General features: G+C 33.7%; 3 protein-coding genes and 1 long non-coding RNA gene across 4 annotated transcripts; all 4 read right to left on the reverse strand.

Moving 5' to 3' along the window:
- Positions 1-5587: 5587 nt before the first annotated feature.
- Positions 5588-6160, reverse strand: LOC144555206 (putative calcium-binding protein CML46). Its single transcript, XM_078303446.1, has one exon. The coding sequence runs from the start codon at positions 6158-6160 to the stop codon at positions 5588-5590; it is 573 nt and encodes a 190-aa protein (XP_078159572.1).
- A 14517-nt stretch (positions 6161-20677) lies between these two features.
- On the reverse strand, positions 20678-21280 carry LOC144555207 (putative calcium-binding protein CML46). Its single transcript, XM_078303447.1, has one exon. It carries the CDS (start codon positions 21278-21280, stop codon positions 20678-20680), a length of 603 nt encoding a protein of 200 aa, XP_078159573.1.
- A 24324-nt stretch (positions 21281-45604) lies between these two features.
- On the reverse strand, positions 45605-46453 carry LOC144556144 (uncharacterized). The gene is made up of 2 exons (XR_013512218.1): positions 46364-46453; positions 45605-46021 (listed from the first exon to the last, which is right to left on the reverse strand). It is a non-coding gene; the product is annotated as an uncharacterized LOC144556144 (long non-coding RNA).
- Positions 46454-47666: 1213 nt separating this feature from the next.
- On the reverse strand, positions 47667-50983 carry LOC144555210 (putative disease resistance protein RGA3). Its single transcript, XM_078303453.1, has one exon. The coding sequence runs from the start codon at positions 50981-50983 to the stop codon at positions 47825-47827; it is 3159 nt and encodes a 1052-aa protein (XP_078159579.1). The 3' UTR covers positions 47667-47824.
- Positions 50984-71827: the final 20844 nt, after the last annotated feature.

The raw sequence follows: 71827 nt of genomic DNA on the forward strand, positions 1-71827 counted from the left end.
GCAATTGCCGCATTTCATGATGATGAAATATGGCAAATGGATGTCAAAACCGCATTCTTAAATTGAAATTTAAGAAGATGATGTGTACATGACACAGCCTACGGGTTTTGAAGATCCAGAGAATGCTGGGAAGGTATGCAAGCTTCTTGAATCCATTTATGGATTGAAGCATGCATCACGGAGTTGGAATCTTCGATTTGGCGAAGAAGTCAAAAGCTTGACTTCGTCAGATGCGAAGGAGAATCTTATGTGTACAGGAAAACTAGTGGGAGTGCCATCGTCTTTCTTAATCTTATATGTAGATAACATACTCTTAATAGGAAACGATATTCCTCTATTGCAATTAGCCAAGTCTTCATTAAAGAAAAGTTTTCTCGATAAAGGACTTGGGCGAGGATGTCTATATACTAGGCATAAAGATCTACCGAGGTAGATCAAAGAGACTTATAGGATTAAGTCAAAGCACATACATTGACAAAGTGCTGAATCGGTTCAGCATGCAGGATTCTAAGAGAGAATTCCTGCCAATGAATCATGGTACACAGCTTAGCAAGACTCAGTGTCTTTCGACAACTGATGAGCAAAGCACTATGAGTAGAGTACCATACGCTTCGGCTATTGGCTCTATCATATACGCCATGTTGTGCACTCGCCCTGATGACTCGTACGCTTTGAGTGTGATGAGTAGATATCAGGCTGATCCAGGCATAAAGCACTGGAATGCTGCAAATAATATCCTTAAGTTCTTGAGGAGAACTAAGGATATGTTTCTCGTCTACAACGTTATCACCTAATACGAGAGATCGTAAACATCATAAGATGTTTATAATTAATTATAAAAGATATAATTAATATAAATGTGATGTAAAGATAAGTAGAGTTGACACAGTCAGCAACACAGCTGATCCACTCACAAAATCCCTTCCTCATGCCAAGCACGAGATGCTTAATGCTTCTATGGGTCTGGAACACATAGAAGATTGGCTGTGAGATTTTCTCAGGATCTACGAGATCTTAGAGAATATAGAGTTTTGTATATAAGTAGGGCCTATGATGATTGGCTCCTAGATTAAGTGGGAGATTGTTAGTGTAATAATCTAGAAGTCAATAATACGATAATTGATTATATATAAAGCTTTGTTCATGAATTGGATGATTAATATCATTTTGTTGCCTTGAGTATTATTGCATTTATGGATCATTTCGAGTTCATGACTGAAATTGTGAAACTCCATAATATAGATGATATATACTCTTAAAAGGTCACTGACCAAGGTAATTAGCAGGAACACTAATTACCGCTGTAAGGTTAGTATGTGGATTAAATGATGGTCAAGTTTTACAGACCATAGACAAGGAGTTGTCATTTTAATCACATAGATATATGTTCCATGAACATGATATCTGACAGACCCCGAATGAAACATTATACGGAATTGTGTTCGTGTCATTAATGCTTTCATTCAGTGTTAAGTTCTAAAGTATGAGGTATTCATCTTTCCTACTAAGAAATGTATATGTGTGATTGTTATCAAACGCTGTCGGTAAAATGCAGTTATAACGGTAGCTCTTCGGTATACATGGCTTAGCTGAGGTAGTGATGGTTTACCAAAAGTACTATTGTCCCTCGTATCTCTATACGAGCTATAGCATCACTGGGCCCCTTGATAGAGTAAGATTATCAGCGCGCGATATGATTACAAGAGTAATCATATTTGATAATCTGCTCAAGATCAAGAAAAGATTAAGTTTACAAGGATGACACACACCTACCTTGAAACTAATCTGATAGCTATGTGACAAAAAAACTGACACAAGTAAATTGTTTACTGGATCGTGATATTGTACTGTACAGCATCATCTGTGTAATTGGATGGTCATGATGTGTTGCCAGATGCCGCTCATGATTATAGAAGTTAAAACAGTTTTAACTCTATTTAGCAACATAACACAGATCATATTGGGTCACACCATATAGGAGTTAATCGGAGAATCTTATTGTGATTGATTATAAATTGGTTATGATCAATAGTAAGATGGTTATAATTAATTATACGTGTTATAATTAAATTATAAATGTTATGTAAAAATAACAAGCAAAAACATTGGTTAATTTATAAACGTGTGTGACACGTTGTATAAAAGTTAACCGGTTAATTTATAAATGTGCAGGACACGTTGTATAAATTACCGAAACAACAACCGCAAGAAAAATATATATAATTGTTCAGAATAATTATACGAATATTATTTGTATTCGGGTCTTTTTCAGATTCGTCTTATCCGCATGACACGTCATCGATCCTATCTAGATGACACGTCATCGATCTTATCCACATGTCATCATCCTTATCCATTCGATGTCATATCTTGTAAATAGGCCGAACTTGGAGGGCATTTTGGTCATTTGGCAACCGACCCTAAACCCTATAAATAGGGGTGGAGGGGTAGAGAGAAAAATCGCTAATTCACTTATACCGTTTCGTGTCGAAACGGATCGGTATTTTCTCTCTTTCTCGGTTTCTCTCCCAAATAGTGTTTCGGTTGAGAAAAGAAAGTTATACGTACTTGACGTATAATCTTGCGGGTTGTTGTGGAGTATATTTACGGGATCGATGAATAGTGTTTTACCGAATTTAGCGGTATGTCAGTTTTGCATATTGATGAAACTGAGCAACCGAAAATTCATGTTTACGGGTTTTCGTCTTTTTCCCCATGAATAGTGTTTTTGCAGAATTCCGCGGTTTACGGTATTTCTGGCAGAAGAAATAAACCGCTCTCCGGTTAGTCCTGGTGGATAACCGATAGAGGTATCACACGTGTGATACTCCGAGTCGATTCCTTTCCTGGTGAGGCTCTACTCGCTCGGTCTGCATTCCAACTGTGATTTGGAAACAAGGTATAAATATGTTATATTAATCTATTTAATTGGTAAGTATATTAAAGTTTTAGAAATCAATCATGGAGTAGATCTGTAAAAGGATTAAATTGGGTTTTGATGCCAAAGGAATACTGAAGGTGGACCGCCTTGGAAAGTTTCCTGACATACCCCGTTTAATCCTGAGCTTAAGTTGGCTGTAGAAATTTTTGTTCTACGGTCATTCCGCACCTTAAGCCTAAACGGGTTTTGGTTACAGCACACCGCTGAAACCCCAACAGTGCCCACAACAACCAGCCGGCTGGGAATGTGCATATTATGTGATGTTGCTCATGCAAGACATAATAAACGAACACATATATACTTTTCCGAACTTAAAGGTATGCATTTATATATTTTCAAAAAGTAATTAAGCATTGTTGCTTCAAATATAATAAAATACACAATTAATTGTGCATGCTCTTCTATCTTTTAAAAAATGTAGGATATTCTCGCTAAACATACTGTACAACGCTTGAGCGACTTACGAAAAATGTGGGTTCAAATTTTCCTGAAAGAGGTACAGTAGACATGAAGTACAACAATTTAGGATGTGTAAACTTAATCTATAGGATGTGTATGTCTATGATATTTAATTTAGGATTTGTACGTGATTTGTATGTGTAAACATAATTTATGATATGTAAACTTAATTTGTAGGATGTGTTTGATATCTACTTGTGATTTGTATGCATATATATATTTATCAATCTGTGATTTGTATCGGTAGCATATTAATTGGGCCAGCATATATATATAAATGGAAGTTGGCCAAATAATTAAAATTTTATTTTTTACATTCAACCAAACATCTGGATCGGTTATTATTCAAAAACCGATCTAGATATATAATTTTTAATAAAAAAAATTCAAAAAAACTATCAGGATCGGTTTTATATAAAAACCGATCTTGATAGTACGTATCTGGATCGGTTATTATTCAAAAACCGATCTAGATATGTAATTTTTAATAAAAAAAAATGCAAAAAACTATCAGGATCGGTTTTATATAAAAACTGATCTTGATAGTACGTATCTGGATCGGTTATTATTAAAAAACCGATCTAGATATGTAATTTTTAATAAAAAAAAAATTCAAAAAAACTATCAGGATCGGTTTTATATAAAAACCGATCTTGATAGTACGTATCTGGATCGGTTATTATTCAAAAACCGATCTAGATATGTAATTTTTAATAAAAAAAAATTCAAAAAAACTATCAGGATCGGTTTTATATAAAAACCGATCTTGATAGTACGTATCTGGATCGGTTATTATTCAAAAACCGATCTAGATATGTAATTTTTAATAAAAAAAAAATTCAAAAAAACTATCAGGATCGGTTTTACATAAAAACCGATCTTGATAGTACGTATCTGGATCGGTTATTATTAAAAAACCGATCTAGATATGTAATTTTTAATAAAAAAAAATTCAAAAAAACTATCAGGATCGGTTTTACATAAAACCCGATCTTGATAGTACGTATCTGGATCGGTTATTACTCCAAAACCGATCTAGATAACAACTATTAAGATCGGTTTTATTAAAAACCGATCCTAATAGTTTCTATTTGGATCAGTTGTTTAAAAATATAAAACCGATCCTGATAGTATCAGTATCGCCTTCATCAGGATCGGTTGGATTCCGATACTGATATGTGTATATAACCGATCCTGATTCCATATTTTCCACTAGTGTTCTCTCTTGTCTCTACCTCTTCAAGTGGAGATCAAAAAGAGAAAGAGGAGAGGGAGCAGAGCTGATCAAAACCAAGAGCGTGATATCGTCAGAGCTCGAAGAGTAGAGTCTACTTCAATATTGATCAAAGTATAGCGGTGAGTAAATCTGATTGTTAGAAAACGGCAACTATCGAACAAAAGTGGATCTAGTTATAGAGAGAAATAAAAAAAATGAAATTATAAGATAATTAAAAGTATAAATAAGTAGAATTAGATAATTACATAGTTTAAATAAATTAATTAGAATAAAAGAGTTTAGATTTAAAAATGAAAATTATTTGACTCACCGTAAATACGTCCTTTTTTTCAATCAAATTGATAATACCATTAAAGTTATTAACCTAAAAAAAGATTATTAATGGATATCATTCGATAATTCAATCTCAACTCGTAATTATTCTTACAGTATAACAGTTATCATGATAGGGATATAATAAGTTTATCGATCCTTTCTGAAGAAAAAAATAGGCCATGCCGTGCTAGTTGAGAATTTTTTTTTTTGAGAAACTTGACAGAGGCTGTGAAGGGGTACAGAAAATTACAAGCTAGCCCTTAACTAACTCAACAACATGCAAACCATAAAGCCAGCCCCCATCTTGCAAAATTTTCCAACCTAGCTAATAATTAAGTAATACCAGCTCACATCTCATATTGCAAAAGGGCAGCGGAATATATATATTATATATAGTCAATGCGAGATGGACTCCATTAATTGCATGTCCCATATTCACAATTAATATAAAATTCCTTTAATTTTGCGCAGCACCTCTACATCGATCTTGTTAGTAGCCTGTTAGCTAGTGAGCATCAAATAGGCAAGGCAAAAAAGCAGATTAATTGAATAAAATATATATGTTTATAAATCGAACACTAATATACAACAAAAATGAACTGGAGAGAAACACGAATGATATATATTGTTCCTAATTAATCAGAATTTCCCAAAAGGCTCATCTCCAAAAGTTTAGAAAAATCAATTAAGTCGATATTGCCATCTTTATTCCTATCATGTTGCCCAATCATACGCTGGCATGCCTCAAGATTCGTGCCTTCTCTTAATCCAAGATTAATTAGTACTCTTTGCAAATCTTGGGCATCAACTAAACCATCTCTGTTCTGATCAAAAACAGAGAACGCTTCCTTCACTTCATCCAAACCGGGCTCTGATTCCTCAAACAAAGCAGAGAATTCTCCATACCCCATACAAAAATTATCTCTCTGCTCTCCTTCTTTGGTTGTTGGTTCACCAATTCTCTCCATTACTAATGCCAGGTCGTCTCTGTTTATTCTAACATCTTTTGTGTCGACCTCGGGTGTCGACTCTGTTTTGTTGAGCGCCTCTTCTATGACAGGAGCTTTGTTATATTGGGTATCTGAGTGAGATATAAGTAAATAATAGAGGTAATGAAGTTGTTTTGGGTAGAATTTGTCTGATATCATGACATAGAAATTGAGTAATATTAGACAAAGAAGATAAAGGGTGGTTGTTATCGCCTCCATTGTTGAGCTTCAGATCTCTGAGAGAGAGAAAGAGACTGAGGTTCAAAACCATGTAGAAGAGAAGAGAAAATGGGTTTGGTGTGTACAAATTAGAATGGAAAACCTCCTTAAAAGGAGTTTAATTTGGCGGTGTTATATGAATGAGAGAGAAATTTCATGTATGCTTTCAAGATAGATGGAGGAAGCTGCGTGGAGATTTCCATTGGAGAGAGATTGGTAGAAGACGTCACCGTTGGACGACAACTAATTAAGGATCAAAGAAAAAGATATAAACTTAATAAAATAAATGTCGACGTGTTGTACAAAAATGAGAGGAACGATTTTTTGTGGCGAGCAAATAAAATCAAACATGTACATGACTATTATCTTAAATCAAACATCTTGGAACATAGCGTGCAATTGGGCCGAAATGTGTCATCCAGCGTATAAGACAACAAATGTCATGTCACATAAAATCTAGCCAATTAAGTTGGTAGAATAAAAGAACATTCGAGTTTGGAAAATGCGTGGCAATTTTCATGGAAATTGCGTAAACATATATTTACAAGTAACAAGCTTCTGTTTATTATCATTCTGGCCACTTCATTTCAACCAAGTCAAGTAGTGGGAACTCACGAGATATTTCGGCCATTAAATTAAATATAAAAACAAAGAAAAAATGCATGAAAAATATATACATTATATATGGATGCAGGTGGACATATTGAGTTTATGTACCGTGTTACTGTCAAATCTGAAAAACGTACACACAATTTGCCCTGTAATTTCCGCATATATTTATCATATATATATATATTCTATCATCAAACGAAAGAGAAAAAAAAATAAAAAAAAATGAAGTAATACATAAATGAATTTAATATATCTGTTTGTCTGTTTGCAATTGAAGTGGAAAAAAGTAACACTCCATTAATTTAACATGCCACGTATATTTTTTGTTGAACAACCGTACCCCAACCGGATGAGGTTTGAAAGTGTTTTATATATTGTTTTACGTCGTCAAAAGAAAATGAGTACTAAATCTTCCTAGTACGTACGGTACTGCTTATAACAACTTGGCCCCTTCGCAAAGAAATAACCGCGCGACGAGGTCCATCATATCATATCATATGTGAACTTCCATGAAATTCCCCTTAATTTCTAGTCTTTACCATCGAATTGATCAATACAACAAAACACATGTATTTTCTTTTCTTACTTATATACGGAGGACTAGACTACAAATAAATTATTAGAGTCCAAAATTTATTAATTAAATTAAAAAAAACTAATTCAAACCGTTCAAATTGATTTACTGTACAAGTAATGTGCTTACATACAAAATTTATATTATTTCGAGTTATTTTAGTACTAAATCAAGCAGTTAAAAATATTAAAAAAAAATGCATCAAAATTAACTTAAAAATTCTCACATTTGAACGTTTGATTTGATACAATAAAGTAGTTTGGTTTAAACGGTTTGAATTTGTCGTTTGAAGTTGATTCGATAAGATTTGATGGGTTTTAAAATTGGTGTTATATAGACTAAAATTACACTGATGTAATACTAATTGGACTCAAGAAAATGTTATTGTGTAAAAGTTTAGTTGTTAGGATGTTGTCAAGAGAGTCAGATTGTGCATTATTCGACAAGCACCTTAATTTTTTTTTATAAATTAAAGGACCTAGCTGGAGGGGTTCCTAATTTTTATTCAATATGTGTCTGTGGAGAGGGTTGGACATGCATGAATTGGAATTAATGGCGTTGGACAAACAATTAATATTGTGTCAGTTTTAATTTCGTGTGCATCTGCTTAATATATATATATTATGCAGCAATAGATGCACAATCTAGCTAGGGGTCAGATTTTCCACACGACATATGCTTTGGAAAATAAAAGGTTCCTATGAAAGTTAAAATAATCTTCCTTTGATTAATGTTGGATAATAAGATTTTGACACAGGAATTAAGTACTACTGGGGAGAGGATGTGCAGTGCAGTGCAGTGCAGTTGGGTTGTCATACTAGTGCATATATAGTTTGATCAATGATACAGCTAGCTATGAAGATTATCCTCTGGACAAGTTCTTTGGGAATGGAAAGAGGATGTTTTTTTCTTAAATTACAATTGTATTATATTAGAGATGTGTGTGGTTAGATTAGACTAATTAATATCAGGACTTGTATATAAACTTTTTCTATCAATACATTTGTTGGTATTTATTTATGCCAACCATAATAATAATAAAGAAAAAAAAACAGAGAGAGAGAGAGAGAGTTAGAAGTTTTTTTTTTTTAATTATTCTAAACTATATTCAATGTGACTTAAAAATATGAAACGCTAAGGGCGTGTTCGGCCGAATCATTGTTCACGTGGGAAAAAAAAAATTCAATTGAACTGAATTTTTTTTTCCCACGTAAACAGTGATTCGGCCAAACACGCCCTAATTGACATTTTCATTGTACTTTATGGGAAATCTAGAAATTGGTTGGTAGAATGACAAGCCATTATTTCTAGTTTTCTTTTGCTAAATACTGTACTGTACTTTTATTTTATTTTTTGTGCTAAAAGAATACTTTTCTTTTAACATGGTTCTTTAGTGCCCCTAAACAGTATTGTAAGTTATATGCTCTCTGTTATTTATTAATTATCTCAATTTTAGTTATCGTTATTGTTAGTATTTTTATAGTTATATATATAGCCTGTCTAATTACACAACAAGCTTTATTCGTTAAGCAAGTCCAACTCAAATCAAAATTACAATTTAAAGGTCTAATTGTAATATTTTGTTCCATTTGTACTCAATTAAGCATCCTGATCTAACAAAAAAAATTAATCTTATTATGTTTATTGATTAATTTTGTAAGTACATATATTGTTCAAGTGTTAACCATGCAAATTAATTTTAATTTGCATTAGTTAACACTTGCTAGAGAATAATTTTGTTTTGATTGCATCTTAATTAAGAAAGAGATTAAATAACAAACTAGCCAGCTTGAGGTTGGTATATAGTTAGATATTTAGATTGGTCTTCTATATTATTATTTTTTCCTTTTTTTTGTTAAAAATATTTATACTAATCTTTAAATAAAATAGAAGTACCTAATTAATCTTCCCAAGTTTTAAATATAATGGCTTCCAATTAAATAAAAAAAAAGAATTAGTTCCTCAATAATTTGTTTTGAGAATTAAGAATATTTACATGCAGAAAATGAATTAGCTAGCTCTTAAGAAAATAAAATAAAAAGAAACAATAAATCCATCCTGCAGGCTTCATAGAGCAAAACCCCAATATTGATCCTGCTTTGTTGCTTGGTGTTAACAGCAGACTTAATCATCTCTGCTTTGAAGCTTTTGATGAAAAATCTTAGAAGGAATGAAGGCGGCAGCCCCGAAGGAACACCGTCTTTGTCATTGCTTCCCAGAAAAAAAACCTTAATTCAATTCTGGCAGTAGAAAATAAGCATGGACTGACATGCATGCTTATAATTTTGCCTCTTTTGATCTCCAAATAGCAATGGTAATGAGCAATTTCCGTGTACTCATGCAGCAAATCGGCGAAATCGATTGTATCAAGACCCTAATTCAACAAAACAGTCAAACGGCTATGAAAAAAGCTGAACTAGGAACCCTGATGATAAATCTCAAAGGAGAGCAGATTCGACGAGTTTGAAGAAATCGGTTTGATCAATTTTTCCTTTCCGGTTGCGATCATATTTGTCAATCATAGATTGGCATGCATCGACATCGGTGCCTTCTCTTAATCCAAGGTTTATCAGCACCGTCTGCAACTCTTTTGCATCGATGAATCCATCTCTATTTTGATCAAAAATGGAGAAAGCCTCCTCGACTTCATGTAAGCCGGGCTCTGTTTGATCGAACAATGTAGAGAATTCCTCTTGGCTCATAAAATCCCTTATTTCATCTCCTTCTTGGCTCAAAGCTGATATACCAATATTTGAGAATATAAATCCCACTTCCCCTCTCTTTATTCCAATGTCCTGTTTGTGGGTTGTCTCAATTTTCGTCTCGGTATCATTGGTGATCAAATCTTCTTCATGAAGGTGTAACCATGAAGAGAAGTCATGACATGTAAAGAAAGATATATAGGCCAGGTATTTTGGGAAGAATTTGTCAAGAGCCATGAAGATATGATTGATAACAATGGAGGTAAATAAAAAGAGTATTGAGTCTTGCAAATAGAGAGGTGCAAGGAGGAGATTAAAAAGCTTCTCCATTGTTATTGGTACTCTTTGGTTTAGAGAGAGAGAGAGGTGAAAAGAGGATTTTTGTAATTTGTAGATTGGTTTCTATAAGTTGTGAATGAAAATGAAGCAGTTGGTTTGGTTTATATATACTAATGATACTCAGAAAAAGTTCCATATATTAGGAAAGTGAATGGAAGAAACTAACTATTATATTCTTGGGTCTCTTTCAAGTTTCAACGCATTTTCTACTGGAAATTAAATTAAGGAAGTTTCTAGGAAAGTACAGAGAAAATATAAGCCCTGACAAATAGCCTTCAGCTAATTTAATTATTGAATTTAATTAATTTGGAAACCGTCTTTCAATTAATTTATTCAATTTACCTATTCCATTAATTAAGTTATTCAGCTTAATTATATAAAAACAAGCGCTTAAGCTTAACGTACAGCTTGCGCGCACCATTTTGATCATACCTACTGTTCACAAGCACTTCTATATGTATACTTCTGAAAAGAAATGGAAGTGGTGTACACGTCTGGTGCAGTATACAAGTCGATCGGCAAAATTACCATTTTTTTTTTTTTTGAAAACTAGCTAGACAGTCAAAAATTATAAATCGAATGGATCAAATAATTTGATGATCAACTGAATTGAAGTACATACTCAGTTAATAAATAGAATTTTAATTAATTATAATAAGACAAGTATTAACATGATTATTGATGTATAAGTTGAACAACCAAATATTTTGTTAAAAATAATTTTAAATTCGATTAAAATACAATTATTTAGACACCCAGGAGACAGCAGACAGGAGCATTCCCGCATGATCGTGGGTGTACAGAATATTTAAGTCCGTATCTGTAAAGTAGTTGGAAGGTGTACATTTGTCAATTGTCATCCATCCCATGCAGTCATGCACTCAGCAGTCAGCACTACTCTAGTCTAGAGTATAAAAAAAAATGTTTGTTCCATGTAGGGCTATAAATGAGTTGAGTTTGAGCGAGTTACCTCCAACTCAAACTCAACTCATTTAATAAACGAGCAAGTCAACTCGAGTTAAGATGATAATAATGAGTTGTAGAGCCAACTCAAACTCAGCCCGTTATCAACTCCAGTTGGTTCACAACTCGTTTAACTAGTGATAGTATTACAACACAAATTCAAACATATTTTGTACGAATCTCAAAGCACAAATAACAGTCTAGAGATTTGGGTTTTGATTATTTTGGAATTTATTGTGACCAATACTATGTAACTTTATGTAACTCGAGTTATAAATGGGCGAGTTGGGACCAACTCGAACTCAGCTCATTTATTAAACGAGTTGGCTAACTCGAGTTGTAAATAAGCCGAGTTAAACAAGCTATAAATGAGCGAGTTACGAGTTCGAGCTTTTTTGCCCAACCCTAGTTCCATGTAATGACTAATGACCAAACCCTAGTCTAATATTATAGAGAGTATAAAAAGAATGTTCTATGTAACACGTCTATTTTTTTTTCATTTAGGTTATGTTTGACTGTGGAGCAAAGTTATTGAGGATTAATTGACTGACTTTATTTTACTCCATATATTTTACATCTTGTCTAATAGTTTAACTTATGGGTAAGGCTAAGGTGCTATGGGTTGCATAGAGACCTACAGTGCTACGGTTCAATATTCGAGTTTTCAAAACTCAAACGGTCGATCCGAACCGTTCATCTTGTTCTCCATATTAATATATGTTTGGAGACCAAATTTTACATTTTTTGAAAAAAATTTACTATTTTTTTAGATAAGTAGAAAATCACTTGATCTAAAAAATTATGCACTATTCAAATATTTGATTTTTCTACCTATCTAAAAAATAGTAAAAAATTTCCAAAAAATGTAAAATTTGGTCTCCAAATACATATTAATATGGAGAACAAGATGAACGGTTCGGATCGACCGTTTGAATTTTAAAAACTCAAATATTGAACCGTAGCACCGTAGGTCTCTATGCAACCCATAGCACCTTAGCCTTACCCTTAACTTATAGTTTAAATTAATTTGCTTAGAGGAGTAAGGTGTTGGAAAATAAGCCTCTATCTATGACAATGGGCCCAATATGTGGAGTAAGCGTGTAGTGAGTTAATTCACCTATAAAGATGGAGTAACTTATTCCGGTTAACTCATCTCTTACTCTATCGCTTACTCCTCTTCTTTTACTTCTCATTTCGCTACTTAAGTTAGAAGTAAGAACTTTACTCCACCTCTTACTCCACAACCAAACATGATCTTACTATCGAAATTAACATAATAATAAGTTTCACACACAAAAAAAAGTCTCACACACTGAAAAAAAATAATTGTACATTCCACGCATCAAAATACATTCATATTAGTAAGAACACATATACCAATTCTAGTCATTGATGTATCTCTAATTATTCGTGTCAACAATTAATATTATATGTTGAGTATAATTAAGGTGTTTCTAATTATTTGTACCAAAGTGTAGAAATTCTTCTACTTTAAGAGTGATATGTCTACATACAAAAATTTTAAAATTTTAAATTAATTTTGTATAGAGTCAAGTGGTCAAAATTAGAAGATTTATAAATTAATTAATTATAAATTAATTGATAATACAGGTGAAGAGTAAGGAAATAGAACACATATATATATGTATACCAATTCAAATTTTCTTATTTAATTTTAAATAATTTAATATTTAACATTTAAAATTAAATAAATTAACCCGGTGTGGTTTTACAAACATCTTAATTTCCTTCCAACACATTAAAGTACTTGAGACATAATCCTTATCATTCATTTGTTCGAGCATATTCATCTAATAAAGAAATTACAAATACGTACTAATGTGTCCATTTTAATTTCAGTTGTTAGAAAAGTACATCATCAGACTTTGTAATTAAGTGCTAATTTTAAAATACAATGTTAGCAATTGAAAAATTACTAATTAATATCGATTTTTTTATCATGTCAGCAAACTTTCTGAAAGCGATGTGAAAATATAGTAAATTATTAACATGATAAATAAGTTTATTCTTTTTTACAAGTACAATAATAAAAATATTCTTTCTGTCTGAATCCCAACCCAAAATCCGAAAAGAAGAAAAAAGAATATATTAATATTATGCGAGATTGCGAGTTAACAACAAATCAACGAGCAACAATCAAACTGCTTTAATTAAGAATTTTCCAGTGATGGATGTCTTTTGGAAATTCAGCAACAATGAAAGTAACTTGCAATGTCATTCTCAAGAAATTTGGTGGAGGGTACGTAGAAAGCAATTGTTTAAACCTTTGCTCAAAACATACCTTTCTATGGCTTCTGTAGCCTAAATGGAATTACCGTTCAAGTAACGGGTCATGTTTTTGCTAGGTAGTATAACCTGTTTCATGAAATGGTGTAGGAAACGTCCTTATTAGTTTTTCCAAGGAATATGGATGTTTCCTGTAGGCAGCCACTGCCCGGCTTTTCAAAAAAAAAAAAAAAATAGATGTTTCCTGTATATGTCTTAATTTGACTAACTTAAGACTCTGCTTTGCCACCTCTTTAAAAATCATGATAAATTTCCTCAAAAGAAAACAAAAAATTGATAAATTTTGTCTTCTTTCGGAAATTGCTTCGTACATTCCTTATTTTCTTTTATTTCATTATTAATTTTCTTTGCAATACACCAAGTGTTTGTTTGTTTGTTTTATTTTCTTTTTCCTAATAATTATGATATTAATTTACAAACTGAGAATTAATTTCAAATAAAAATTGTCTTAATCCTAGCAGTATATTTCTATATTATTAGTTTGCTAAGAATTAATTAGCATGAATAAGCTTGAATTGTGGGATAATGTCATGACGGTTTCTAGCTTAAAAGGGTTCGATTCATTAATTGTCGCTCTCGAAGAAAGAATCGTACGTTCGTTCTGGAGTTTTTCAAACTCCGACGTCTCATTGGATCAGACTTAGTTATAAATTTTAAATTTTGATTTAAAGTCCTTCATTGAAGTTTGTTCCATTAGGCCGGATGATCTAAGGTAAGAAGTACGCTATATTTGTATTCTATAAGACGCAATTGTTGAGGATGCACCATTTCAGGTCTCATAGGTTCATATATACCTATGTTATGTAAGTGCAAAATTTCATTTTTCTACCTGGGGTTTCCTCTTTTTGTGAGTTAAAAGATAATTATACTTAGGAGTTAGGATCAACTGTAAAATAATGCAATTTAGTAATACAATGGGCTTTAAGTTTTTTTTTTTCAAAAAAAAAAAAAAAAAGTAGGAGCATATATATAACAATTGCATATCAGCAAGTACATCACATGTTTAAGTGGCTTATCTTGCATACCAGCAAGCAAAGAACATAGTAAGCTAACTTGTAATTAGCATTTTTTAGGGTATGATTAAGAGGACAAGGCACAGTATCTATAGTAAGCAAGCACTACATTTTACACTGCATTTACTAATATATGGGTCTTTTTGAGAATAGTGCAATAATGTGAGGTTCAATCTACAAATTCTGTTTGGATAAGTTTCTCAGGTTCACATTTTATATGTAACTGAGTGAATCTATTCTACTAAAAAAGCAGTTCATCGGTTTCCAGTTTATCAAACTAACAAAAAAAAAGGGTTCTTATACCAACTGGTACGACCCGATTAATAGACTCAGTAGGATTTAGTCAAACACTTTGTAATGTAACAGCATTCTGTTAGAGCTTAGATACAACTGACAGTTAGAGGTTAGTTATGAGATACATGTATTGCTCAATGTCTATATAAGAGACAGTGTATTCAGAGTTTAAAAGGGATGAAATAAAGATTTCTTTCAATACAATTCTTATCTTTCTCTATTCTATCACCGATACTGATCCGCCATGTTACTGTTGCTACCAATAATTGAATATACACATAAAACCAGTATCAACAAAACGAGTATGATTGTCAATACCATTGTAGAGTGTACTGGCAGTACCATTGTTAGATACAATTATCACAAAAATCAGTCTCGAGAAAACCCACAAAATAAAAATAATATCAGTGTCATGTTTTTATACCAGTATCTTGAACTTTATTTCTATCCAATTTAAATGTCACTTGACTGCTTCAGATGTCTCGTGCTCATCCAACCCTCCGCCCCATTTTCTATTTCCATCTCTCGTTGCTGATCTCCCTCAATTTTCTTCTTCCCCTGCCTGATCTCCTCCCTCCCCGATTCTCTCCCTCTCTCACAGAAAAGGAAAAAACCTTAATCGCCTTCCACATAATCAAGTGATAAATCATCTCTGCTTTGAAGCTTTTAAAGATGAAAAATCATTGAAGGAATGAAGTCGGCATCCCCGAAGGAACACTGTCGTTGTCATTGCTTCCCGGAAAATACCTTTAATTCAATTCTGGCAGAGAAAAGCATGGACTGACATGCATGCTTATATTTTTTGCCTCTGATCTCCAAATAGCAATGGTAATGAGCAATTTCCGTGTACTCATGCAGCAAATCGGCGAAATCGACTGTATCAAGACCCTAATTCAACAAAACAGTCAAAACGGCTATGAAAAAAGCTGAACTAGGAACCCTGATGATAAATCTCAAAGGAGAGCAGATTCGACGAGTTTGAAGAAATCGGTTTGATCGATTTTTCCTTTACGGTTGTGATCATATTTGTCAATCATAGATTGGCATGCATCGACATCGGTGCCTTCGCTTAATCCAAGGTTTATCAGCACCGTCTGCAACTCTTTTGCATCGATGAATCCATCTCTATTTTGATCAAAAACGGAGAAAGCCTCCTCGACTTCATTTAAGCCGGGCTCTGTTTGATCGAACAATGTAGAGAATTCCTCATGGCTCATAAAATCCCTTATTTCATCTCCTTCTTGGCTCAACGCTGATATACCAATATCTGTCATTACGAATCCGACTTCCCTTCTCTTTATTCCAATGTCTTGTTTGTGGGGCGTTTCATTAATTTTCGTGTGGTTGTTGATGTTTCCTTCTTGGAGAAGAAGGTACTGTTGGCATGAAGGGAAGTGATCATAAGATGTAAAGAAGGATATATAATAGGCGAGGTACTTTGGGAAGAATTTGTAGGTAAAATTTAGAATGATGGAGGTAAATAAAAAGAGTATTGAGTCTTGAAAATAGAGAGGTGAAAGGATGAGATTAAAAAGCTTCTCCATTGTTGGTACAGATATTTGGTTTAGAGAGAGAGGTGAAAAGAGATTTACAACCTTCTCCAGTAATTTGTTGGCGTTTGAAAAGAGGATTTTTGTAATTTGTAGGTTGGTTTCTACAAGTTGTGAATGAAAATGTAGTTGCATGGTTTGGTTTATATATACTTGTGATACTCGGGAAAAGTTTCATATATTAGGAAAGTGCATGGAAAGCTAATTATGATATTCTTAATTGGGTCTCTTTCAATGCATTTTCTACTGGAAAGGAAGTTTTTAGGAAAGTACAGAGAAAATCTCAGGCCTCACAAATAGCCTTCAGCTAATTTAATTATTGAATTTAATTAATTTGGAAACCGTCTTTCAATTAATTAATTTACTCAATTTACCTATTCCATTAAGTAAGTTATTCAGCATATATAAAAACAATCGCTTAAGCTTAACAGCTTGCGCGCACCATTTTGATCATACCGTTCACAAGCACTTCTTAACAACTTTTTTTTTTTTTTTTTTTGTGAAAACTAGACAGGCAAAAGTTATAAATCCAATGGATCAAATAATTTGATCAACTGAAGTACATAGCTAGTGCCTAGTGAGTTAACAAATATAATTTTAATTAATAATACAAGTATTAATTAACATGATTATTGATGTATAAGTTGAACAACCAAATATTTTATTCAAAATAATTTATAATTCGGATAAAATCAAATTATTTAGACACCCAGGAGCCAGGAGCCAGGAGCCAGGAGCCAGGAGACAGGAGTATTCCCGCGTGATCGTGGGTGTACAGAATATTTAAGTCCGTATCTGTAAAATAGTTGGAACTTGGAAGGTTTACATACATTTGTCATCCATCCCATGCAGTCATGCACTCAGCAGCACTCTAGACTAGTCTAATGTTATCTATAGTATAAAAAAATGTTTGTTTCTGTTGTAAATAATGGTATGTCTATGTTGCATGGATACTGATATGGGTATTGTATCGGATACAATACGGATACGGCGATACGGTAATTTTCAAAAATCACGGATACGATACGTCTATTATATATATTGTTATTTATTATATTAATTATATTATAAATTTAAACTTGTATTAAATATAAAAAATTTGGGTAGTCCAAGTATATAATAAATATATTAGTTACTAGCTTTGAACAACAAAAGCGTAGTAGTGCAGTGGTTAAGCACTATGTATCCACACGTGTCGGAGGTGTATCGCTGTAAGTCAACTCGTATCAGAGACCGTATCAAGAGAGTAAGGATACGTCACATAGGCGGATATGCTAGATGGTGCATCGGACACGTATCGGTGCCGTATCGGGTGCATATCCGTATCCGATACGCACCTGATACGGATACAGATCCCAATGAGACGTATCCGAGTAACATAGTGGTATGTATTCGTCAGACAAAAATGGTACTCTTAAATGATTAATTGAGAATAATTAGAAATAATTGGCTATAATTGGAAATAATCAGATGATTAATCGAGAAAATCTGTGTCAGTTTGATCATCGCCAACAACTAATCAGTCGATTAATCGTCTTAAACAGACATTTTTTACAACACTGGTTACATGTAATGACTAATGACCAAATTCTAGTCTAATGTTATAGAGAGTATAAAAAGAATGTTCTATGTAACACGTCCATTTTTTTCATTTAGATTATGTTTGACTGTGAAGTAAAGTTACTGAGAAGACTTACTCTATTTTACTTTATATATTTTATATCTTGTCTGGTAGTTTAACTTATGGTTTAAATTAATTTGTTTTGAGGAGTAAGGTGTTGAAAAATGAGCCTCTATCTGTTATAATGGGTCCAATATGTAGAGTAAGTGTGTAGTGAGTTAATTCACCTGTAGAGATGGAGTAACTCATTCCGGTTAACTAATCTCTTACTCCACCTTACTCCTCTTCTTTTACTCATTTCGCTACTTGCGTTAGGAGCAAGTACTTTACTCCACCTCTTACTCCACAACCAAACATGATCTTACCATCAAAATTAACAAAATAATCAGTTTCACACACTGGAAAAAAAAAAAAATTATACATTCCACGCATCAAAATACATTCATATTAGGAAGAACACAAATACCAATTTCAATCATTTATGTATCTCTAAGAATTTCAACCAGACTGCTTTAAGAATTTTCCACTGATGGATGTCTTTTGGAAATTCGGCAAAAATGAAAGTAACTTGTTGCAATGTCATTCTCAAGAAATTTGATGGAGGATAGAAAGCGATTGTTTAACATTTACTCAAAAGTTACCTTTCTAGGTTTTCTGTAACCTACATGGAAGTTCTGTTCAAGTAACGGGTCATCTTCTTGCTTGGTACTTGGTAGTACAACCTGTTACATGAAATGGTGTAGGAAATATCCTTATTAGTTTTTCCAAGGATGGATGTTTCCTATTTTTGTCTTAATTTGACTAACTTATGACTCTGCTTTGCCGCCTCTTAAAAAATCATGATAAATTTCCTCAAAAGATTTTTTTTATTTTTTTAGATAAATTGTCTTCTTTCGGAAATTGCATCGTACTTTCCTTATTTTCTTTTATTTCATTATTAATTTTCTTTGCAATACACCAAGTGTTTGTTTGTTTTATTTTTTTTCCTAATAATGATTTTAATTTACAAACAGAGTAATGAAATGCTTTATCTAAATTTATTTCAAATAAAAATTGTCTTAATCCTAGCAGTAAATTTCAAATAAGAATTAGCATGAAAAAGCTTGAATTGTGGGATTATGTCATGACGGTTTCTAGTTTACAAGGGTTCGTTATGTATGCTATAAGACGCAATTGTTGAGGATGCACCATTTCACCTCATAGGCTCATATATACCTATGTTTATGCATTTTATACGACTATAGGGTCTTTTTGGTAAGATATGAATTATAGAGAATCGTAGGGTTATGAATGAAAATGTAACGCCTATATAGGCCCAAAAGAACAAAGAAATCAATACAACTTATTTTTCTGATATTCCACTATTTTTAGAGAGAACTGATCCTAAAAATTCATAAATTAGGATTTGACTAAAAAACCCGATCTGATTAGTTTTTAGGATCGGTTTTATTAATAAAACTAATCCAAATAAGTATTAGTATTAGTTGGTTCGTATAGCCGATCCAGATAGACCGATCCTGATTCCAATTTTTCCACTAGTGCTTGCTTACTGTCATCCCTGAATATCCTGCTACACCTCTTCCTCCATAGAATAAAAACACATTATTATCTGAATCTTTGCAGTTATTTCATTTGTCGAGTATAAAATGTTCTCCCTGAAATTATCTTGAAGGACGACTGATGCCCCTGACATGGTTGCCCTCACTTGTGTCCTTACTGATTGTATGTATGTACTGTACATCCTTGGAACAGATGACATGTATCTATCGTTTCCTCAATTCCTTTGCTCTTTTGCACATGCAACATCTGTAATCTTGGAATAATTGATGACCTAAATTTCACTTGCCTAATACCCACTGCTAAACTATCCATAACTCACTGTAAACCGACCAAAATCACCACATTAACATTGCCCAAATCGGTTCGAAACCCACAAAAATATATATGAACCAGCATTATCCGCCTCATATAATTGTTGAAATCCAAAGTCTTAAATATATACATGCAGAAAATTAAAAAAAAACAAAAAAAAACAAAAAAAAACAAACAATTAGTTCTTCATTAATTTGTTTTGAGAATTAAGAATATTTACATGCAGAAAATGAATTAGCTCTTAAGAAAATAAAATAAAAAGAAACAAGAAATCCATCCTGCAGGCTTCATAGAGAAAACCCCCAATTTTGATCCTGCTTTGTTGTTTGGTGTTAACAGCAGACATAATCAAGTGATAAATCATCTCTGCTTTGAAGCTTTTAAAGATGAAAAATCATTGAAGGAATGAAGGCGGCAGCCCCGAAGGAACACCGTCGTTGTCATTGCTTCCCGGAAAAAACCTTTAATTCAATTCTGGCAATAGAAAAGCATGGACTGACATGCATGCTTATATTTTTGCCTCTTTTGATCTCCAAATAGCAATGGTAATGAGAAATTTCTGTGTACTCATGCAGCAAATCGGCGAAATCGACTGTATCAAGACCGTAATTCAACAAAACAGTCAAAACGGCTATGAAAAAAGCTGAACTAGGAACCCTGATGATAAATCTCAAAGGAGAGCAGATTCGACTAGTTTGAAGAAATCAGTTTGATCGATTTTTCCTTTCCGGTTGCGATCATATTTGTCAATCATAGATTGGCATGCATCAACATTGGTGCCTTCTCTTAATCCAAGGTTGATCAGCACCGTCTGCAACTCTTTTGCATCGATGAATCCATCTCTATTTTGATCAAAAACGGAGAAAGCCTCCTCGACTTCATGTAAGCCGGGCTCTGTTTGATCGAACAATGTAGAGAATTCCTCATGGTTCATAAAATCCCTTATTTCATCTCCTTCTTGGCTCAAAGCTGATATACCAATATCTGTCATTACGAATCCGACTTCCCTTCTCATTATTCCAATGTCTTGTTTGTGGGGCGTTTCATGAATTTTCGTGTCGTAGTTGATGTTTCCTTCTTGGAGAAAAAGGTACTGTTGGCATGAAGGGAAGTGATCATAAGATGTAAAGAAAGATATATAAGAGGCAAGGTACTTTGGGAAGAATTTGTCAAGAAACATGAAGGTTAAATTGAGAACGATGGAGGTAAATAAAAAGAGTATGGAGTCTTGCAAATAGAGAGGTGAAAGGAGGAGATTAAAAAGCTTCTCCATTGTTGGTACTCTTTGGTTTAGAGAGAGAGAGGTGAAAAGAGATTTGTTGGCGTTTGAAAAGAGGATTTTTGTAATTTGTAGATTGGTTTCTGTAAGTTGTGAATGAAAATGAAGCAGTTGGTTTGATTTATATATACTCATGAATCATGCATGATACTCATTCCTAAGTTCCATTTATTAGGAAAGTGCATGGAAGAATTAAGCTAACTATGATATTCTTGGGTCTCTTTCAATGCATTATTAATTCTACTGGACGGGAAGTTTCTAGGAAAGTACGTATACAGAGAAAATATCAGCCCTGACAAATAGCCTTCAGCTAATTTAATTAAATTGGAAACCGTCTTTCAATTAATTTACTCAATTTACCTTTTCCATTAATTAAGTTATTCAGCTTATATAAAAACAAGCGCTTAAGCTTAACAGCTTGCGCGCACCATTTTGATCATACCGTTCACAAGCACTTCTATACGTATACTTCTGAAAGGAATGAAAGTGGTGTGGACGTGTGGTGCAGTATACAAGTCGGCAAAATTACCATTTAAAAAAAAAAAAAAAACTAGACAGGCAAAAGTTATAAATCGAATGGATCAAATAATTTGATGAACTGAAGTACATAGTGAGTTAACAAATAGAATTTTAATTAATAATACAAGTATTAACTTGATTACTGTTGTACAAGTTGAACAACCAAATCTTTTATTCAAAATAATTTTTAATTCGATTAAAATCAAATTATTTAGACACCTAGGGGTGTCAATATATGCACCCTTTTACCAGTTTATCCGACCCATATCGTATCCGAAAATACGGGTAAGGGTGAGATTTTTTTTCCATTAGCTAATCGGGTATGGGTAAGGGTAATTATTTTTTTCGTTATCTTACCCGTTTTCGTATAAGATAATTTAAAAAAAAAATTATACATATAGATATATATTTGTACGAAAATGATACATGATACAATAAATTTTTTGTCTTTTATTAAATTTTCATAATACAAATTAGTTGTATTCATTATTATTCTTTTTATTTAAAAAAATATTTTATCGAAAACACAAATCGAAATGTTAATAATATTTTTTTATTCGTTTACCCGACACGTACTCTATTCGAAAATACGGATAAGCATAAAGATTTTTTTCGTTATCATAACGAGATACAGGTATAAAAATATCTCCACCCATATCTGTATCGTACCCTTTGACACCCCTGTGGACACCAAGGAGACAGGAGACAGGAGACAGGAGCATTCCCGCGTGATCGTGGGTGCACAGAATATTTAAGTCTGTATCTGTAAAGTTGTTGGAAGGTGTACATTTGTCAATTGTCATCCATCCCATGCAATCATGCACTCAGCAGTTAGCACTACTCTAGTCTAATGTTATGTAGAGTATAAAAATAAAAAGTTTGTTCCATACAGGGTTGTAAATAATGGTATGTACTTGTTGGATAGATATGGTACTGTTAAATGATTAATTAAAAATAAGCAGAAATAATCAGTTATAATTGAAAATACTCGGCTGATTAATCGAAAAAATCTGTGACAGTTTTATCATCGCCAATAACTAATTGACCGATTAATCATCTTAAAAAGATGTTTTTACAACAATGGTTACATGTAATGGCTAATGACCGAACCTAATCTAATGCTATTGAGAGTATAAAAAAGAATGTGTAGTTTAATTTTACTTAAACAGATTTTTTCAGTTAGCTGTGGAGTAAAGTTATTGAGAATTAATTGACTTACTTTATTTTACTTCATATATTTTATATCTTGTGTAGTTTAATTTATAGATCAACACCCTGCCTAAACTCAGGACTATTACAGTTTTGGTCATACATCCAAACTTTTCGCGGAACCCTTTCTGTCTCGGGATCCATATATATCTACAATTAATAATCTGGTCAAACTAATTACCGACAGAAAATTAAATTAATGACACAAATTAAAATAACAAAATAACAGAAAAATAAATAATATTTAACCTTAAGAGAATAATTACTGTGAAGGGTAGTGGTGCCTTAAATTCAAATGACTTAGAAATTAATTAATGTGGCATGCACGCTGATCATGGATGGTCGGATATATATATATTTTTCGCCTTAAATTCGCTTCTAGCTGGGAGAGAAAATTACCAAGGACTCGCTTTAAACGCCGTCGGTTAAACTGATTTACATACATGACCTAGGTTCTAATTATTTACCACCACTACCACTAAAAAATATCTCCATCGGTCCAATAAGGACATCAGTCAGTGTTGATCAACCCAAAAGCCAACAGATCATGAAACAGATAGATGGTAAAAGTAACCCCTCAGTGCCATCGTCCGTTTAGCCAAACCGATGTAGATGAGTCGCCCTGTACTAACGGTTCGTGAAATTCAACCGATGGCAAAGGAGGGAGGCAGGAGGGGGTCCATCAACGCCATCAGTTTGTTATTCATCTATGCGAAAGCACATCCGATGATAAAGGGGCGATGGGAAAAATGTTTTTCTGTAGTAGTGTCATGTCAGTAAACTTGAAGTTGCAGAGGTGAATACGTGAAACTATAGTAGACTATTAAGATGATAAATAAGTTTACTCTTTTTACAATTACAATATATAATAAAAATATTCCTGCTGTCTCAATCCCCTACCCAAAATCCGAAATGAAGAAAAAATAATATATATATTAATATTCTGCGAGGTAACAACAAATCAACGAGTAACAATCAAACTGCTTTAAGAATTTTCCACTGATGTCTTTGGAAATTCGGCAAAAATATTGAAAGTAACTTGCAATATATGTCTGCTCAAGAAATTTGATGGAGGGTATGTAGAAAGCAATTGTTTTACCTTTCTATGGCTTCTGTAGCCTAAATGGAAGTACCGTTCAAGTAACGGGTCATCTTCTTGCTTGGTAGTACAACTTGTTACATGAAATGGTGTAGGAAATGTCCTTGTTAGTTTTTCCAAGGATGGATGTTTCCTATATATGTCTTAATTTGACTAACTTATGACTCTGCTTTGCCGCCTCTTAAAAAATCATGATAAATTTCGTCAAAAGAAAAAAAAATTAATAAATTTTGTCTTCTTTCGGAAATTGCATCGTGCATTCCTTATTTTCTTTTATTTCATTATTAATTTTCTTTGCAATACACCAAGTGTTTGTTTGTTTTATCTTTTGTTTCCTAATAATTATTTTAATTTGGTTCTGATAATTGTTCCCCTACTCTCATCCCTCCATTATTCTTTAATTTTATTTGTTCAATCTCATTTACATTTCTCACGATCTACAAAGAATTTTGCGAATCTAAAACTACGAACGTCTTCTACACAATTTTATCTTTCAAATGAGATCCATGATGACATACTTTCGAGTTCATCGTCACACAAGTATTTATACCTCGTCATCTAAGTATTTATACCTAGTATTTTTCACATATGACATTGCTGACATTTAAAAGTATTAATATCAAGTATTACAAGTATTTATACATATGTGGTCAACCATTTTTGTTAGAGAAATATTGACGCAGAGACGATTGGGGAAGATTGATGCGGAGTCCATGATTGGGGATAAATACTTACAAGTATAGGTATAAATACTTTCACGATGAGGTATAAATACTTGTGTGACGATGAGCCTGAAAGTATGTCATCATGGATCTCATTTGAAAGAAAAATTTGCATAAAATACGTTCGTAGTTTTAGATTCGCAAAATTTCTCATAGATCTTGAGAAATGTGAATGACATTGAAAAAAAAACACCTTTAAAAACGTGTATGATTCTTCTCCTCATATAGTCATATCAAGTTAGACATGTAAGTATTAATATCTTAGTTTGCAAGTATTAATTTATTATCTTCCAAGTATTTATACCTATTAATTTAATTAAACTTGAAAGACCACAGTGTTTTGAATAAATTTAATTAAATTAGTTAGTTAAATTAGTTTATGAAAGTTAAAATCTATTTAAGAGATGGGGGATGATAAGGAGATGCGGGGTCCACGATTGGGGATAAATACTTACAAGTATAGGTATAAATACTTATACGATGAGCCTGAAAGTATGTCATCATAGATCTCATTTGAAAGATAAAATTGCGTAGAATACGTTTGTGGTTTTAGATTCGCAAAATTTTTCATAGATCGTGAGAAATGTGGACGATATTGAAAAAAGAAAAAAAAAACTCACCTCTAAAATATGTTTAAGAGTGGGAGGATGATGGGGGATGAGAGTGGGGGGATTCATATAATTATTTTTTTAATTTACAAACAGAGTAATAAAATGCTTTATCTAAATTTATTTCAAATAAAAATTGTCTTAATCCTAGCAGTAAATTTCTATATTATTAGTTTGCTAAGCTTGAATTGTGGGATTAATTATGTCATGACGGTTTGAAATTTTCTACCTGGAGTTTCCTCTTTTTGTGAGTTAAAGATAGTTATACATAGGAGTTGGGACTGTAAAATAATGCAATTTAGTAATACAATGGGCTGTAATTTTTTTTTTTTCAAAAAAAGAAATAAGGAGCATATAACAATCGCATATCAGCAAGTACATCACATGTTTAAGTGGCTTATCTTGCATACCAGCAAGCAAAGAACATAGTAAGTTAACTTGTAATTAGCATTTTATAGGGCCTGATTAAGAGGACAAGACACAATATCTATAGTAAGTATGCCCCCTACATTTTACACTGCATTTACTAATATATGGGTCTTTTTGAAAATATTGCAATAATGTGAGGTTCAATCTAAATTCTGTTTGGATAAGTTTCTCAGGTTCACATTTTATATGTAACTGAGTGAATCTATTCTACTAAAAAAACAGTTCATCGATTTCCAGTTTATCAAACTAACCAAAAAAAAAAGGTTCCTATACCACAACTGGTAAATCCCGATAGTGATCCGCCATGTTATATATTGTCGCTACCAATAATTGAATATACACATAAAACCAGCATCGACAAAACGAGTATGATTGTCAGTACCATTGTAGAGTGTACTGGCAGTACCATTGTTAGATGCAATTATCACAAAAATCAGTCTCGAGAAAACCCACAAAATAAAAACAGTACCATTGCTCATCTCCTCGATTTCTTTCTTCTCCTCCCCGATTCTCTCCCTCTGTCGTAGAAAAGGAAAAAACCCTAATCGCCTCCCTGATTTTAAGGTATGATACTGGTACAGTGATTGTATCAGTAGTTCATAGAGATTGGTACGTGTTGGGTTTTCAGGTAGGTTATAGTGCAATAATTCGAAACAGTTCAAGATTTTTTCACTACTCGAAAACCAGAATTCAAGTATAAAACTAATTTTAGGATTAAAATAGATTTTACCACTAGACGCGCAGCGGAACTTCAAGTCTAGCAGTAGCCTTCTTCTCCTTTCCTTCGTGTCAGATCCACGCAACAGCCCAGCAGTCACGCCTCTATCAGTATCCACACGAACAGGTTCATAAACTTCTGTAATTTGATATGCTAGTACCGAATTAACAGCCCCTCTTTCTTTCTATCTCTCTTTCTGTTTTTCCAAAAATCTGAATAATAATAGCACTCAAATTCTGAACAGATCACTGCATATTTATAAAGCATATGCACCAGTTCATTTGAGCCTATTCATGGCATCAATTCGTTGAACCCTTTCAGAAGACTTATCCATTTCAGATCATATCAGAATATTAGAAATTCGGGCCTAGCCCAATAAAGAGTTGATCCATATTAACTATTAATATGGCCCATAAATATTCTGGCCTATAGTACATTTCTAACAGTCTCCCACTTGTAATAAAGTCAAATATTTTAAACTTGTTTTCAACCTTGTTCTTGTGTGTGACCCAATAGGTTCATATAATGTTGGCAGTGAGCTGAAAATCTTTTTCGGCACACAAATCATAAGCGGTCCCTAACAGGGCATTATGACTACCCAAATTATATGAATGTCAATATCCGACAAGTACCTCACAATTATTTATGTTAATCCATTTATCACTTGATATCTTGATTGTACTCAAAGCAGGATATGTGTCAACTTTATATAGTACAATCTTTGATTTCTCATACCAAAGTTAGATTGACTTTCATATGATTGACTATCAACCATATAGCACGGCCATGCATTTTTCAATCTATCTTTCTAGAGGGGCTCAGAGATATTATACTCTCAATACATGAGAGGGATAAATTCCATCTTGATCACTCATATTTCTTCACATGTTTCATAATATACCCAATTACTACTTTTATATAGTTACCTGGTTAAGACTAACATTTGATAGCATTAAAGTATACAATCATCATTGAAGAAATCAATGATGATCTCAAGTCAAAGGATTCAACAAAATATTTTATAAAATAAACTGATGACACATAATAATCCATACAGTATTTTATAGCGAGTCTATCTAATATCATGTTTATCAAACATGTATCCATGTGATTACAGGATATCCCATATCAATGATCCGTAAAACATGATCATCTACAATCAATCCACATACTAGTCCATAAATTATTAGTGTTTCGACTAATAATAAAGACTAGGGACTATTTAGAATAATATTGCATTCCATTATAAAGTTTTACAATCCAACTCATCGAATTGATGATAAATAATAAGCAATAAATTATCCAAGGAACATTACATTGTTTTATTCATAAAACATAAACATACAAACAAACATCTAAATTATAAACCTCTGTAGCACAATAATAATCACTAGAGCCAATCACTCATGTATCTAATACGTATAGCTCTAGTATGGATATCATGCTTAACTTGCGAAAGAGGTTTAGTCAAAGGATCTGCCACATTTGCATTCGTTGCTATCTTGCATATTTTAACATCACCTCTATTCACAATCTCTCGAATAAGGTGAAAACGTCGAAGTATGTGTTTGGATTTTTGGTGTGATCTCGGCTCTTTAGCCTGTGCGATTGCTCCATTATTATCACAATAGAGATCCACTGGATTTTTAATACTTTTAATCACACCAAGTTCAATAATGAACTTCCTTATCTAAACAGCCTCGTTTGCTGCTTCTGAAGCAGCAATATATTCAGCTTCTGTTGTAGAATCGGCTACTGTCTCCTGCTTGGAACTCTTCCAACTTACAGCTCCTCGATTGAGACAAAATACAAATCCAAATTGCGATCTAAAATCATCTTTGTCGGTTTGGAAGCTTGCATCTGTATAACTAGATACAACAAGCTCTTCCTCACCTCCATAAACAAGAAATGCATCCTTAGTCTTTCTCAAGTACTTAAGGATATTCTTCACTTCTATCCAATGACCCTCACCTGGATCTGACTAGTATCTGCTTGTGACACATAAAGCATATGAAACATCGGGACGTGTACAAAGCATAGCATACATGATAGATCCAATTGCGGAAGCATATGGAATCTTACTCATGCGGTCTTGCTCATCTTGTGTTGAAGGACACTGATTCTTGCAGAGACTTATGCCACTTGACATAGGTAAAGATCATCTTTTAAATCTTGCATGTTGAATCTTTTCAACACCTTGTCAATGTATGTACTTTGGCTCAATTCAATTTGCCTTTTTGATCTATTCCTATAGATCCTTATTCTCAATATGTAATTTGCTTCACCTAAATATTTCATTGAAAAACTACTTTTCAACGAAGACTTTACTGATTGAAGCAATGGAATATTATTTCCAATCAACAGAATGTCATCCACATACAAGACAAGAAAAACAACTGCGCTCCCACTAGTCTTTTTATAAACACAAGGTTCTTCTTCATTCTTGATGAATCCAAATTCCTTGACCACTTCATCAAAACGAATATTCCAACTCTGAGATGCTAGTTTCAATCCATAAATAGATTTTCGAAGTTTGCATACTTTCCTAACATTCAACAAAACCTTCGGGTTGTGTCATGTACACATCCTCGTTCAAGTTTCCATTAAGAAAAGCGATTTTGACATCCATTTGCCAAATCTCATAATCAAAATATGCGGCAATTGCTAGAAGTATCCTAATTGACTTAAGCATTGCAACTGGTGAAAAAGTTTCATCATAGTCTATCCTATGAATTTGCTTGAAACCTTTTGCCACCAAACGTACTTTGTGAATGTGAACATTCCCATTCATGTCAATTTTCTTCTTAAAAATCTATTTACATATATATCACGTTGTTCTGTTATGAGCAACAAATACCTTTGAGGTATGCGATGTTTCCTATCCGACCTTCGTAATGGTAATGTCTCTTGTATAGGTTCCACAATGTCTTGTGGTTCCTCATGAGTAGTAGGAGTATCTCCTTGAGTATCTCGAATTTCTTCGAGATGCACATTACTCCCACTAACTTCTTTGGAAAGAAATTCTTTCTCCAAGAAGACACCATTTCGAGCAACAAATACTTTGTTCTCTGCCCTATTATAGAAGAAAAATCCCTTGATTTGTTTCGGATATCCAACAAAAAAACACTTATCAGATTTAGGTGTGAGCTTATCAGACATTAATCGTTTTACATAAGCCTCACAACCCCAAATTTTAAGAAAAGACATACTAGGACGTTTCCCAGTCCACATCTCAAATGGTGTCTTCTCAACTACCTTTGTTGAAACCCAATTAAGTGTGAAAGCTGCCGTCTCTAGAGCATATCCCCAAAATGATAATGGAAGATCAACTTGACTCATCATAGAACGAACCATATCTAACAATGTTCTATTTCTCCTTTCAGACATATCATTCCATTGAAATGTTCCTGGAGGAGTAAGTTGTGAAACAATTTCAAATTGCTTCAAATGATCACCAAATTCTTGACTCAAATATTCGCCTCCTCGATCTGACCGAAGAGCTTTAATTGTCTTGCCAAGTTTATTTTGTACTTCATTCTGAAATTCCTTGAATTTCTCAAATACTTCTGATTTATGTCTCATTAAATAGACATAACCAAATCTACTAAAATCATCAATAAATGTGATGAAGTACTGAAAATCACCTCTTGCAACTGAACTAAATGGTCCACATACATCTGAATGTATAAGTACCAATAAGTCATTCGCCCTTTCATTTATCCCAGTGAAAGGTGTTTTAGTCATTTTTTCCAACAAACAAGTTTCGCATGTTTCAAGTGATTCCAAAACAAATGAGTCTAGAAGTCCTTCTTTATGAAGCTTCTTTATGCGTTTCTCACTTATATGTCCTAAACGACAATGCCATAATAGAGTGGAATTCAAATCATTTGATTTGAGTCTTTTGGTTTGTATGTTATAGACAGGAACATCAAGATCTAGAATATAAAGTTCATTATGTAATGAAGCTTTGCCATAATACATATCATTTAAATAAAAGCAACAGTCATTGTTCTTAAATTTAAATTCAAATCCAAACATATCCAAACATGAAATAGAGATAATATTTCTACTTATGGTAGGTACATAATAGCAATTATTTAATTCTAAGATCATCCCGGAAGGTAGAGCCAATGATACAGTGCCTATGGCCAAAGTAGCAACTCGTGCTCCATTGCCGACACGTAGCTGTACCTCTCCTTTATTTAACATTCTACTTTTTACGAGCACCTGCATATTTGAACAAATATGAGCTCCTGAACTGGTATCTAATACCCATGAATCAGTTTGATAAGTAGAAATGTTAATTTCTATAACAAAAATACCTGAAGTGGAAGCTCCACTTCCCTTCTTGTTATCTTCCTTGAACTTCTTGCAGTCTCTCTTCCAATGACCAATCTCATTGCAATAGAAGCACTGCGACTCAACGACACTGTCTACAGACTTTCCTTTGTTCAAGGTCCCACCCTGAACTTTGCCTTTGCCCTTGCCCTTTCCTTTGCCTTTCTTTTTGAAGTTCGTTTCATTCTTAACCAACAGGACATCATTAGGTTTCCTCAGGTTTTGTTCGGCTGTCTTTAGCATTCCATGCAATTCTGTCATTGACTTCTCCAGCCCATTCATGTTAAAATTCAGAATGAATTGATGGTAACTTGAGGGCAAGGACTGGAGAATAATGTCAGTAGCCAACTCTTTACTGAGGGGATAGCCCAAACGGTTTAGATTCTCAATGTATCTCATCATCTTGAGTACATGAGGACTAACCAGGATTCCTTCTGCCAGTTTGTATTGATATAATGCCTTTGATGTTTCATATCTCTCAGTGCGAGCTTGAACTTGAAAAAGTTCACGAAGCTGCCCAATTATGTCATAAGCACTCAATTTCTCAAGCTGCTTCTGAAGCTCAGAATTCATTATCGTGAGCATGAGACAAGTAACATCAAGGTCATCATTCACATGCTTATCATAAACTGCTTGTTCTGCGGCAGAAATTTTACCATCTGTATCAGCCTTTGGTTTTTCAGGAACGGGTTTCTCTAGAACGTATTCCTTTTTCTCTTGCTTGAGAATAATGCGTAAGTTTCTATACCAGTCTAAAAAGTTTGGACCAGTGAGTTTTGCACTATCATTTTCAATAGCAGATCGCAATGTAAAAGTGGATGTATTTGCCATAATCTACAATAAAATAAATATGCAGAAATTTAGACTTAAGTTTATGTTTTTAGAAAAACCTTTTAACAAAAAGTTTTACTCCCACTATGTATTTTAAAAACGATGTCCCATATAAAACCACATAGCGGCCCAAGATCCATATTTCACCAAATTCAAGTGAGCTTTGGCATCACTGCTTGAATTTAGTTATTTACATAAGCACACTCATGCTAATTACATCTAATATAACTCTTGGTTGTTTGAGATGACATTCCATGTTCCGGCTCCTCAAACTTATGCCTCAAGTTCTAAAAACGCTTTGATAGCCTAGTTAAGTGAAACTAATTCTCTATATATAAGTATCCAACACTTATATCCTACCTTATTAAGATAACTAATGATACCTTGCTTTGGCAAACCCATCAATTAGCGATCGAAACCTTGATAGGTTAGAGATTTTGGAAAGGCATAAAACTTAATTTTTCTTTAAGGGACTTTGTTGTTTATTTTGAAAATATGCTATGTAATAAACAATTAAATAATAACATGAGCCCAATTCATAAGTGGAATAGTATGATCCATGGCATGATAATCTTCATTGTAAGACTCCTCTTGACAAAAGCCATCATCCATCCTTCATGTAATCTTCTTTATTCTAACCAAAATAACTACTCTAATGACAATAAAGAAAATACATACATGTCCTATTTTAACGGTTCGCAGACCGTATAAATGATACATAATAAGTGACATGCAAGTCACTTTTAATTATATAATAAATTAATTCATGGGGCACCTTAGGCCGTATTTACAACATATACACACAAGGCAACGGGATCATACTATTCACATATTTCATAACTGCAAAACAAAGTTAGATATAGAATCTAATTCTAAATATGGGCTCATGTATAAAACAATATGAGGGGGTTTCCTTACCCCGTATATTAAATCTTTAGATTCATAAAATAATCAGATATCAGAATCAGTATAACTGATTCGGTTTTCATAAAACAGAACTTTCAGATTAATTTTAATTAACCTAAAATTCGAATCAATCCAATTGATTCAATTCTGTTAGAAGAATCTAATTGATATGATTAGTTAATTATTCTTTAACCCACACATAAATCCCCAAATTAATCGTATAATTTTAATCAATCCAATCGATTAAATTGATACGTTAATCTAATTAACAATCAGAAATCCAGAATTAATTCTACACAAGTGGCTCTGATACCACTGTTGGGTTTTCAGGTAGGTTATAGTGCAACAATTCGAAACAGTTCAAGATTTGTTCACTACCCGAAAACCAGAATCCAAGTATAAAACTAATTCTAGGATTAAAACAGATTTTACCACTAGACGCGCAGCGGAAAACTTCAAGTCTAGCAGTAGCCTTCTTCTCCTTTCCTTCGTGTCAGATCCACGCAACAGCCCAGCAGTCACGCCTCTTTCAGTATCCACACGAACAGGTTGATAAACTTCTGTAATTCGATATGCTAGTACCGAATTAACATGCCCTCTTTCTTTCTATCTCTCTTTCTGTTTTTCTGAAAATCTGAATAATAATAGCACTCAATTTCTGAACAGATCACTGTATATTTATAAAGCATATGCACCAGTTCGTTTGAGCCTATTCATGGCATCAATTCGTTGAACCCTTTCAGAAGACTTATCCATTTCAGATCATATCAGAATATCAGAAATTCGGGCCTAGCCCAATAAAGAGTTGATCCATATTAACTATTAATATGGCCCATAAATATTCTGGCCTATAGTACATTTCTAACAGTACGATCATATTTAATTTGTTTAACCATCACAACTGGTGCCTGCTTGATTTACTTAACCCTTTCATCTAAGGCAAATGGATCATGAACACATGGTTCAAATGGATGTCAAAAACAAAATGAGGTCAATTTTATGGTGATTACTCTCCAACTGGGTCATTAACTAATAATCCATCTAATTATGATACTTAGTGATTGAAGCAAAATATATATATATATATATATATAGAGCTAGGCTACGGTGAGTTGCGAAGTAAAGCGACTATTTTACTTCACGCTCATATTTTGCGATTTTAAAATTCAAAACATCGATCCGAACCGTTCATCTTGTTCTTCATATTGAAATGTGCTTGGAGACCAAATTTTACATTTTTTGGAATTTGTTTACTATTTATTAAGCAATTTTGAAAGTCGCTGATCTGATGGTCCAGAAAATTTTACTGTTCACAGCAAAACAGCAATTTTTAAAAATGCTTAATAAATAGTAAAAAAATTCCAAAAAATGTAAAATTTGGTCTCCAAGCACATTTCAATATGGATTAAATATCTAATGGTTCGGATTGGTAATTTGGACTTTCAAAATAAAAATATAGCGTGAAGTAGAAACGCGTTTTACTTCGCAACTCACCGTAGACTACCTCATATATATATATATAGAGAGAGAGAGAGAGAGAGAGAGAGTGACTAATATCAAAACGTTTGCACCAACTCTCCCGTGCAACCAAGTCAGTTTCCGATTTTTAAAGTCCAAATGATAAATCTAAACCGTTAGATGTGTTCTACATATTAAAATCTGCTTGGAGACCAAATTTTGTATTTTTTGGAATTTTTTTACTATTTATTAAGCCACTTTGAAAATCGCTGATCCAACGGTGGCTGTTTGGAACAGTAAAATCAGAAGCTACCGTTGGATCAGTGATTTTCAAAGTGCCTTAATAAATAGTAAAAAAATTCCAAAAAATGTAAAATTTGGTCTCCAAGCAGATTTTAATATGTAGAACACATCTAACGGTTTAGATTTATCATTTGGACTTTAAAAATCGGAAACTGACTTGGTTGCACGGGAGGGTTGGTGCAAACGTTTTGATATTAGCCACTCTATATATATATATATATATATGATTTGGCTAATATGCTATGGGTAGCTAAGAGGCCTCCCGTGCTACGGCTCAATATTCGACTTTTCAAAATTCTAACGGTCGATCCGAACCGTTCATCTTGTTCTCCATATTAATATGTGTTTGGAGACCAAATTTTACATTTTTTGAAAAATGTTTACTATTTTTTTAGATTTATTGAATATCGCTGTTTTTTATGGTCCAGATTTGTCTGAAAAACAGCGATTTTCAATAAATCTAAAAAAATAGTAAAAAATTTCCAAAAAATGAAAAATTTGGTCTCCAAGCACATATTAATATGGAGAACAAGATGAACGGTTCGGATCGACCGTTAGAATTTTGAAAAGTCGAATATTGAGCCGTAGCATGGGAGGCCTCTTAGCTACTCATAGCACCGTAGCCAAGTCCTATATATATATATATATATATATATATATATATATAGGAGATATATATATATAGGATTACATTAAAACATGGTAAATTAAAGGACTAACTTAAACAACAACTCTTCTAATTTAATAAAACTAACCTTACATAAATTAAAGAGAAACAGACATTCTAAGCGAAAAAAAGCATGTGATCCATTGGGTCCCTGGGGTCCATCCATATGTATGTTCATGGTCCTTATTTATTTTCCATTTATTTACTGGTTTCTATTTGATCCATTGTGTTTAAGTCACAGAGAAATGTTTATTTATGTTTATTGTACATGTTTATAATTTTACATATTTCTATTTCTATTTATTTTGATCTTGAGATCATAAGTCTACTTTTGTTGACCTTTTTAGGGGTTTTGACTGATGAGATTAATTAATTCACTATAATTATTCTGTTAATTTCCTAAAATGGAAAATTTTACATGGGCATGTACCTCTAAGTATACTCCTTGTTTCCAACAGGAACTACATTTTCCCAATTATTTGGGGTTTTTCTGTTTTGGTGGCCTAAACAGTACAAGTTGGGATTTGGCTTAGTTTTCTTCATTGTTGAACACTAGTACATGGCTGATACAACTCCTTAGTACTTAATCTTAGGTCCAAAAATGCAAGAAAGGTTAAAAAGCACTTAGACCATACGCTCATATATACCAGATAAGTCTAATAGTTGAAACTGTTTAGGCCAAAATCATATCCTGGCATTGACGATGCCATTGGTGATGCAAAGAAATCAAACACCTTGAATGCTTGGAGATTAGTGCAGCATGAGATCCATAGAGCCGCAAGGGCTGTAAAACAAGCCTCACTGTCCTCAATGGAGACTTGACATGAAATGTGTTATATCCAAAATTTTAAATCGGATTAATTTGCTAAATTAAAAATTACGCTCAAATTAAAATTTTATTTAATTAAACAATTGTTCAGATTTGGTCTGATTAAATTAAAATGAAACTAAATTTTTTTTCGAGATATATTCGAATTATAAATTAACAATATATTAAATTGAGAATTTAAAACTAAAATATAGAACCTATAATTTAATTGTAATTATTCGGAAAATTCGTAACTTAAAAATATTGTCATCTTTCTAGTACATTTAATTTCTAAAAAATTGTATCTATTTTTGAAAAAATAAAAAAATTTAAGTTATTTAATGATTGTTATTCAAAAAGAAATATGAAAAATGCAAAAAAAAAATATGAAACCATAAAAAATTATAGCGTTTTTTTTTTTGAAACCGCAATTTTTTGTGGTAATTCAGTCTAAAACCGCAAAAAAAAAATTGTAGTTTGAATAGATTTCGAAATAAAAAAAAATGTATTTTTGAATTATTTTGTTTCTCGTTTGTGGGTTATTTTTTCATACACATGCTTCTTATGTCCATATTTTAATTGCAAGAGTTCCTTGTTTGCTAAATTATCATTTACCAATTTTAATCTATCATGCCAATAAATATTGTAACGGTAACTTTATGCATGGGAGCAATGGTATAAATAATAATAAATATAAATGACGATAGTAACGATAATACTAATAATGGTGATGATGATGATGATGATGATAATAATAATAACAATAATTATTATTATAATTATGATAACACCAATGATTATAGACAAATACAATGCATTATGCGATTGTTGAGAACGTTAATTGAATGAATAATGTTGAATATGAAATTAAATAACTTAAGAAGAAACATGACTTAAAAAATGTTCAATTAAAAAAAGGGATCGACTAACTATTCCCCAATTAATTTCTCTCATTCATTCCCCAGTCAATAACTACCTCTGGGGACCGCTCATTAACTGAACATTATTAATTACTTTGGAGACCATCTAATATTTGATAGATTTTACAACTAACGCGCGCAAATATAAATACCTATGCGCGCAAGTGTTAATATATAATATATCAAGTATTTATATCTAAGATATCAAATATTTCGAAAAATAACTGGACACATCACAAACTCATCTTTTACATGTTTTTAGAGGTGGATTTTTTTTTCTCCGTTCAATATCGCCAATATTTCTGACGATCTGTGAGAAATTTTGCAAATCTAAAACCAAAAATGTCTTCTACGTAATTTTCTCTTTCAAATAAGATCCCTGTTGATATACTTTCGAGTTGTCCATCGCGTAAGTATCCATACCTCGTCATGCAAGTATTCATACCTCGTCATGAATACCTTATCTTGTAAGTATTAATATCTCATCGTGTAAGTATTCATACCTCATAATGCAAGTGTAAAAATTAATGTCTGAAGTGTTTGTACATTATTATCATTTTCTTTCATATAACAAGTATTGCAAGTATTCATACATCATCATGCAAGTGTGAATAGTTCATGTATCAAGTGTTTGTATCTAACAAATTATATCAAAAAAATTTCACATGACACTGGATGATGTCTGAAAGTATTAATATCAAGTATTGCAAGTACTCATACCTTGTAATACAAGTGTAAATAGTCCGTATATCAAATGTTTGTATCTAACATATTCTCCACTTTTTTTTCCCTGTGGCATTAGATGACGTTTGAAAGTATTAATATCAAGTATTGTAAGTATTTATATCTCGTAATGTAAGTATTCATACTTATAACTGAAGTATGAATAGTTACATTGAAAAGTATATTAATTTAATATTTTTTACAAATTACTCTGTTTGGTGCTTGATTGTATTAATACGTAATATGAAAAGTATTCATATATGTGCATTTATGTACTAATATTTACAAGGTTTTTGAATCTTTCAATTTGCTATCCATTCATGGTGGTTTGAGAGCCCTCCTGTAAGCTTCCTTTACAATTTTTAGTGAAAATTGCCTCTTAGAATTGGCATAGAGAACATTGATGCCACTGCCATTCTAGGACTTGTTATAAGGAATAAAAATAGGTTTAGTTTTTAAAGTAATGAGGTATACAATATGAAGGAGATGAACATAAGCTGAGGCCTCTTTTCTCTGTTGTATAGTCATCAGTAAGGCCTCCATGATTAAAAAGAATAAACTATGGTGATAACTTTTAGCAAGCAAAATTTACTGTCTGAGGCTGTCAAGATACTCTCTCCCGGCTTTTCAAGATCTCTTTTCTTGAGTCTCAGCCCGTTTCTATTTCTCTATTCGGGCCCAGTTTTGAGATGGATTTTTCCTCTTTGGTTTCGGATGTTGAGTCTTCTCTGCAGCGTCTTTTACAATTTACACACCAGCTGCGCGAGGTTCGTGGGATTCTGCCAGAACAACCACCTGGGGCCACATCTGCTCTGGGTCGCCAAGATTCGCAACCTTCTATTTCCCTGATTTGTGGGGCGTCTCAAGCCGATGGATCAGGTGCCGTGTCTCACGATTTGGATTTACCGCCGAATCAAGACTCCAAACGATCCTATGCGTCCACAGTTCATGGATCCAATCCAGTTTCGGTTCGGTGCTCCGCTTCTGATAAGCACATAAAGGGTTCGACACAACCGGATCTAGGCAAATCTAACCATGCAGTAACCATCAAGATAGATCAAATTCGACGCTCTTCTTCCTCTTCCAACCCTTATTGCTTTTAGTGCGGCGATAAAGGTCACCGGGCGATTTCTTGTCGGAACGCAATCGTGTGCTTCCGTTGTCAAACTTAAATCTCTTAGAATTTTCATTACAAGATAGGCAATTTACTTGGGCTCGATCCCCTACTTCTAGGTCGTTAGCCTTATTGGATAGATGCTTTTGTACAATTGAATGGGAAAGGCAATATTCTCAAACCCATTTTTCTTCTTTTCCTAGAGTTTTCTCAGATCATTCCCCTCTGTTATTAAAAGTTGAACAGAGACATTCCGCTAAGGTTTTTAATTTTAAGTTTGATAAGTCATGGATTACTAAGGAGGGTTTTATGGAATTATTGGAACGGTGGTGGTCCGAAAAAATTATTTTGAATGATATAGGTAATAATTGGAGGCTAAAATTACAATATATGAGACAAAAATTAAGAGGGTGGAATTGTAATTTGATTGGTGAACAAAAAAGAAAAAAAACAGCAGCTGCTGGCAGATTTAGAATATTTTGAGCTACAAAATGAGAGTGCGCCTTTAGATTCTAGTGACTACACTTATTGGTTACAATGTAAATCTGATTTGCATAATATTTTTTTAGAAGAGGAGGCTTATTGGCAACAAAGGGCTAGGTTACAATGGTTTTTAAAAGGGGATATAAATACAAAGTTTTTTCATGTAAGTGCATCAAATAGAAGGAGAAAAAAAATACTATTTTGTCTTTAGAAATAGATGGGATACAATCATACAAGTGACTGATATTGAAACTATTAAAAATCATATTATTGATTTCTATAAAACCTTGCTAGGTACTACTGTAGTTAGAGATATTCAGTTACAAGAAGGTTTATGGGGAGATCATGAGAAACTGTCTTTAAGTCAACAACAAGATTTGGAAAATTCTTTTTTATGGATGAAATTAAAAGAACTCTTTTTGCTTGTAATCCCTCCAAAGCTCCTGGACCTGATGGATTTTTGTTTGCCTTCTATCAGGTAGGTTGGGAGTTTATGAAAAATGATTTATACAAATTATTTTCTGCCTTTTATTTTCATGATCTTGAGATTTCTAGGATTAATTTGGCATATATATGTCTTATACCTAAAAAAGAATTAGCTACAACTATTTCAAGCTATAGGCCTATTAGTCTTATTAATTGTAACTTTAAACTTATAACTAAAGCTTTGGCTGATAGGGTAGCTCAAGTGATAGATTGTTTAATTGACGATTCTCAAACTGCTTTTATTAAAGGTAGAAATATAATGGATAATGTTGTTTGTGCAACAGAGGTATTACATAAAGTGCGAATAACAAGGACTAAAGGGGTACTTTTCAAACTTGACTTTGAAAAGGCCTATGATCTTATACACTGGTCTTTTCTAATAGAGGTTTTAGATGCTAGGGGGTTTGGACAAAAGTTTCAAACATGGATTTCTGATATTTTAAAAGGAAGTAAGACTTGTGTTAGTTTAAATGGTGTTTTAGGGAATTATTTTCGTTGTCGGAGGGGGTTGAGACAAGGGGACCCATTATCTCCTTTTCTTTTTGATATTGTAGCGGATGCTTTAAATAAGATTTTGAGTAATGCTAAAAGGAATGGTATATTAAAGGGTTAGGGAATTTTGATGGTGTAGGAGACATTTTGAATTTGCATTTTGCGGATGATACCATTTTATTTTTAGAGGCAGATGCAAAAATGGTGGAGGCTTTAAAGTTACTGTTATCTGGTTTCGAAAATATGACAGGTTTAAAAATTAATTATCATAAAAGTGAAATGATACCTTTGAACATTAGTGAGGGAGAAAGTAGGATCTTAGCTGATATATTTGGTTGTAAAATCACTAGTTTACCGATTACTTATCTTGGTGTACCTCTTCATTGAAAAACTTTACCTTTAGAAAGTTGGAATGTGTTAATTGATAAAATTGAGCAAAGGTTACAAGGTTGGAAAAGTAGATTACTTTCTATAGGTGGTAGAGTGACTATGCTAAATGCTGTAATTTCAGCAATTTCGATGTATTGGCTTGCTATTTATAAGATGCCTGTAGGGATTAGAAAGAGGATTGATCAGTTAAGGAGGAGATTTTTATGGTATGGAGGTAGTTCGGTGAGGAAAAAAATATCGTTAGTTTCTTGGCAGGTTGTATGTACAGTTAGAGAACAAGGGGGTTTAGGGCTTTTAAATTTAGGTCATATGAACACATCTTTATTAGCTAAATGGTGGTTTCGATTTCATGATCCCAAAGTAATTGGTAGGTGGAAATTTATTCTCAAATCAAAATATGGCAACCAAGGAATGGGGAGTAGACTATCTGCTTTTTGGGCAGGTGTTATTAAAATTAGTCATATAGTAAATATTGGGTTTCAAAAAGTTTTGGGAGATGGAAAAAATATAAGTTTTTGGACAGATAGATGGTGGGGAGATATTCCCCTGAATAGTGTATTTCCTAACTTATTTTTAATTGCGGAATACCCTAATATCTCGGTAGCTCAGGTTTTGGACCAAGGTACTATTACTTTAGGATTTAGACGCCAATTAGTGGGAACATTTAGGGAAGAGTGGTACGAATTACAAAAAATGTTACAACAGGTTAGATTGCATATAGGTGAGTTGGATGTATTGAAGTGGAGATGGACTTCAAGTTCTATATTTACTGTTCACTCTTTGTATCAATGGTTGAATTATGGTGGTATTAAAAATGAGGAGTTTTGTACAATATGGAAGTGTAGAATACCATTTAAAGTTAGAATATTTTTGTGGTTACTTAAGCAAAAAAAACTACTAACAAGGGTAAATTTGAGTGCAAAAGGTTGGCAAGGGGATGTGAGTTGCTTATTTTGTGGGGAGCCTGAGACTACTTCACATTTATTTGTTAGCTGTCCTTTTGTTAAATGTATATGGTCTTGGATTGCAAATTATAATAACTTTGAGTATGATTGTGCATCTTTAGAGGATTTATGGTTTATAGGTAGGTGTATTCCTTTGAAAGATGCATTATTGGTAGAATTAGTAAGGGGTGCTGTGCTATGGACAATTTGGTTAGTTAGAAACAAACTTTGTTTTCAAGGGGTTAGAACTACACCAAGGAATGTTGGGCTTCAAATTCTATCTTTGGCAAATTTTTGGGTTAATTCTAGAAATGATGGCTCTAAGCTTAAACTTTCTTTAATATTACCTAGTGATGTTTCTATTCTTCCAATTACCTTTGACGGATTGATGATACAGGAGGGTTTAGAGGTGGCTATTCAGGAGGAAGAGGTCCTGCCTCTTTTAGGTGGAAGAGGCCAAGAGGAGATATAGACCAGGAGTGATACATATCCTACAAGATGAAGATGAAGAACTTTTATGTTTTTTGTCAACTTACTAATCTTCTTAGTTGTTGGATTATGCTATGGTGTTTTGTTTTGCATTTTATAGTTGTTTTGTTAATTGACTTTTCTTTCGGAAGGCTTATATGATGTAATATCTTAGGTTGATTTTGTAAGGGGTGTGGTACCAGTGGTTTGGTACCAATCCCCAAACGCTTGATTTTCAATAGAACATCGGTGGGAGTTACCCACTTTTATCAAAAAAAAAAATGTACTAATATTTACGTTGTAGACTATGTTGCATGGATATGGGTACGGATATCATATCAGATACGATGATATGGTAATTTTCAAAAATCTAGAATACAAGAATTTATACCACATCGAGCAAATATTTATACATTCGTATTCATACCTCTTCGAGCAAGTATTCATATCTCTTCGAGCAAGTATTCATTCACGTCGAGCAAGTATTCCTATTTGACTGTTTTTACCCGTCTGTAAATGTATACGTATACTTACGGTGCCATCACTGACGCCTCTATAATAATTGGTGTAGGGGTATTTGAACAGTCAGTGAAGGAGTTTTTGTACTAGTGATGCCTCATCATGCATGCGTGAATAGTTCGTGTATCAAGTGTTTATATGTAATAGATTCTATAAAAAAATTTCTTGTGACACTAGATGACGTTTGAAAGTATTAATATCAAGTATTGCAAGTATTCATACTTCTAACTGAAGTATGAATTGTTACATTGTAAAGTATATTAATTTAATATATTTTTTTACAAATTACTCTGTTTGATGCTTGATTGTATATTAATATGTAATATGTTAAAGTATTCACTCTTGTGCATTTATATACTAATATTTATGTTGTAGACTATGTTGCATGGATACAGGTACGGCTATCGTATCAGATACGATACGGATACGACGATATGACAATTTTCATAAATCTAAAATACAATACAATAATTATATTTTTTTTTATTATTTTAATTACATTATTAATTCAACAAAACGATACAAAAAAAAAAAAATATTGATAAAATTTGATAATTTTGCTATATTACCTGCCATATTTTTTTAAAAGAAATATAAAAAAAAACCCAGCTATATTAGAATCACCGATAAGTATTCATATCGATGCTAGAAAGTATTTGTACCCACCAGTGCTAATTTCCATTATATTCTTAACTCATATTAAATATAAATTTTGTGTCACAATGAATCAAGATAAAAAAAACACATTACATCTCTTTAGTAAATGATATGGACACGATCCACTATGTATCAAGATATAACTTCAAAATTAAACAATACACCATATGTAAACCATGTCTATTTAAAGTTTTTAATGCTTTGATCTCCTTCTTCTCTAAGGCGCAACCCTTTTCCGGCCCAAATTTCTTCGACTGTCCATTCAAAAATACAAAATTGAGTCAATTGAACTACCGAAACTGCATAATTTTGCTCTGATGCAAGAGATTGATTGTAAATTTGGGTTCGCTCAACCTAATTTGGTAGAATCTACCTTGACAATGAATTTTGTGCAAAAATTGGCCGAGCGAGAAAATCAGGTGATTATCGGCTCGAACTTGACCGATATCGCTCTGACTCGGCCAAGTCAACTCGAACTCAGCCGGTTTTCCAAACCATGTGCGACAGGTTGTCCCGTCATTAAAAGGAGCGGCTGAGGAGGAAGACTCGCCAGAATAGAAAGGCACCAGTTGAAGGCCAAGCATATTCTAATAAGGAGGTTCGGCCGAAGCTAAACACAAATAGATGGAAGTTTGCCCAAACAAATGTTAAGATTATGGAATTTTATATTACAGGCCCGAGTGGGATAAGCCCGAAGGCCAAGGCAATAATAATATTAAGACAAAAGTCGGGATTGTCCCCAAGAAGGAAAACGCACTGGAATCGACTCTGAAATAGATAGTAAGTCCAAAATTGACTTTTTAGACATCTTTGCTAAAGATGAATGTTCGTTGACGGGATTCTCAGTTTTTGTCGTTATTAAAATTGTTAAAATAGAATTAGATAAGGTGAGGGATGGAAGCCGGGGAAAAAAAAAATCTTTTCCCTTAAAAAAAATATACAGCCATCACAATATATTCTCATAAATGATTATTACAGAAAATGAAAAATTGATCACCTCAATGAGTCCTACATAAATGGCGCAAATTGATTGCAACTTAAAAAGACCATTTCTTCCCATCTTTGTTTTGGTGCTTGATTTTGTGGGCCCATTAATAATCTAATTACAAATATATTCCTTAGGGCCAGAAGTCATCAATTTCTGTGAAATGTTGTTACATTAAATTTATTTAAGACCAATTGCACGGACAAGCTTTAGGTTGGTCTTAAATGAGACATCTTTTTGGGCTGCAAAGCATTGTTTTATAAGCAATTTATCCGCAGCCCAGCAATTGAAATAACATCAGCCATATCAGAATAAGCAATTGTAAAACAATTCTCATTGGAGATGCACTAAGTATCACTATTTGAAGCAAAAACACAAATTAATTTACTGGTACTTGAAGAGCATACGAGTGAACTATAAATCATAGAAGGAAAAATTGACCGACTCAAATCGAAATCGGCCGAGTCGGACCGGAATTGGTCGCCGGCAATCCGATTTCAGACCGAGTTCTTCGGTTTGTGATTTTTCAATGAAAAATCGGTTCAAACTGGCCAAGTCAAGCTATTTTTTACCGATTCTTCATTGATTCAGGCAGATTCTTGACCGTTGGGGCCGATTCCGCAATCTCTAGTTGAGGTTTGAGCAAGAAACATAAAAAAAAAAAAAAAAATCGAAAAAGAGGAGAAAGTACACGAGAGAGAAATGAAGCGGGGGGAGGAGGAAGAAAGGAGATTGATGGAAAATGAGGGTCCACCTGTGTCATTAAATTTTTCGTTTTTACAGTTTCAACCCTGAAATTTTAAGATTTTGTAAATCAGTTGCAATAATAATGAAAACCAACTTTAAACATTCATTTCTAACTATTTCATACGTAATTAATATTCAAACAAATATATTTTCAAATAATCTATTTATCGTACTTAATTTTTAATTAACTAAATTTTTTGTTCATTTGTCTAAAAAAATATTATTTGTTCAAAATACGATAATATGCTTGTATTATATTGTATCGTTGGATATTTGAATGTAATTATTTGTCTAAACATAAATTATTGACAAATTAATTTTCTATCATTTTTTTTCCTGTTGTTTAGTACAAATTAAGCTTTTGGCAAAAAATCTCTAGTTTCCGATCCGATTCAGCCGATTCCGATTCCACGGTGTAAGTGACCGATTATGATTCCAATTCCGATTTTTCCTTCTATGCTATAAATTTAGATTACATAAATCTTCATTTAATATCACTTCAAGATAATTAGCAGTTCAGCTTGGACTAATCCAATAGAACGTTAACAGAACACATCCTAACTGAAGACAAAAGTAAAACACACTAAATGATCGAATAAAAAACTGCATCAAAATCGAACCAGAGTTTCTAATTTTCTACAACTATGAAACATAAAAAAGACAGTAAACGGAACTAAGAAACCATTCTTTCTGATTTAGTCCCACAATCAATCTAAAAGAACAGACCAATTAATTAGCATGGTACTGCATGCACCACCAGTGCCAAAAACATCAATCAATACAGCCAACTTAATACTTATTCAGAGCAAATTACACTTCATGGAAAATTACAAATAAGTCCACCTAATTACAGAATTCCAACATTAAGCCCCACTATCTACTATCTAGAAAGACGGAGCCAGAATTTTATCATGAAACAGAACTAACAAAACAAAGTAATTACAGATTGCCCCGTAAACCCAAACATCCTCAGTTTTGGATTCGAGCTAGGTTGTTACCATAGGAAGAGTATCACAAGACCATAAAAAATAATTGTAAATAAAATTGAAGGTAGTTTTGTTAGAGCTGTCAGGGTCTTTTTGTTTTTGACATGTTACCACAGGAAGAGAATCACAGGCATTGTTTGTGCAAGTATCACTCTTCAGAACAAAATTACAAATGTATTGGTACTGACGATGCTATCCAAATTTATCTGTTAATATATGACATTGAAGAGTATACAAGTAAGCCATAAATTTAGATTAGATAAATCTACATTTAATACCTCTTCAAGGTGATTTGTTGTTCAGCTTGGATTAATCCAACAGAAGAAACCTGGTATTATTGTAACTAATTTGCCTTAACAAAAATTTGAACTGCTTTGGCTTAATTTGCAACCAATGGTAAAACTTAAATCCAACAAGACAAACAAGCAAGACGCACAAACAAATTCAAAAACAAGTAAAAGAGTAAGAGTAAGAAAATGATTACAAATAACAAAAGCGACTTTGTATTTCCCAATAACAGAAGAATTACAATTTAAGTTGATCCATACCTTCTCTGTTCTTCACTTTCCAGTTTAGCACTATCTTGTTAGCACTTTCCAGCTTAGCTTCTCTATCATCATGGGATCAGTCAATCAACTGCCAATGTAAATTAGACATGAAATGCTAAGTTAGGATAGTTCTAGAGGATTTTATGCTGGACATCAGTAATTAAATTTAGAATAGTTTCAGGAAATTGAGTGATAGTGGCAGCAATGTTATCAGAACCGGACCGGTCATCGAACCGGTAAAGCATCGGGTCAACGGTTCATTGGTCGGACCGGTGGGTCAACCGGTTCAAATGCTGATTTTTTAAAATAATTATATATTTGTCGTATATGAAGATTATATACAAAAATAATTGTATTGTTATATTTTTGTTGAAAATTTGCAAATATATATTAATAACTTGTAAAAAACTGAATTTTATATATAAATTTATAAATGTTGACATTAAAATAAAATAAAAGTACCAACTGTGCACAAGACAGAAAATTTAATTTGCCCAATGCCATAGGAAAATAGAATAAAACAATTTAATAACAAAGACACATAAGAAATTAACAAGAAAATCTGATCCAGCATGTGCTTCGAGCTAGATGGACTTGTGTACCTTAATTTAACCTTTGACCTCATGCTTATTCAATTTTTTAAATTTCTTTGCAGCAATAGGTCAACATTCGGTTATTTTAGATCAGATTTCTGATCTAGCAAATGCTTCTTTAGATCAAACACCTTTGGATCTAACTAGGACAAGTAGGAAAGTTTAATCGAATAATTAAGTACGTGCTTCAGATGTAATTTGGGCGAAACAGATGAGCAATGTCAGTACATCTCAGATGCCCGCGATTTTCACTCGGAAAAGGAGGAAGAGGAGGAGATTAAGGCACCGAGCAAATGGAAGAGGCGGCAGCGCAGCTATCAAAAGAAATAGAGAGAGATATTGGAACTTGGAGAAAATATAAGAAAAGATAGATAATATTGGGTAAGTCGCAAGAAACTGGTTATTCACAGTTCACGATTCAATGGTTATTCAAGAAAACCGCTTAATTTTCCCGGGTTTGCCCGATTCAATTGCACAAGCGGTTGTTTTGAAGAACCAAACCGGACTAGGATTCGGTTCCGGTTTTTTCCGGTTGAACCACCCGGTCCGGTCCGGTTTTAATAACACTGAGTGGCAGTCTTCTATCCTTCCAATTACATGAGTAAAATATATTAGTGTAATTAAAGATGGTAGAGTAATTAGCAAAACATATTAATGTAGAGTAATGAAAAGTTATAAAATGCTCATCACATGGTGATCCTATACCTGAAGACATATATCTGTTGCCCAGACACAATGTGGGAGACTCATAAATTTCAGCTCTCTGGGTCATGGAGTGCAACACATCCTTCACTGGAACTTGAGTTTCAATTTTGGACAACATGCAGAAGTAACATCCGCAATGTAATTTAGGTCCCTATCACTCAAATTAATCGAGATTAGCTGGAGTTCCAAGGTTCTCAGATACTGACCGGAACATGATATCACGGAAGCCACACTTGTGTATCTCAAGTTTCAAGGTTCCAACTGGAATAGTTACAACTTTCAATTTTGGGCAGTATTTGAAACAAACTTCTCTAACATAATTTAAGTTCATATCCCTCCAATTAACCGAGATTAGCTCTACACAGTTTGAAATTGTTAGGTTCTCAGATACCGATTGGAACATGATTTCACGGAAACCACACTCATATATCTTCAGTTTCAAGGTTCCGACTGGAATGGTTACAAGTTCCAATTTTGGGCAGTATTGAAAACTAACTTCACTAATAGAATTTAAGCCCCCATGCCCCCATTTGATCAACTTTAGCTCTAGACAGTTAGAGATGGATATTTCCTCAGATATTGACCCGAACATAATTTCATGAAAGCCACAGTTGTGTATCCTAAGTTTTCTAATTTCTGATGGACATGTTAGGAATTCCAATTTTGAGCAGTATGAGAAAGTAACATCTCTAACTTTTTGCGGAATTGTCGCAATTTTCCATAATTTTGGGCAATTTTCTATAACAAGCTTCTCAAGACAGGGGAAGTCGCCATCATATGCCTGCCACTCCACCAAATTAAACAGGTACTTCAATGAGAGCACTTTAAGTGATGGGTAACTGGGTTCCTTGGGTTGCTTGGAAGAACCATATTCTACCAACAATGAATATGTACTGACCTTGTCTCCCACAAATCCAACACCAAAACTACCTGATATTTCGAGAAACCTGAGATATGGCAGTTGACCAAATGGTGGTAAGAAGTTAGGCTCACTCCAAAAGTTAAGAGTAAGAGTTGTCAGTTTGGGAAGTAATGGATAAAGCAACCAAGAAGGCAAAACTCGTCCTCCATAGTTTAATATTGTAAGCTCTGTGAGATTACCACAGGGTTGGAGGCTCTGGAGTACATCATGTTGTATCTTTTCATCATTCTCATTCTTTGCGTTTTTACGAGAACAAACAAGTAAATGGAGTTCCCTAACTCCGTAATTCAGCATAGAACTCTCTTCCTGAAAGTTTAAAATTAACTTGTGTAAGTTTGGCTTTGATGCAAGATTGGCCTTCCTGGAGTATTCCACATCATTGATTTTTCCGAGTCCTGATATGCACAACAACCCTCTAAGATTATTCATATCTTTAAGTTCTCCCAACCCCCCAGTTATGGCATGACCCGTGACACTAAAATTCCCACGTAAAGGTTTAAGATTTGTTAATTTTCCGATTCCATATGGCATGTTGATAAGATATACAGATAAATCTAGAATACGCAGCCTAGTTAACTGCTCTATGCCCCTTGGAAAAACACTGAGTTTTGTACAATATCTTAATGATAATGTATGCAGGTTACGAAGAAGGAAGATAGATTTAGGTAACTGTTGGATTTTGTGACTCTTCAGCTCAAAGTACCGAAGGTTAATAAGGTTTTTTATGCATTCAGGTAACTCCCGAAGAGAAGTGCTATCCACATACAAAGTTTGGAGGTTGTAAAGAAGACATAAAGTTTCAGGAAGTGCTTCCATCTGCCTATCTTCAACAGATAGGTAGCGCAAGTGCTTCAACATACCAAGTGTATTTGGCAACAAGGAGTACCTCAATTGAATAGCTCTTGCACATGCAATCTCAGAGAAGATTGTGAAGTCAAAGTTTCGACTGCTTGGGCATTCCTTTATAAATGTTCTGATAGACCAGCTGTTGCCGGGTGGTAATAAAGAACCCAAAAATTCATCTTTTTTGTTTAAGTACAAGTGGCATATTTTGGGAGGACCATAGCATTGTTGGTGATTTTCTAAAGCAGATCGGCATGCTTCTTCAGAAATGGATCTTGCAAGATCATGCATAAAATGATGCAGCAAGAAGAACTGAGTGAAAGACTCACTGGAAAACAATTTAGCATGTGCCATCTCAAGAAGTGATCTACCTTGCAATTCATCGAAGTACTCATTTCCGATCTCTTCCAATGTTTTTGAATTTCTTGTATTGCCATTAATATAGCCTTGCGCCATCCAAAGCCTAACCATCATGCCTTTTTGAAAGGGTTTATCTTTTGGAAAGGTAGATAAATAAAGGAAACAAGGCTTAAGATGTCGCGGTAATTTCTGGTAACTTATCCGTAATGCTGGCATAATCTTTCCAGTCTCATCTATTTCTGATATATCACTCTCTAGAATTTCCATCCATTTCTCTTCCTCCATTTCATAACGGAGAGTACCTCCAAGTGCCTTTATGGCCAAAGGTGAACCTTTGCACTTATCCACAATACCACGACCAATCTTGTGCAAATTTGCATTTTCACTTGCCTCCCTATTGCCAAATGCCAAATGCTTAAATAGCGACCAACAATTTTCATCAGGTAGGGAACCCAATGTAAAATGTGTTGTTGTCTGCATGATCTTAGCAACCGATATATTGCGAGTTGTCATTAAAATTCTTACAAATTTAGCACTAAGAAAAGCAACTTGGAAACTATCCCACATATCTCTTTGTTCATTCCACACATCATCTAACACGAGAAACAAGCCAAGACCTCTTATCCTTTCAAATAAAACATCTTGGAGTATGCTTAGCTCAGAAGACTCAAAAGGTTTGTCACTCATTGAGTCAACGATAGCTTTGGTTAGCCGCACTAGATCAAAATCTACAGACACAGATACCCAACATCTCTTGTTAAATATCCGACAAATAATAGAGTCATTGTAAACAAGTTGGGCAAGTGTGGTCTTGCCAAACCCACCCATTCCAACAATAGGAAGAACCATAAAGTTGGGACCGCCTGAAAGGTTCAGGAGGCTAATAATCTGCTCCTTCTCCTCCTCCCTACCAAAAATAGCTCTCTCATCCACGTGAGAGCTGGTTGGTGGTCGAAATTGTGAATCGATCACCAGTCGGGTCCCATCCTCCTCCCTCAAATGAAGATCCCTACGAGCATTTGAAATCTCTTCAAATCTTTGTGCTATACCCTTGATCTTATCAGCCATGCCATCTGGAATGGAGGCCTGCGTAACAGTACATGAATAAGAAGCAATGGAGGATGATGTATTCATCTCGGCAAATTTTCTCTTAGCCCCTGCAGAATTGTACATCAAATTTCTCTTACTAATCCCCATCTATATCTCAACAAAAAAAAATAAATAAATAACTCTTGGTCTTCACAAATTCCTTGAGAAGTCAAGAAAAATTAACACAAGTGTTACCCCAAGGATATTTTAGATTTTCAAATTTTTCTCTTCGTGTTGTTTTGGATGCACAAGTACAAGTCCCATAGGTATGTCCTCTTTAATGTAATGAGGATTATAAATGCGACATTTCAACTGTTGCAAAAGGTAATTTCATTTTCATATTAATTAAAGTACCAAAAGATACATTTAGAGAAGGGGCACAACGGTACTAGAAGATTGGAAATCTTGTCAACAGGATTTATATAAGCTTTATTTAGAAGAAGAACAGTACTGGCAACAACGGTCTAGATTAAAATGGTTCTTAGAAGGAGATCTTAATACCAAATTTTTCCATGTAGTGGCCTCAAATAGGAAAAAGAAAAATACTATTGGTAATTTAGAAATTGATGGTTCTATGTGCTTTGATCAATCTATAATTTTACGTCATGTTACTGACTTTTATAAGGGCCTTATGGGGTCCTCTACTCCTAGATTACTATCCTTACAAGACAATTTGTGGGCTCCATTTGAAAATTTAACTGTTGATCAATGTCTTTTTTTTACAAGCACCTTTTTCTTTAGAAGAAATTAAACGGGTTGTTTTTGCATGTAATCCCTCTAAGGCTCCTGGGCCTGACGGTATGTCCTTTCAGTTTTATCAATTATTTTGGGATGTTCTTAAAGATGATTTACTTAGGATATTCACAGCATTTTATAATAATAATTTGGATATTTCCAAGTTTAACCTTGCTTCCATCTGTTTAATCCCGAAAAAGGAGGATGCTACCACAATTAGAAACTTTAGACCTATTAGTCTAATTAACTGTAGTTTTAAACTAATCACAAAATTATTTGCTGACAGATTAGCTTTAGTTATGAATTCTTTAATAGATTCTTCTCAAACAGCTTACATTAAAGGTAGATTAATTTTAGATAATGTAGTATGTGCTCATGAGGTTCTACGTCAAGTGAAAATTAAGAAGCAAAAAGGTGTTATATTCAAACTAGATTTTGAAAAAGCTTTTGACCATATTAATTGAGAATTCTTACTTGAAATATTACTTGCAAGGGGCTTTGGAGAAAAATTTACTACTTAGATCAAATTAATTTTAGAAGGTAGCCGAACATGTGTTAATTTAAATGGTACTCTAGGTCCATACTTTTCTTGCCAAAGGGGAGTACGACAGGGAGATCCCCTATCCCCTTTCCTTTTTATACTTGTAACTAATGCTTTAAATAAAATCCTTCAACAAGCTAATCAAGGAGAATTTGTTGATGGTTTAGGAAACTTTTCAAATTTCGGAAATGTTATGAATTTACATTTTGCAGATGATACTCTTCTTTTTCTTAAGGCCGATAAAGTAGTTTTAACAAACATTAGATGGCTATTGGTAGCTTGTGAGAATGTTTATGGTTTGAAAATTAATTATGATAAAAGCGAAATGTATCCTCTTAACTTATTAGAGACTGAAATTGATGAACTCGCTTCAATATTGAGGTGTAAGATTTCTACCTTACCTCTTACTTAGGTGTTCCTATTAATAACAAATCTCTAAATGATATCGATTGGCAAATGCTGATTGATAAGATTGAAACAAGATTGCAAGGATGAAAGGCTCTTTACTATCTTTAGGAGGTCGAGTAACCCTTTTAAATTCTGTTATTTCTGCTATTCCCTTATATTGGTTATCCATATATAGATTACCTGCTAAAATTAGACATAAAATTGATAAAATTAGGCGTAAATTCTTATGGCATGGAGGTAACTCTACTAGAAGAAAATACTCTTTAGTCTCATGGAGAATTGTGTGCAAAAGTAAAGATCAGGGAGGCTTAGGGGTTTTAGATCTCAAACTTATGAATAAGGCCATTTTGGTTAAATGGTGGTATCGGTTTCTAGATAATTTTGTATCTAGCAAATGGAAAAATATTTTGCTTAGTAAATATGACACTAGAACTACTACTCCTCTTTTTTCTCCATTTTGGCGATCAATTATAAAAGATCATGTGGTTATCAACTTAGGACTGAATAAAGAAATAGGGAACGATAAAACAATCTCTTTTTGGTTAGATAGATGGTGTAGTGAACATACCTTAAAACATCAATTTCCAAACCTTTATTCTATTGTTACTAATAAGTTTATTTCTGTAGCTGAGGCATTTTCTACTTCTCATTTAAGTTTGTCTTTTCAATGGCAAATAACTGGTATTTATAGGGATGAATTACTTACCTTGCACCACAAATTTCAACATTTTACGTTGTCTTTTCATTTGGAAGATAGACTGATATGGCGATGGTCACAGGGTGATCATTTCACTGTTCATTCTTTTTATAAATGGTTAGAATATGGTGGTATTCCAAATTCTGATTATGATACCATTTGGAAATCTCATATCCCTTTATAAAATTCTCACTAAGGTTAAATTGGCAAAAAAAGGATGGCCATGAGATCTTACTTGTGCTTTTTGTGACCAACATGAGAGTATTAACCATTTATTTATACATTGTTCATATGTGCGATTGATATGGAATTGGATTGCAACATACAATTCATTCCCCTTTAAATGTAATTCCTTAGATGATTTGTGGTTACTTGATGCTTCTATCCCCTTAAAAGATAGACTCCTTGTAGAATTGTTAAGGGGAGCCATCTTATGGACTGTTTAGTTGGAACGAAATCGAGTTATTTTTAATGATAATACTACTCTCATTTCTGCTAAAACATTAGGATTTAAGATAATCTCTTTAGCTACTTTTTGGTGTAAGTCTAGCTCTAACAATTCATACTTAAAATTAAGTCTAATGCTTCCATGTGATGTTAAGGACCTTCCATATCAGATACTGGAGGAGGCAGAGACCACTCAAGCTCTTGGAGCCGGCAACCCCCCAGATCATATGTCTGGAGACGAGCTGTCGGATGAGGATTTATTGGATTACTAGTCTCCTATGATATGATTGTTTTTTTAGACTTGTTCTTTGGCTTAGTATTCATTTTATTTCTCATTTAGTTTTTGTTGTGGTACTATCTCTATTTGTATGCTTTTATGTTTGTTGATGATGACTTGATGTACAACTTTTCATATTTGATTTTGGTATCAATTTTAGGTACCATATCAGATATGCTTGATTTCTATGAAATCGGTGGTAATACCACTATTTTTCAAAAAAAAATAGAGAAGGGGCACAACATACCATTTTAGGATGAGGAAATTTCATTTTTCAGATTAATTTAAGATCTGGGGTTTTAGCTCAGCTAGTTTCAATTTGGAGTCAAACTTTAAATTGAGTTTCACGTAAAGTCAAAATTGGAATGTAGTAGTATATATACCCCTCTCCGTATGGTAGGCCTCGATGGCAGCATCTCCGCTGTCAACGATGGATCTGAGCACCTCGTAGTAGAACTCATCCAACACATCCTCTGCTTGGTAGGCCACACCTCTCAGCTCGGCCAGCCACAGCCGAACAGATCTGTCGTGAATCTCCCTCTCTTCAGCATCCTGTTGGATGGCCTGGATCCTCGTAAGCATCCGACTCACCTTCTCCAAATCCTCTCTTATGCTTTCGTTTTGATTGGAAACAGGGGATGCTGGATCCTGCTGCTGCGAAGTAGATGTGGTGCCTCGAATGGCCTCCAGTAGCTTTGTGGAGAGGGATTGGATGGAAGAAAACAGTTCTGACGCCATTAAAATCAATGGAATTGAATTGAAACTCTCTCCTTCCCTCTCTTCACTTTCAATCTCTTCTCTCTTTGGCTGGTTGATTGACTAGAAGACTTTAGGAATTCGTACTTGCGTAGGTGTGCAACCCATGGGTTTATTTACTGTGTCACACTCCGCATAGGAAATCGTGCTGCAGGTAGGCAACACCGGAAACCTTTTAATATGTATCTTCCTTTTTTCACTTCTTTCTAATTACTATGGACTCTCGTTGTTCTTCTCTTGCCACACCAAACCAAGTCCCGAGTGCGTATCCTCTGACATATCTCAACTTTTGCGTGACCGACGTGTCCGGTGCCTATTCGGGGGTGATGTGGGGGCTCAGTACTATGTGTGCTTTGAGATTCGTGCAGAACGTATTTAAACGGTTGGGATTTTCTATAAAGTCACGCAAAGTTTGAGATATCCCCGCCCACATGACAACTTGAAAAGTTTGGTAAACTGAAACCAATCAAAAATAAAAATAAAAAAGTCTAGATACAATACGACACTTGTGCACTGCAATATGGGCATAAAACAACGCTACAAAAAGAATCAAATGATTTATGTAATATGTTTTTGCTATATATATGGTCTATCCGAATCCGACTATCACACAGCAAAAATAAAATATATACACTAACTAATTTTCATGATCAATTATTAAATATTCAATTTGAAAAATCTGATATATTGTTGTTGCTAATAACTATTTTGGCATATATATATGTCGCTATATATAATATTTTTTACAAGTTAATACTTTAAATAACTTACCTTTATACCTCACGCAACCTCCGATAGACTCAGGCAAACTTCTGTCGGACCTTTGACGAACTCCAACGGACACAGCTTAAATTCAAGTAATTAAATTTAAAAAAATAAAATAAGACACATAGACTGATTATTATAACATCATTATTGTTGTTTGTTTGATAATTTCCAGAGCAGTTGAAAGTTCGTCGAAAAATTGTACAGGGCATGAAAGGTAATTAATTGTTCATAATATATAGACTAGTCATAATAAAATGTTGATTGGTCATATTATTTGATATCAATAATTATTGTAACAATATATTAACTTGCAAATAACCAAATAAAATGGAATTACATGTTTATGAATAAATAAATATTAAAATAATAAATATAAACTGAAAAACATATGTACAAGATTTGATTACCGATTTTGTTAGCTATAAATATAGAAACTAGTATTTTGTCCGTGCTTTGCTACGGGTTCAAAATTCAAACAGAAAATACAAAAAATAAAAACAAATTTGACCAAATATTTTCATCTACAACAGTATTTGTGTTTTTATAATTTATCTTTATTCAACAATGAAATGAACTAGTTTGTCTTTAATTTACCTCTCCATTAAATTGGAAGGTAATCAAAATGTAGTTAGCAATATGTTAATTACTTTCTTATTTTATTATAATCAATAACATAAAAAGAAAGAAAGAAATGTTATCAATTAAATACTTTTATGGTAACATTTATATGAAGAAATAATTGTAAGGAGAAAATTGATGTAGCAAGTGTTCAGTACAAACTTGATCACATAAATGTCAATATATTACACATAAATTCACAATTGTAGATTTTTTTTTTTTTAATCTTAACTGTTTAATATATCCAGCAAATTAAATCATAGGCATTGGCACATGACAACATCTACATAATATAAGAGGAGAGATATGACTATTGATTAACGTGTGAAAGGGATCTATAGCATTAGCTGCACATGGATACGTCATGCCACAAACAATCTTTATATTTATTATCCCACAACTTAACAACTATCAATCTATCATTAGTGTTGTATATGAGGGTGGTACTAGATAAAAAATATTTTTGGCACTACGACATAAGACCAACTACAATTGTACAAGGTAAACGATATACTAAAGTTAAATCACATTGCGTCTATTTGTTATATAAATAATAATGATCAATCATGCTAAAAAGTAAAAACAGAACAATGAGTCTATGACACTGAACCACCAGTGACAATAGCATCAATACAGAAAAGTTAATACCTATTTAAAGGAAATTATATTTTATAGAAAATTGCAAAATGAGCTCACCAAATTACCGAATTCCAACATTAAGCCCTGCTTCCATGACAGAGCCAAAATTTTATCAAGAAACAGAGACAACAAAACAAAATATAAGATTCATTACAAACAACAATTCATTGAAACAAACGGTTTAAGATGCTATAATTATATATACTTTACCATCAATTAAACACAGGCAGTTGTAGAGAATGCTATCTGGAATGAAACACATAATTCTATTTTTATTTTTCACTTTTAGCCACTTCAGCAGTTTAGTATGTATTTACCAGTATCATTTTGCTACAGAAATTCAAAACTAGAGAGAAATTTAAGAAAATTCTTGAAATTTTGGAAACCGATCAAGAGCTTTAATTGAGGTCATAACATCTAGCAGGGTTTGAGAGAGGTGTTTAACAAACAAAGGTTCGTCTAACTTTTTATTTATTCTTTCTTCTTCTTATACTTCTTTCAACTGCTACGTTATGTACCTTCGTCTCTCTCCTCTCCACTAACTTTACTTTCATGTCTTCTTGTTAAAATATGAAATAAAATTTAAATTATAATGGCTAGTTTATTTAATAAACTAGGAAATAGTGTACTGTGAGGAATAGTGCTATGTAATTAATCGGAATGGGGAATAGTGCATTCGAACGGCTAGTTTTCCAATGCCTTGTAACTACAAATAGGGATTGTAAAGCTGAAAATAAGATTGCAATATAATTTATTTTCTTAATCTCTCTTTCTTGTCTTACAAAAAATAACACTTCTTCACCTAGCGCATACATACATACACAACCATGTAAAAATAATTAATTGAATGCTGACACCATATTTAAAATACTGGCGGTAATGTTGTTTAATTTCTGGATTTAGTCATTTTCGAGCCCTATTGAGCATTTGAGCTTTCAACTTTCAACATCAATTATCAGATTGTACAATTGTAGTGAACAAATCTGGTACAAATGCTGCCTTGAGTAAGACCTTATTATGGTACAAATCTGGTACATATGCTCACAAAAGTGAATGTACAAAGTGTACGTCTGAGATATTTGATGATCCCCCATTTGGAGTTAAATTGGGAACTGTATAGGAGGCATTACTCACCACTTCTCACAGTGAAACAACCGTACGTAATAATAATTCAATGAGAAAAGTATTTAGAATTCCTATATATGACTTTGTATAGAAAATTATTACAAGACAAGCATATCATACTATCTTAAAAATCATATGCACTATAGTCGTATTGCACACGAAACACCGTGCATCTGATTATGGTTCTAAAAGAAAACTAAACTGTAAAGCATGCATTATGGAGGCACCAAATCATACCACAAATTAATCTTCACCATATAAACTATCATGGTTTAGGCAATATACCTGCTCTGCAATGTACCTGTTTAGGCAATAAAATGATTATTACATACGAAAGTGGGCGTAAACAGTCTCAGATCAATTGCTTTAAAAGAATGTTACCAATATATACCCCCTGGAAGCACTTAGTTAACACAATTGCCCAAAAACAAAAGCTAATATCGGTTGAATTGATATTTAGTTTAATCCAATTAACTCAAAATGAAGGAAGCTGTTGAAATAAATATCAATATAACCTGCATGACTTCATAGTTGAGCTATTAATTAGTTGTTGTAATTTGCTAGCCAAATTATTACGTCTAATTTCTATTCAAATGAGCACTGAGTTCTTCTACCAAATATTATCTTAAAACTGCTGAATCCACTTTGATTGTAAGTAATTATGTTAAAAGTGTAGGTCAAGGTGAATCCGCCTGACTGTCACACCCTGACAATAGGGTCAACAACTGCTGCGCTTATCAGCGCAAACCGACTTTTAGCTATTATCTTACTAAGTCTTATATATACATATACATTACCAATGACATAACTTACTTTTATTTGTGGCAAATCCCCCAGTCTTTAAGTTCGACATCATATTTCCTTATCTTGCATTTTTGTATCTGGAACCCACAAAGTGGAAAGATGAGAGATTGAAAATCTTCCAATATGGTATTCAATTTCAGTTGAGTTATTCTAAGACGCAGCCAATGTAAACCAAACAACACACCGAGTTCAAATATAAGAAAATAACATCAGTAATTCAAATTCAAGAAACATCTCAAAAAGAACTGAAACCACTCAAAGTAGCATGTAATTAAACCACTTGTGCAGAAATATGCATTTGACTTAATGCCCTATCATAAAAATTAATTACTATTATGCAATGCCCTTTTGTTTTACGTCAAATGTAAAAATGGTCAAGTAAAATTAATTAACATAGCACATAAACAGATCACCAATATTTCCAAACCGTATAGCTTTAATATAAATTCACATATCATATAAAATATTTAAATGTCCATGTACAGAAATTTATTAATAACTCATTTCAATTTAAAAATAAAACATCATGAACAAAATCATGCTTATGAAAAGATGAAAGTTCTCCAAATGCACAACTATTCAAATTCTCAAATCTTCATTACTTCTAAGTCATGCTCTATAATATTATGCAACAAACACAAATCTGGCCATGCGCTACTCGGAATATGACACCTACAGAACTTCAGCACACACAACTGAAGTTCTGCGCTTACCCCGAATATATGACACCTACAAAACTTCAGTGCACATCACTGAAGTTCTATGCTTACTCAGAATATATGGCGCCTACATTCAGTGGTGTGCACTGAAGTTCTGCACTTACCCCGAATATATGGCGCCTACAGAATTTCAACCCACGCACACAATTGAAATTCTGCGCTTACCCTGAATATATGACACCTATGAAATGTAACAAATTAATTAAGACAGAACATACTTTCAAATTTCAATCTTTTCATTAGAACTGTCGTTACTGGGAAAAGAGTGTGTTGTTGGTTTATAATATTATAACAGAAACTTATGTTGTCTCTTACAGGAAATTCCTAAGAAAATGATTGACGAGTACCTCAAGACCGAAGGTTATAAATTTACTCGCAAGTGGTTTGACGAAACCACAGTTGGAAAATAAATGGGAGAGAACTCAAGTTATGGGACTACGTACTTATCACAACTGTAACATTTGCTACCGCTTTCACAATCCCTAGCTAGAGGTTATAATTAACCAAGACAACGATACACCAGTTCTAGAGAGGATATATATGTTCCGAGCATTTATTCTAGCAAATGCCATGGCATTTATACATGGATTTGTAAGCTTAGTTTCGCTTCTTATAAATGTTCAGGTAGAGTCACGTGACAGAAGTCTCCAATTTCCAAATGACACATTTTTAATTGCAGCTAATATAGTTGTGATATTTGGATTGGGAATGTATGTGACGCTTTCTCCAACTTGCTTGCCTATCGCCATCCTCCTCCTTGTTACCACTCTGTTTATAGGGTTTCCTACCGTGTTTTTTGTTATGGTCATTGGAGAAGATTTTTAATCCATCTATACATGAGGGTATAAATGCTTACATGACAATTGTTTTGATAACATATGTCATGTCTGTCGTGCTCATCTTCTGCCTAGCAATTATGTAGTCTGTACATTTCCATTTCACATTTGTACTAGGAATAATTGATGTTCTTTTATTTATCACGAACCATTTTATTCTTGATGCCTTTATATTTAATTATGCGAAACATTTTCGTTATGTGCACTTAGTTGGTTAAGACTTGCTCATAATTGATGTTTCATTTCTTAATTAATTTTGCACTGAACTGGCCGGAATTTTACAAAAGTTTTTGTTAATTATGATTGGAAGTACTTTTTTTTTGTTTCCTAAGTAAGATTGAAAAATTAAATAGACTGGATGGTTATCAGTTATCACCATTAGGGCCAAGACAACTGTACTTAATTTTGGGCTTTTCAGATTCATGCTCTTTCTGTGACCCATGTTATTCGGTTAGTAACCAAGAAATATAGTAGAACTATATATGACATGTTGTGCCAAAAAAGAATGATATATGACAAGTAAATCATATATATTGTGAAATGGATGTATAATACGTTACATGCAAACAATCAACTTTCAAGCATCATTGGCTATTCAATGTCATATTCAATTCGAACATAATATTCTTCTATTTAGTTATAATTTGATCGTTGCTAAATTAAATCCAAAACATATGCGCAATAAGATCAGTTCTGAACGTATGTAGCGGATTTGGATATATGGTAGCTAGGCCTTTTTTCATATGAATAGTTGAGTATGAAATAAAACTTTTCAGGTGCCTAGCTAATACAATTTTGAATAATTATATGAATCCCCTATCATCCCTCTATCTCTTAAACAGATTTTAGAGGTGGGTTTTTTTTCTCTTTTTTCAATGTCGTCTACATTTCTCATGATTTATAAGAAATTTTGCGAATCTAAAACCACGAACGTATTCTATACAATTTTATCTTTCAAATGAGATCCATGATGACATACTTTCAGGCTCATCGTCACACAAGTATTTATACCTCATCGTGCAAGTATTTATACCTATACTTGTAAGTATTTATCTCCAACCGTGGATCCCGCATTTCCGCATCTCCCCATCATCCCATAATCTCTTAAATAGATTTTAACTTCCATAAACTAACTTAACTAACTAGTTTAATTAAATTTATTCAAAACACTGTAGTATTCCAAGTTTAATTAAATTCATAGGTATAAATACTTGGAAAATAATAAATTAATACTTGCAAACTAAAATATTAATACTTACATGTCTAACTTGATATGACTATATGGGGGGACCACTCAAACTACGTTTTTAGAGTTGAGTTTTCTTTTTTCAATGTCGTCCACATTTCTCACGATCTATGAGAAATTTTGATAGTCTAAAACCACGAACATATTCTACGCAATTTTATCTTTCAAATGAGATCAGGCTTCTAAATAGCTAGCTATAGCGGCGCTATAGCTTTTCCGGACCATAAACGCTAAGCTATGAGATAAAATTGCGCTAACTCAGCTACGACCGCTATAGCTATAATAGCTGACCGCTATTACCGCTATATGAGACCCGCTATAGCTACATGGTTTTTTTTTTTGCAATTTATATGGACTTCTGTACTTCTATTCTTATTTCTAATGCTACATGGTCTTCTACGATAAGTATATTAAACCAAACTATATGCTTCTATTTTTATTTGTGATTTATTCTATCATTCTATATCGAGAAATATTCAAATACTAATTATTCATTTTGATTACTCTTTTTATAGTATTCGTTTGTAAAATTATTATCGTTCGTTTCAATTGAAAGCTGATTTTGATTATTATTATAATTATAAAATGTTTAAATATGTATATTGACTTCATTTACCTTATAAAATTAATTGCTCTTTGTCTATTATAATATGTAATACCATGAAGTATAAACTATTAAATAATGTTACTTTTTAGATATTTTTTCATTCTTATTTGTGTAATTGATAAAAAGTATAGACTTAGATTAGTTGTCATTTAGTTGTTACATCAATTCTCTAATATTGATTATGTTGATACTTAGTAGAAATATAGAATATAAAGTTTGAAAAGGGAAAATCGCTATGTGTGATAGCTTCCGCTATAGCTACGCTATTCGCAATAGCTTTTTTTTTTGGTCTCCCCGCTATGCCGCTATAATTGCTATTTAGAACCTTGAATGAGATACATGATGACATATTTTCGGACTCATCGTCATACAAGTATTTATACCTCATCGTGCAAATATTTATATCTATACTTGTAAGTATTTATCCCCAATCGTGGATCCCGCATCTCTACATCAACCTTCATGCATCAACATTTCTCTAACAAAAATAGTTGACCACATAGGTATAAATACTTGTAATACTTGATATTAATACTTTTAAATATCAGCATTGTTATATGTGGAAAATACTAGGTATAAATACTTGTGTGACGACGAGTTCGAAAGTATGTTATTATGGATCTCATTTGAAAGATAAAATTGCATAGAAGACTTTCGTGATTTTAGAGGAAAATAAAAGGAAAAATAAAGGGAGGGGTTAAGTATATGAACACACAAGGTCATTTTGTTAAAACAAATTAGGAAGAGGATATTTTCTTTGAAATTATCTAATATGTCCCTTAAAGAGCGAATTTTGATCCCAGGATTACCAAATTATTTAATTATTTACAAATGTAAATACTCAAGTTAGTGAAAAGTTCGATTATCTCTATCTGCATTGTCAAAAACATTGTACTACACCACCAATGCCAATAACATTAGTTAATACAGCCAAGTTCATACTTACTCCAACAAAATCAAGTTACATGGAAATTACAAATAAGCCCATCAAATGACAGAATTTCAACATTTAGCTCTGCTTCGATCACAGTGACACAGCCCCGTACAGAGACAAGGCCATAATTTTATCATGAAACAGAGCAAACATGTCGTGTTCCCAATTCCAATTAGATTAGTATTCAAGAACCACTAACTTCGATTGAGTAATTTCGGAGAATTTTGGGGAAGAATTGTAACGGTACAGTAATGGAGAAAATAGTAAAAGGAAGAGACAAGTGTTAGATTTATTTAATGCAGAACCATATTATATATATAAATCCTAAATTTGTCATAATCTTCTAGTGAATCATAATTTGAAATTTAAAATTATTATGGTTCATAGCCATGATTTTTCAGAGAGACACAAGCATTGTTGATCGTCGGAAGCCCTTAGAATTCTAAGTAATCCCTCTCAAGTTCGATAGAGAAATCGAGAGAGGCGGCAGTGGTAACACTTCGTTCTTCACAAAGAGAGGCGGCAGTGGTAAAACTTGCCTTATTGGGTATTTCCTTATTTACGGAACATTGTCATATTAGATTGTGTTCTCCAAGGACCAATAGCATAATTATATTATTACCAAACTTTATATAATTTAGACTATCACTAAATCATAAAGTTATTAATACGCATTCTACACATTAAAGACCCTACTTCTCATGACACATATTAAACCCGATAAATAATTCTTAATTTGATCACTTCATAACGGATCTAATTTTGACTGTCTATTATTCAATATATATTTATATCACATATAAGCCCACATATATTGTAATTAATTGAAATTAATTCCAACAACAAGCTCAACAAATCATTATTTAATTTCATAATCCAAACCAGTACACTAGTTTAGTGTATTAATGGTCGGGCGGGTACGGGTACCCCGGGTATACCCGGGCACGGGTACAGGTACGTCTCGGGTACGGGTATGACGGGTACTAGGGTATACGGGTACGGGTATGTTGGGTATTTTTTTCAAAAACCATATCCTACCCGTCCTATACCCGTACCCGTGTACCCTTGACGGGTAGGGCGATCCGGGTACGGGTAGGGCAGGTACGGGTATTTTATTTTATTTTTTTTATGTTTTTTTATGTTTTTTTCTGGTTTTTTTTGTTTCTGTTTTTTTGTTGGTTTTTTTTTGCTAGTTTTTTTTTTTTTTTTGCTGTTTTTTTTCTAGTTTTTTTGTTGGTTTTTTTTTTTTGCTTTTTATTTTTATTTTTAACAGTGTCATATAAATGTTATTACGTATTTATAATTCGACTTTTAAATTCAATATCAAATAGTGTGTATATATATACATAAAATTATCAAGTCACATCTTTATAATTCCTAAATAATTAAAATTTGTAACTTATATATATAAATTATTTTTGCCAAAATTTGTATGTTTAGTCGGCTAAGTACAAATGTATTTATTTATTTCTTTACACGAGTCATTTTATTTTATTTTTAAATTCTCATTCTAATTATTATTGTAAAATAGGATCCGTCTCGTTTTCCCCTTTCCGAAAAGTCGAAGAACGCTTGAATCCGACACTCGTAGCCAAAGTTATAGATGTTTGAAGTTTTTTCTTACGGTAGAACTTTGAAAATTCATAACTAATTGTAGAAAAATCCAAATAAATTGAAATTTGTGTCAATTCTGTGTATTTTTTAATGTTATAATAAAAAGTGTTATGCAATTCTAGTGTATCACATTTGTGTCAATTAGTGATATTTGACAAATTATTTAGTTTCACTAAAACTAATATTTGAGTTTATTTTTGTTATTTTTTTTCTTCTACTCTTAAACTCAACATTTTCATTACTTAATTTGAAAATTGTCAAATATCACTTAATATTTAATCAAATAAATTCAAAACAAAATATTAGCAAAACAATTAATTTCCATCATTGAAGAGAGCAAAGACAGAGATTCAGGCATAAAAGTGATTTTTTCATTTGAGAATTAGAATATTAAACTATTTTCAGATTAGGACAATTGATTTTGTCTAAAAGAACTATTTTATAGATCAAAAGTTGATCAATTTCTAATATTTTTTTTTATTTTAGGATATTTTTTTTCTGTTTTTTTTTAAAGTGTCGTATAAATATTATTACGTGTTTATAATTCGACTTTTAAAATTTGAATAGTTCAATACTTCAATATCAAATAGTGTCTATATATATACATAAAATTATCAAGTCACATCTTTATAATTCCTAAATAAATAAAATTTGTAACTTATATATAAAAATTATTCTTGCGAAAATTTGTATGTTTATTCGGCTAAGTACAAATGTGTTTATTTATTTCTTTACACGAGTCATTTTATTTTATTTTCAAATTCTCATTCTAACTATATAGTTTCATAATTTATTTATATCTTGAAATTTTTAGTTTACATTTTAAATTGATAATATATTTTCTAAACGTTCATTTTAAATTGATAATATATTTTGTAAACGTTCATTTATTTTTAATAGGTTAAATAAAATATAAATAAAAAATATCTTAAATCAATTACTTTAAAACAATAAAATATAAATAAAAAATCTAACCTATTTAAAATAAATCTAACCTATTCAACATAAATCTAACATATTCAAAATTAAATCTAACCTATTCACATAAATCTAACATATTCAAAAATAGGTCTAACATTTTCAAAAATAAATCTAATCTATTTAAAAATAAATCTAACATTTTTAAAATAAAATCTAATGTAACATATTCACAAAAATAAATCTAACATCTTTTTTTAACCTATTAAAAATAAATCCAAATTTCAAAAATAAAATCTAACCTATTAAAAACAAATCTAATTACTTCACATATTCAAAAACATAAATTAAAAAACCAATTTTTTTAACCTATTAAAAATGAATCTAACATATAAAATCAAAAAACAGAAATTAAAAAACAGAATTTAAAAAACAGAATTTAAAAAACAGAAATTAAAACAGAATTTAAAAAAAACAGAATTTAAAAAACAGAAATAAAAAAACAGAAATTAAAAAACAGAAATTAAAAAACAGAATTTAAAAAACAGAAATTAAAAAACAGAAATTAAAACAGAATTTAAAAAACAGAATTGAAAAAACAGAAATAAAAAAACAGAAATTAAAAAAAGAATTTAAAAAACAGAATTTAAAAAACAGAATTTAAAAAACAGAATTTAAAAAACAGAATTTAAAAAACAAAAATAAAAAAACAGATTTAAAAAACAGAATTTAAAAAACAGAATTTAAATGGGTTGGGGGGAATTTTGAAATTTTGAATTTAAACGGATACGGGTACCCGTGTAGGGTACAACGGGTAAACGGGTACGGGTACCCAGGTAGGGTACAACGGGTAAACGGGTACGGGTATGGGTACGGGCACGGGTACGGATATGGTCGGGTACGGGTATGGTCGCTCCGGGTATGGTCGGGTATTTGCCCAAAAAATCAAGTCCGGCCCTTTTTTTGCCCGTACCCGTGTACCCGAGTACCCGACCTATACCCGGGCTCGGGCATGGGTACCCCGGGCACGGGTACACGGGCGGGCATGCCCTAGGCGGGCAAAATTAATACTCTACACTAGTTTGCCTTATATAGGCGATTACAAAGCAATTATAATTATTTAAAATGATTAAATGTCTAACTCTTATCTATTCTTAACACGCCACATCAGCTGCCAAGTTAGCTGGAAACACTTAAATGCAGGAGCGGAGTCAGACTTTCTGAATATGAGTGTCAATCATATAAAAATTTTATGCTACGAATGGGATCAACTTACTGCATCTTCTTTATCTCTTCTTTATTTTCCTCTAAAATTAACAATGTGATCCTTGCACACCGCTCCCTTTAAGCATCAATATAACACACAAGGATTTTAATCTTTATTTTTTTTCTCACAAAAAGAAGTTAATTTGTCTTTCGGTAATGAAATGACGTAGTCGCAGTTTTCAGCAATATTTTATGAGAAAAATTGGGACCAGTAATTAAATTTTCTAATTAAAGCAGATTTTAATTAGAAGCAAAAAAAATAGAAAGGTTATTAAGAAGGACAAAATTGGTATATAAAAGACAAAAATTCTCTCTTCTCTCAAAAATTAAATTTCTGCCCTAAATATAGCATCCTCTTTTGCTCTTTCAAATATTGAAACTAGAACATCGAAATGTAATTTATTTCGTGGTTATAGCAGTGTGGTTGTATTTTTCATGTATTTTAATCTCATATATGAATTCTGTTTTTCATTTCAGAAAGGTGAAAATCCGTAAATTAAATTTCTGCCCTGAATATAGCATCCCCTTTTGCTATTTCAAATATTGAAACTAAAACATCAAAATGTAATTTATTTCGTGGTTATAGCAGTGTGGTTGTAATTGATATCTCCATATTATGTCTAATTTATAGCCCTAATTTATACTTAAACCTGTGTTTTAAAGCCTATAAATGTGGACTTTTTACTTATATTTCGAAGAAATGTGGTACTGCTATGTTTTGTTTGGTATTTTGCAGGAAAAAGGGCGAAAAACTGGATCTGACAATTTTTCATACGGCCTGTATGACATACCCTACGGGCCGTACGGGATCTGCCCAACCACACAGAAGATTCCACAACAGAGGCACATAGTCTCCAAGACAAAACACAGCCCTACGGGCCGTATGGGTCCCCTACGGGCCGTAGGGTGCTAAATCGGAAAAATCCAGCAGGATCTGAAATCAGCTGAAATCAAGGAGGCCGAAAAGGAAGCCTCTGCACACGCGATCCAGGGCATTAAATGAGATATTTCCTCACCAAAAAAGGGGGGATTCACCACTGGAACGGGGACAAGCTTTCTTGGAGCAAAAGACAAGAGAGGAGAAGAGGAAGAGAAGTGAAAAACGCGAGTTTGCAACGGATCTTCAGATTTTCCACTGTTTTGTCATGAACTCTTTTACTTTCTGTTATTTGTGTTATCTTATGAACATGAGTAGCTAATTTACTTTGTTTCTAGGGTTAAGATGTAGTTTCTAGTTTGGTTTTGTTTGCATGCTACTTGGATTTTGTGTTGAATGCTTTGTTTTTACTTTGTTGAGTAGTATTTTGATTGCTTTATTTGTGCTTGCTTGAATTGATTAGTCATCCCGTTAGATGAATGCGCACATCTAAGTGTTAGGAGCCAAGTCTATGACGTTTAATCCAACCGAATAAAGTATATGAAGTAGGGTGAAACCAAGGAGTACCCGAAAGGTGAAACTTTCCTTGAGGCGAAAGTCCTTGGATACTTTTAGTAAACCAACAAGTAACTTAGATAAATTAGGCCAAAATGCGAAAGTTGAGGTTTAACGCATCTAAGAGGGAAGTATTTGAGTCCGGTAATCGGGTACTAGGCCAAAATGCGAAAGTTGAGGTTAGGTATCTAGATCTGGTCGATAGAAACCCTAAACATTAGTATCAACACAGAAAACAGTAGCTGCAGCATTAACTCGGGGTCCCCTACGGGCCGTATGGATTCCCATACGGGCCGTATGGATTCCCATACGGGCCGTATGCCTCGGGGCAGAACAGAAATGAAATCTGAACCCTGGAAACGCCTTTTTATCATTTGAAAACAACTTTAATTCTTTTTATTGTCTTTTAAACTTGTCATAAATCAGTAGAATTGTTAGGATTAAATCAAACCAATTTTTCTCACTTCTAGAATCTCAAGTAATTTTAAGACGAGTCCGGTCATTTTCTTCTGTCCCTGTGGATCGATACCTGAGCATACTCATCGATAGGATAGTGCACTTGCTATCTGATTTGACAGAGTGTAACAAAGGTTTAAAAGGTATAGCTTGCTATACTGAAACTTTGTAGCATATATTCTGTGCGAACAAGTTTTTGGCGCCGTTGCCGGGGAGGGCAACGAAAATTCTGGACTTTTTCTTATTTTTGCTTGATTCTAGATTTTAATTTTAATTTTTCTTTTTCTATCTTTGCAGGAACATACTGGAAGGGTCACTGCCCGAGAACCACTATCAACTCAGAAGCAAAGGGCAGACTTCCAACTCATTCGTTCCAGCACCACCACATCTGTCACCTCTCCGTACGGCCCGTAGGAGATTCATACGGCCCGTACCAGCCGACAACAGAGGCCAGACAGACCTAGAACAGGACACAATGAATAACGGCGGAGTTAATCCACCCATCACTGATCCACCCGTTCAGGATCCACCCATCCAGGACCCTCCCGTCCAGGACCAATTCTCTGATGATGAAGGAGCAGACTATGCGCCCAGGACATTGCGAGAGTTTAATGTCCCGAGAGCTGAAGATGTTAGAGGAGCAATCCGATTGCCAAGGATTGCTGGCAACCAGCCCAACTTCAATCCGGGCGTTGTCAACATCGTCCAGCAAAACACATTCCATGGCATGGATCATGAGGATCCACATGCCCATGTTCAAACTTTTCTTGAGTGTTGTGCCACCATTAAAATTAATGGCGCAACAGCTGATTACATTAGGCTTGCTTTATTTCCTTTCACTCTTAGGGATAAAGCCAAGAAATGGTTAGGGTCACTACCAAGGGATTCAATTACAACTTGGAGGGAACTGTCCAAACTGTTTTTGACCAGATTTTTCCCCCATAAAAGAACTGCCGAGATTAGGACCCAACTGACCAGTTTCAGACAAAGGTTTGATGAACCACTGAATGAGGCCTGGGAAAGGTTTAGGGAATTACAATACTCTTGTCCACATCACGGTATTCCCGAATGGTTACTTGTTCAGTCTTTTTATTCTGGTTTAACTGATACCACTCGTACTTCTGTTGATGCAGTTGCAGGTGGAGCTCTCATGGATCGAGAGGCTACCGAGGCAATGAATTTAATTGACAATATGGCAACTAACCAACAATGGTCCGGTCGAGGGAGCACTCGAGGAACTGGAGGAGGCCGAATTGAGGTCGATCAGATCACCGCTCTCACCGCCAAGATGGATGCCATGCAGAAGGCTTTTGACAAGATGAGTGTCAAAGCGCTTGGTAATCAGCAACCACAACCTTGTGTTATGTGTGGGGATGATAGACACGAGTATGAGAATTGTCCGCTTGCGCAAAGAGATGAAGAGCCCGAGCAAGTGAATTCTCTCAACAATGAGCCATCTTACTTCCCAAAACCTCCTTTCACCCGAACCTATTCTAAGGACCCGATTGAACAACAGAACTGGAGGTGGAAGCAAAGCAACCCCCCACACTTCAATAACAACCCTTCTGGCAGCAACAATAACAACCGCAACTTCTACAACAATGCTGCATTCAATAACTCGAACAACCGTGCACCATACTCAGGACCATCTAAACCCTATGTTACCCCTGCTGTGGAGAACTTTATGCATGAGCAAGGGAAGATGAATCAAATGCTCTTCGAACAGATGCAAGCAATCAACGCTCAGTTGGCTAGTTTGGCCGCCCAAAACAAACCTCAAAATGGGAGCCAAACCGCACCACCACAACCTGGAATGCTACCAGGCCAACCAGAGATTAACCCCAGGGAAGAGGCTAAGGCAGTGACATTGCGAAGTGGGACACAGTACCAAGGACCAACCATGCCTGTCGAGCCAGAAGCCGAACCTACGGCCCGTATGAATCCAGTACGGCCCGTAGAGACAACTACTGAGATTTCTGAGCAGCCAGCATCTGATCCGATTGAAATTGTGAATGAAGAGACAGACCATACGGCCCGTACCAGACCCGTACGGCCCGTACCAGATGAAGCTGACAAGCAGAAAAAGAAGGTGACCGAGAAGCCACCGCCCTACCGGCCACCAGTTCCATTCCCACAGAGATTAGCAGAAACCCGACTCAATGAACAGTTCTTCAAGTTTATTGAAGTTATGAAGCAATTGCACATTACAATTCCATTCACCGAGGCATTGACCCAAATGCCCACCTACGCTAAGTTTCTCAAGGACATCCTATCCAATAAACGAAGCTTGGGGGGGCGTGAGACGGTGAAATTGACTGAACAGTGCAGTGCTATACTGAGGAGTGAACTTCCACCGAAATTGGAAGATCCGGGTAAGTTCTCTATTCCATGCACGATTGGCAAGGCCACCATCCGACGAGCTTTGTGTGATTTGGGGGCTAGTGTGAGTCTCATGCCGCGAACTATCTTCGAACGACTGGGTATGGGCGAGCTTAGACCCACACGAATGACCTTACAACTTGCGGATTCTTCGGTGAGACTACCACTTGGCATAGTGGAAGACGTACCGGTGCAAGTCGGTAAGTTCTATGTGCCCGGTGATTTTGTTGTGATGGAAATGGAGGAAGACAAGGAGGTCCCTATCATTTTGGGACGACCATTTTTGAGGACCGCTGGGGCGCTGATTGATGTGAAAAATGGGACTTTAACCTTGAACATCGGAGATGAGAAAGTTCACTTTCAAATCGACCGAGCAATGAAGTACCCCGCTCAACCCGAATCGTGTTATATGATCGATGTGGTTGATGAATTGGTTGAAGAGAATTTTCTGGAGCAAGTCGACAACTCGCTAAGGTATCATTTCGATTTTTTATCTGATTTGCAGGATAAAACAAGCGAGCTTGAGACGATTTACACGGCAGACGCAGTACCTGTCTGTCTGGAAGGATATCCATACGGGCCGTACCCAGATCATACGGGCCGTAGACCAGAGGAATTTCAAACAGAGAAGCTAGAGATTGAGAAGGAAACGAAGGCTCAACCTGAAGCTGAAGCATACGGCCCGTACCCAGATCATACGGACCGTACGACCAGCCAGACAGAGCAGATC

This window comes from Carex rostrata, chromosome 6 (genome assembly GCF_964058835.1).
Source record: "Carex rostrata chromosome 6, lpCarRost1.2, whole genome shotgun sequence".
Lineage (NCBI taxonomy): Eukaryota > Viridiplantae > Streptophyta > Magnoliopsida > Poales > Cyperaceae > Carex > Carex rostrata.

Bases quoted from the DNA above. Each gene is read 5' to 3' on its own strand.
- LOC144555206 (XM_078303446.1), bottom strand. From the start codon at position 6,160: ATGGAGGCGATAACAACCACCCTTTATCTTCTTTGTCTAATATTACTC.
- LOC144555207 (XM_078303447.1), bottom strand. From the start codon at position 21,280: ATGGAGAAGCTTTTTAATCTCCTCCTTTCACCTCTCTATTTGCAAGAC.
- LOC144555210 (XM_078303453.1), bottom strand. From the start codon at position 50,983: ATGGGGATTAGTAAGAGAAATTTGATGTACAATTCTGCAGGGGCTAAG.